This window comes from Molothrus ater, chromosome W, assembly GCF_012460135.2.
Source record: "Molothrus ater isolate BHLD 08-10-18 breed brown headed cowbird chromosome W, BPBGC_Mater_1.1, whole genome shotgun sequence".
In the NCBI taxonomy this organism is placed as follows: Eukaryota; Metazoa; Chordata; class Aves; order Passeriformes; family Icteridae; genus Molothrus; species Molothrus ater.
This window is the reverse complement of record NC_050510.2, coordinates 8,584,911-8,656,999: the sequence shown is the minus strand read 5'-3', so window position 1 is coordinate 8,656,999 and position 72,089 is coordinate 8,584,911. Positions and strand designations below refer to the sequence as shown.

General features: G+C 43.3%; 1 protein-coding gene across 1 annotated transcript; it reads left to right on the top strand.

Moving 5' to 3' along the window:
- The first annotated feature begins 46,513 nt into the window (after positions 1 to 46,513).
- LOC118701551 (RNA-binding E3 ubiquitin-protein ligase MEX3C-like) lies at positions 46,514 to 71,389 on the top strand. The gene is made up of 2 exons (XM_036406224.2): positions 46,514 to 47,219; positions 68,360 to 71,389. The coding sequence occupies exons 1-2, from the start codon at positions 46,634 to 46,636 to the stop codon at positions 69,583 to 69,585; spliced, it is 1,812 nt and encodes a 603-aa protein (XP_036262117.1). The 5' UTR covers positions 46,514 to 46,633; the 3' UTR covers positions 69,586 to 71,389.
- The last annotated feature ends 700 nt before the right edge of the window (positions 71,390 to 72,089 follow it).

Genomic DNA, 72,089 nt, shown 5'->3' with positions numbered 1-72,089 from the left:
TCCATTTTCCCATAATTAAATCTTTTACCCATACCTTAATACCTTTCTGAAAGTTTGACTGTTTTGAATTCAAAGACGAAAAATTATAGAATATAGGAGACAATTATAAGTCAGGTAGAGGACACAGAAAGTTTAACACATAAACAGCTTTGTCTAATCTCACTTGAGGTGACTCCCTCTGCATTCCCCCTTTTTGTTTTTGTACCTGGCGCTTCAACACACCATGAGCACGTTCAGTAATTGCTTGGCCTGTCGAAGCATGAGGAATACCAGTAGAATGATCAACACCCCAGGCATGATAAAACACTTGCAATTGCTTTGAAATATATGCCGGGCCATTATCTGTCTTCACATGTGATGTAACACCTAAGATGGAAAAGGCGTGGCAAAAATGACGAATAACATCCCGAGCTGTTTCACCTGCCAACGCTGAGGCAACCATGGCATGAGAAAAGGTGTAAATTGTAACATGAACATACTTTAGACAGCCAAATTCAGGCATTTTTGTAACATCTGTTTGCCATTCTTGCAAAGGCAGTAAGCCTCTAGGATTAGTACTGTAATATTGTGAAACATGAGACATATGACAATCAGGGCAAGAAGAAATAATTGACTTTGCTTCACTATGTGATAATTTAAATTGCTGCCGTAGTGCCTGAGCACCCTGATGAAAAAATTGGTGAGATAGAACAGCTTTATGTAACACATTAGGCACCGTTTTTACTGCTGAGGCAGCCACAAGGGAATCCACATTGGCATTACCTTCAACAAAGAATCCAGGTAGCAATGTATGGCTACGAATATGCATAATTAAATAAGAATGCTTTAGATTACGAATAACAGTCCAGAATTTCAACAACATAACAAATAAGGCTTTCTCCTTTACTTTATACAACACAGCTTGATCTAACTGTTTCACTAAATTAGCAACATAAACAGAATCAGTAACTATATTTATGGAACTAGGAAACAAGGTAAAGAGAAGGGTTTTTTAGCACAATCCAGTAGGAAAAGGAACAAAAGTGGCTGCCCCACAAAGATGCCGGACTGAGGGACTGGGACACACAAGGGACTACGGGAAGCGTGGGATACAATACCCAAGAGAATTTGGGGTTGGCCAGCAATATCTGAGATTTTACAATACCCATGGGTGGATATTAACAAGTGACTTGAACGTAAAAGGTACCTTATTGTTGTCTTGTTGTGAGTGAGAATGAGTGAGAGTGAGAGAGATATATATTAAATAAATAAAAGTGAGTGTGAATGAATGAAAGTATATTGTAATATAGATTGTTGATTTAAAGTTTACTTTCTGGAGGGAGGTAGATTGTATTATATTGTTGGAGAGGAAGGATTTTCTGTGCTGCAAATGATGGGTGGTGTTCTAGTTGTTGGAGGAATGGTTTGGAGCAGCGAAAGAGGCCAGGGATGAACAAGTAAAATCCTGGGGAAATGGGACAAGGAACCAGTAAGTCAGGTTCAAGAAAAAACGGGAGCAAATAGGTGCCAGCGGACATACCCTATTGTAAATCAAAGGCGACTCCGACAAAGGGGAGATTGAGTGATGCATCTGACTCCATCATCAGAAGGCTAATTAATTACTTTATTATACTATACTATGTACATTGTATCTAAACTGAATCTGCCATGCTCTTACTCTTGCTCACAGCTGCACAGAACTGCACTCATCTCTGATTCTCTCGTGACTGTCCTGTGACAGTCTGACACATACACACTTCTTGGCCCTGATAGGCCAAGGGAACAAGACACCCTCACTTTGGGTAAACAATCTCCATATTGCATTCTACTTTAGCACAACACAGGCACAGCAAGCGAGATAAGAATTGTGTTTTCCTTCTTCTCTGCTTGTCTCACAGCTTCTCTCCGTTCAGAGGGCATGTGAATACCACAGTACCCCAGGATAGTCCCCTGGGGATTAAACTAGCTGACTGGGATACTGATCCTTGTACCAAGGAAAAGGATAAAGTAAAGATGATTCAGGATTGTGACAGAATGGACAAAAAAGAAAATTGTCTATTGGCCAAAATATGGGTATTTTGAAGCTTGGATTTGCCAAGCCTTAAATATATTTGTAAATTCAAAAGAACCGTGTGATCCGGAAGACAAAGAATATGCCTTTTCTTGGACAGGAGACACAGAACCCCTGGGGGTAAAAGTTTTTAAGATATCAAAACCCCCAGAGACAGGGCAAGCAGAGGAAAAGAAAGAAAAGAGTTGGGACCCCCTGGAAATATTACCTCCCCAGTCTGTGCCCGGAGCTCCAGCTCCTCTGTTTGTGCCTGGAGTCCCTCCTCCCCCGCCCCTGCCAGGGAATCCCCTGCCTCCCTTTCTGGGAGCTCTCCATCCTCCCGTGCCAAGGGCCATGCCTTTCCCGTACATGCTGGGCGCCTTTGTTCCCACCCCTGCCTCTGCCCCATTGGTGGTCTTGCCTTCACTGCCAACTCCTGCCCCTGCCTCTATTTCCCTGGAGATACCAGCTCCCGCTGTCCAAATGAAACCCCTTCCTAACAGAGGGGCACCATACCAAAATACTAGGAGCTCAGTTAAAACCCAAGAGCAGCTCGACAATCCCTCTCCTATCACTACCCCAAAACAAGGGAAAAGGGTTATAAAGAATGAAGAACAAAAAGGTTGGGATCAAGAAATTAGTTTATTCCTATTACAAGAAGTACCTATGGGAGGGGTCCAAGGAGGAACAAGATTTGTAAACGCCCCCCCGAATTCTTCAAAAGTCAGAAATTTTAAAAAAGAAATTAAAGGATTATTGGAAGATCCTATAGGAACAGCTGAACAATTAGATCAATTCTTAGGTCCCAACATTTTTACTTGGGAAGAAATTTGATCAATAATTAAAATATTTTCCCAAGAGGAGAGGCAGATGATTAGAGCTGCTGGAATGAGAATTTGGGAGAGAGAGAATCAACAAGGTCCACCAGTGGACCAGAAAATTCCAATAGCACCTCCTAACTGGAAGCAAAATGAAGAGGCAGGGTGAGAACATTTTAATCATTATCGTAATCTGATAATCAAAGGAATAAAAGAGGCAGCACCCCAAAGGCAAAATGTCAGAAAAGCTTTCAAGGGACAACAGGGAAAGGAAGAAACCCCAACTGAGTGGTTAGAGAGGCTCCAAAAGAATATTGAACAATACCCTGGAATAGACCCTGATACCATAGCGAGGCAAGCCCTATTGAGGGTTAATTTTGTCACTCATGCCTGGCCAGATATTAGAAATAAGCTGGAGAAGATGGATGACTGGCATGATAAGTAACTAAATTACCTACTAAAAGAAGATCAAATGTTTTATGTATGGAGAGATGAAGAAAAAGCCAAAGTAGATGCAAAAATAATGATAGCCACCATGCAACAGAGTAACTTCCAGAGAAATCTGAAGCCCTGAGGTACCACTCCAAATCATTCAGGTTTTAGAGACAGGGAAAAGGGAAGAAACAGAATCCCAGCACAATCAAAATCCCAGGAGCAATCTAAAAATGCCTGTTTCTATTGTGGGGAAGAGGGACACTATAAGAGGGAATGCCCTCACCTAAAAAAAAGACCTGAAAATATTCCAGGAGATACACCCAGAAGAAGAATAGGGAGGTCATGGGCTCTATTTTCTGGGGGATAACTACCATCTAGAGCCTTTGACAGCTTTCAAAGAAGGCCCCAAGAGAAGGTATTTGAATTGATAGTTGATACTGGGGCAGAGAGGACTTGTGTAGTGAATATTCCAAGGCAATGTGATGTGAGTAATGACACTGTGAAGGTAACAGGAGCACAAGGAGAAGGGTTTAAAGTTCTTGTCACTAAAAATGTAGTAATTGAAGGGGAAACCAGAATAGGGATGGGACATGTCTTATTAGTTCCTGGAGCAGATAGCAACTTATTGGGGAGTGATTTGTAGGTGCAATTAGGGATAGGGGTCATACCAGAAGAAGGGAAGAAGACAGCTAGTGTTAAAACTTGGCCAGGAAGATGACGAAAAGATTAACAAAGAAGTTTGGGCTGGGGAAGGAAATAGGGGGGAACTGAATACTGACCCTATAAGGGTCACGACTGAGAGAGAAGAATGTCCCATATGTGTGCATCAGTACCCTATATCCTTAGAAAGAAGGCTTAAAGCCGGTAATAGAAGAATTGATAAAGGATGGGATATTAGAAGCTTGTATGTCTCCTCATAATACCCCTATTCTCCCAGTAAAGAAGTCTGATGGGAATTATAGATTAGTTCAAGACTTAAGGGAAGTTAACAAGAGAACTCGGACCTGTTACCCAGTGGTACTCAATCCCTATACTCTTTTAAGTAAAGTCGCACCCCAGCATCAGTGGTTTAGTGTAGTGGATCTTAAGGATGCTTTTTGGGCTTGCCCATTAGCAGGGGAAAGCTGAAATATTTTCGCCTTTGAATGGCAGGATACTGAGAGAAAGCAGCAACTAAGATGGACAAAATTACCACAGGGATTTACTGAGTCTCCAAACCCATTTGGACAAGCTTTAGAAGACATATTACAAACTTTCCCCACCCCTCCTGGAATACAAATTACCCAATATGTGGATGATCTTTTATTATCAGGGGAAGCTGAAGTTGAAGTTAAGGAGGCTACTATAAAACTTTTGAATATTCTCGGGGAAAAAGAATTAAGAGTATCAAAAGGGAAACTACAATTTGTGGAATCAGAAGTAAAATATCTTGGTCACTTAGTAAGCAAAGGCAGATGAAAGCTAAATCCTGAGAAGATTGCGGGGATTTCATCTCTTCCCCCTCTCTCTACAAAGAAGAAAGTTCGAAGGCTGCTTGGATTATTGGGATATTGTAGACTATGGATTGAAGGGTATACACAGGCAGTAAAATTTTTATATGAAAAATGGACAGAGGGAGATGATATAAAATGGACCAGGGAAGATGATGATAAATTAGAACAACTGAAGTTGAAACTAGCCTCAGTACCAGCTTTAAGCTTACCCTCATTAGAAAAGCCCTTCTACCTGTATGTGAATGTGAAAGGTGGAGTAGCTCATGGAGTTTTAGTCTAGGAGTGGGGAGGAGTGAAGAGACCAGTAGTTTATTTATCAAAATTGTTGCATCCAGTGAGTCTTGACTGCCCAGTATGTATTCAGGCTATAGCAGCTATTGCTATTTTGGTAGAGGACAGCCATAAACTTACTTTTGGAAGTAAACTAATTGTGTGTACACCTCATCCAGTCTGAAATGTGTTAAATCAAAAAGCCGAAAAATGGTTAACAGACTCTAGAATGTTAAAATATGAAGCAATATTGATAGACAGTGATGACTTGACACTAGAAGTAAAAAAAAGTTTGAATCCAGCACAATTTTTATATGGGGAACCAAAAAGTAACTTAACACATAATTGTTTAGAAATTATCCAATACCAAACTAAAGTTCAGGAAGATCTAGCAGAACAAGTCCTCCCAGAAGGGGAAAGAATATATGTTGATGGTTCATCCAGATGCATACAAGGGGAAAAAATGTCAGGATATGCCTTGGTTGATGGGCAAAAGATGAAGACCATCGAAAAAGGAAAATTACCTTCAAATTGGTCAGCTCAGTGTTGTGAATTATATGCTCTAAAAAGAACACTGGAATATTTGGCACACGAGAAAGGAACCATATATACAGATTCAAAGTATGCTTTAGGGTAGTACACACTTTTTGGACAATTTAGGAAGAAAGGGAGTTACTAAATTCAAAAGGGAAGGAACTGGCACATGAAGGACTGGCGGTTTCAGTTCAAAACCAGGCAGAAACACTAATTTCATGTAGTAGTTTTGGTTCACCAATTTGAGACTTCGCCAACTTTGAGATTTCCCAGCCAATGCACTAAAGAGTGTGGTGGGTTCAGTGCTGGCCAATCACCAAGGCACTCACTTCCTGCTGTGAGGTAGGATTAGGAGAAAGGCAAAGCAGGCTCAAAACTTTTAAAGGGTATAAAGAGAAATTTATTAACCATAACTAAAGAAAGAGTAATAAGAATCAGAACAAAACCTTCAGAATACTTCTCCCCCCACAACTTTTTCTTTCCCACTGACAATGTAAAGAAACAAAACCTAAAATTTCAATCAGTTTACCACCTCTAGAACAGTCTTTTTTCAGTTCACTTAGGGAGAGAAGTCCCTCTTGTTAATGTTATGGAGACTTCTCCACAAGAGGAAACAGTTGTCTCGTGGCTCTCTCACAAATAGCGGCCACCTGGGGAAATCTGCAATTGGAAGTTTGTCCCATTTTCCACAAGCTTTTCCCACAGCTGTGTTTGTGGGCCATGTCAACTTATGGGGTACTGTTTTAAAGATGAGCTGTTCAAAGGCAAAAGTTCTCATTATCTATCTCTAGAATCGTCTTCATCTCTGGGAACAGAGCTCTTTTTCTCCTGAGGGCACAGGACCACTCTCCTCTCCTTCTCTGTTCAAACTTCTCATAGGATCACAGCTACATTAACATCTGCTTACTTTGGCATGGAGGCCTTTGCTTGATATCAAATTGAACCCTTCATCTCCCCATGGCTTTCATGTGTTACAGGGAAACAGAGTCTTTCTCCATAGCTATTACAAGAGGACTTCAGCCGCAAGATCAAGGCATCTCCTCATCCCTCCTATCTGGGACTTGACTTCTTCTTCACTGATCTCGATGTCTTCATGTTGCTCCTTTGCATGCTTGCATCTTGTTCCTTTCTCTCATTCAAGGGAGTTTTGAAGCACTGAAAGAGTTAACATCTCGCCCGGGACCTGCAGATGGTCACTCAGTGCTTGCAGCGGAAACTGCGGCTGGGGCTATGTTAGGATCTGGCTGCATGGCTGGTCTTGGATTTTTGCTGCATTCAATTCCAGCTGCAGGACCACTCTGAATGAGCTACAGGGCTGCCTCTGGTCTCAGCCGCATGATCTCATGCAGCAGCCGCATTGGGGGGAGGGGACCTGGCGGCAAGGTGTTAACACTCAGCCCAGCCCTGCCTTGGCCAGGGCCGCCTGCAGCCTCCCTGCCTTCCTGCCTGGCAGCTGCTGGGCCCAGACCCACAGCAGAGCCTACCCGGCTTGGCCCAGCTGAGACAGGGGTCAGGCCGGCCTTGTTACCTGTTCCCAGGCTGGAAGGAAAAGAGAAAATTCCCGGGTTTCTTTCATCTTTAACATGTGTTTTTCACAGAGTCCTGTCCAGCTTTCCAGTGGCTGGAAGCTTTGCATCATTTCCCTAAATGTCTCCTGTGCAAAACCATGACAAGGACTCATTTTAGAGGTTTTAGAGGTGTTGAAATTGCCTGAAAAAATAGCTGTAGTACATGTTAAAGGACACCAAAGGGGAATGACCTCCGAAATACAAGGGAGTAATTTGGCAGATCAAGAGGCTAAAGATGCAGCAGAGAATGGGACCAAAGGGGGTTATGTTAATTTTGACCCCAGACAAGGAAGAATTTGAAGTTCCAAAGTTTAGTGAAGCAGAAGAAAAGGAATTAAGTAAGATAGGAGGAGAGAAAGATCAGTTTGAGAAATGGAAACTTCCTGATGGGAGACAGTTAATAAACCACTTACTAGGAAAATATTAGAAAATATGCCTCAAAAAACTCATTGGGGCACTCAGGCTTTGTGTGATTACTTTTTAAGGAATTATGGGTGCATTGGGATTTTTGGATTGGGAAAACAAATAACTGAGAAATGTATAACTTGCGAAAAGGTGAATAAAAAGGTAATGAGAAAAACAACATTAGGAGACCACGAGTTAGCTCTGCGACCATTTCAAAGTACCCAAGTGGACTTTACTGAACTTCCCCAAGTGCAGAGGTGGAAGCTTTTATTAGTAGTAATAGACCATTTAACTCATTGGGTAGAAGCAGTTCCCACTGTCAGAGCTACAGCTAATGTGGTATGTAAAACCTGTGGGATATCAGCACATCGTTCCCGATGTCCAGAGATGCCAGGAGAACCCTTGGGGGTCTCGAAAATCCTGGAATGTTGCCAAGAGTGTTTGGTGGCTTGATTTTGATCCATCCACAGAAGTAACAAGAGTTTGAGGACAAGAGAATCACTTTAGAGTGAAGGGTGTAAAAGGGACACATTTAGAGGGTGAAATATAGACTTTAAGGTTTTTGGTACAGGGGGGTTATGGAGACAAGATGGAGGGATCAGGGCGTGTCTCGTCCTTCTTCTTTCTTCTTCTTGTCCTCCATCTCCTGTGGTGATGTTGGCACTTGGGGATTGGTTTATGGTGAAGGCGCACTTGCCAACATGAGTGAAAAGCATTGGAAAATAAAGGTAAATATTATGTACGTAGATTTTAGTATAAAAAGACATGACTGCCCCGTGGGTGGTCAGAGAGTGCCTGTGACTGCTTGCAGATCAGACCTCTGTTGGGCAGACAGAAAATTTTGTAGATAAGAAACAATAAAAAATCTGAAGATCGAAAAGCTGAAGAGTCCAGACTCGTCCTTTGAAACGCGTGCCACCCAAGAACCACTCTACCCGTGTCGGGGCAGAGACAGACAGCCGAACCCGACAAAAACCCTTTTGGAACAAATTATTCACAGGTATGGAATGGTTAATAGAATAGACTCAGATAGAGGAACACATTTTACGTCAAGAGTCTTACAGCAAATAAGCCTTGGGAATAAAATGGGAATTACATACCCCATGGCATCCACAGAGTTTGGGCGAGGTAGAAAGAATGAACCAGACTTTAAAGAGAACTTTAACAAAATTAATGATTTAAACCCAAATGTCGTGCATAAAATATTTACCTTTGGCTCTATTGAGGGTCCAAATACAACCCAGGTCAGACCTGGGAGTGTCACCCTATGAGATGATGTTCAGATTACCCTTTCTGACCACCCAACATGAAACTGCTACCTATGAAGTAGGAGAAATGAGTGTTAGAAAATATGTAACCACAATTGCAGAAACGCTTGAAAATTTGTGGTTAATAGGGATAATCCCTCAAACTACACCTTTAGAATTTAAAATAAATAATATCCATCCAGGGGAATGGGTATTAGTAAAAACATGGAAAGGGCAATCTTTAACTCCACAATGGGAAGGTCCTTTTCAGGTACTACTGACGACTGAGGCAGCAATCCAAACCAGCGAAAGAGGGTGGATCCACACCAGCAGAATCAAAGGACCTGTGAAGGAACCTGAGGAGTGGACTATCACATCTAAACATGCTGATACCAAATTGACTCTCAAGCAGGGACTGGGTGGTAATAAACTGGGAAGACCTAAATGATACAAGGAGTGTGCAAAGAATCACACTTAATTCGTAAATAAGGCCAAGCTTATATCAGTGGTTTCAAGTGCCGCCTGGACAAGTTCTGAGACACCTCTGATACTCCTTGGGAAGGAATACTTCCACTTCAAACAGAAGGATTGGAACTGTTTCAGTCAGCAAGTTCTCATATTCTTAAACCCGACAGCCTGCAGAGCTGGTTTTGCCCCCGAGCAGGCAGCACGAGCCGGATAGCTCAATCCCTCCCGGGGACAGAGTGTCCGAATACCCAGGCCGCTCGTAGCCGTGGCTACCTTAGCAAGCCCAAAGGATATCAGCTCTTTAGTAATTCAGCTCTCTTAGGATTCCAGCTCTTTGCTTGCTAAGGCGCCTGGCAGGCTAGTGGGGAAGCAGACATGAGAGAGGAGAAGCAAATGTCCTGGGGTTCCACAGCGATGGTTTTATTGAGGGGTCTGTGAAGGGTTCCAGCGACGGCTCTTCTTCTGCGGAATGGGCTAAAACACCCCTTTTTATAGGGTATAAAGGGATCCAAACTTGTCCAATAGTAGGGGTTAGGGGAAAGTGACCTATGGGGTTACAGAGATAAGCTAGGGTCCGAAAGGCGGAAGACAGGAGCTTATTTTGCTATTTCATCATGACTCAGCAATTCCTATCGTTAAGCCTCGGCCCTCCATAGGGCCCTAGCCAACTCCATGGAGCCTGCTACAACTCCACTTTCTGTATTTAGAAAAAAGGCGTTCGTTCCCTATAGTTCTTTTGAAACAGTGAACAAGGCACAAGAACATAGCTAACACAATAACAACTACAAGGAGAATCCACAACATTCCCTTAACCAAAGATGCAACCCATCCTGTTAATCCCCAATGACTGAAAAGGTCATTGACCCAGTCTGGAGTTTTTTCTACTTTCAAGTCCTTCACGAGTTCTTTCAGTTTTTGGATGTTTGCGTGAATGGATTCCGAGCATGAAGAGAGGTTGAAGCAGCACATCCCTTCGAAGTCTTCACAGCCGTGTCCGTGGGCAAGCAGCAGGAAGTCAATTGCTGCTCGATTTTGGAGCGAAGCAGGTCTTGTGGTTTCTTCTTTAAGAGATCGCTCAGGGCAGCAGATGTAGCGTTAGCTTGTTTACTGAGCCAGCACCCGAGGTGATTTATTTCACCAAGGGCTTTGGCAGCAGCTACCCATGGTAAGAATAGGGAGACAGCAATCTTTTTTGGTTTGTTCCAATTGTATAATTTGGGACCACAGTTTTCATCAAATTCAGTGTAGGACCTTTTGTGGCGTTTTGATTCACTTTCTTTTTTCCAATTATGTAACAGGGTGATGTTTGGAGTGAGAGTAGAAAGTTTTCCAAGGGTACAGGGACCTCCCTGGAGTCAGGAGGGGATCCCAGCCCATACTCTGTCACCACAGATGAGAAACATTCACTTGGGTAATACTTTGGGATGGAGAGAGGACACAGAAATCACACGAGCCGTGTAATTGCACCAATCGTGAGAGTTATAGGCTTTGTTAATTGGTGATATGTCTTTTTGGTATGTGCTTTTTGTCTGGTCAATTTCTGGCCAATTATTCTTCGGACGTCTAAAGTTAAATTTGACACAGTATGTGGTCTTGGAGGACCCCAACAGGTCCAATTCTTGGGGTTCCTCTAGAGCATTGGGCAGCATTTCTGTCCACTCGTCCCAAGTATCTACCAGATTGTGTCTCTTACCTGTGGTGCGGAGGAGCTCTGAGTTATAGATGGGCCAATCATCTGCTACAAAGGGAAATCCTACTAGACATGTGGAAAGTGGGTTATCAACGCTTCCCATGGACAAGCACATGTTGTCTTGTTTTAATGTTTTTGCTAAGGTTACCCAAACTTTATGGCTAGGCTGTGGGCTAATCCAGCTGAAGGCACATGGTACAGTGAAGAACATCCAGGCAGCAGTGAGGACAGCACCAACGGAGATATTTTTCATCTTTGGACAGGAATAGGGCTTCTGAAAGGGAATATAAGCAAAATTTGTTATCTTTATGATGGGAAGGTTTTCTCCCTTGTTCTTTTCTCTGTTCCCCTCCTTCCCCCTCTTTTTTCCTTTTATTTCTAAGCTAAGCTAAGGGAGGGGGAGTGGGTATAAGGTTAAGGGGTTTTAAAAAGAGTTAGGAAAAGGGTATAATAGGGTTTTTTGAGGTAAAGAAAAAGGGGTAACAACATATAATTCAGAGAACACTTTTGTGTTCAGGCTATCTATGGTTTGATGCAGCAGAATGTTATTTAACTTTCAATTTTGTCTGCTGTTGCGTGATGGTGAGGCAAAGTGGAAAATTTTTTAGGGTAGAAATCCATTTTGATTTAGGTGAAATGTACATCTTTGAGTTAAGTCTGTAGTTTGAAACATAGCTATGTAGCTTGACTGCAAAGCTTAGGCTCAGAGATTTAGTGAAGGACAGAGATAAAGGAAGGGAGACAGAAGGTGATAGAGACAGAGACTGCAGTGAGAGCAAGTCAACCTGACCTAGGAATTCTTTCTGATAAAGAAGAACTAGCGGCAAATGTCACGCAAAATTCATAAAAATGAACATGTATGAACCTATTGTGAAATTGTATGCATATGTATCTGAGAGAGGGATAAAAAGGGACCTGAAGTTCCCAGAGGTACGCATGCCTTTTAAGGAGAGTAATCTCCGCATGCGTCTGGTGCTGTAATAAACATACTGGCTTTGCAACTTTCACAAAGTTGTGGAGTTTTTGGCTATATCTCTGCAAAACATTTTGGCGACCCAGGTGGGACTTCTCTGTCCCCGCAGGGGCAGAGGGAATAGACGGACCTCCAAGGTGCGCCCCGAGATTTTCCTGGAGGGGCTCCGCTCGTCTCGGCTTGCCTCCTGCGGAGACAGACAAGGACCTGCTGGCGTGTGGAGGATACGGTATGTATTGAAGGACCCCCGAGGGAAAAGAGAGATAGGACGACTGAATAAGTCACTCAGAGATGTCTAAGTGCTCGGCCTGTAGATGCAGCTGATAGAGCAGCTGGACTAGAGACGGGGGTTCACTGTCTGATAGGGCGGACCGCTAGTGACCCTGGGGGTGGGTCAAGTGAACCTGTGTGTGTGTGTGTGGTGTCCAGACACTGTATCATTGTATGGTGAATGCATTGCGTGGTTAATGTTAATGTGTTTGTAATCATGCAAGTATGCGGCGTATGAAAGAGAGAGCGAACAAGTGAGTTCACCCATGGCGTGGGGAGTGAGTTCTACCCATGTTTGAAGCGGCCGGGTGAGGCTTGAGGCGCCGGCTGAGGCAGGCTGTGGAGGCAGAGAGTGCCCTGCGGAGAAGTGGAACAAGTAGAGAAACATCAGTGAGGGTATTTATTGTGTTTAAATGTGATTTGTGTAGATTTGGCACATTTTAACCGTGAGTACGAGCTCAGGGAGTTCCTTTGCCCTGGTAGTTTAGACTTGATCTCTGGAATTTTACTGTGTGCTGTTATTTTGACTGTGTCCAGAGAAAGCTGATGTGGGTAAATGCTGAATTACTGTATGCTGTGTTGTGTTGAGAAAAGTGGGCACTTTGAGAGATATGCCCTTTCCCAGTGCTTTTGTGTAGTGATTTTCTTCCCCCGCATTGTGGTAATTTGATTCTCGGATTGTATAGTGGTGATTGTGGAGATTTTAGGATTTTGTTTGCAACAAGTGTAGCATTTTACACAGAAGAACTATGGTATGGTGATTTATGTTTAACTGTGGTAAAGCGAATTAAAGGAATCCCAAGAATTCCCCCCCACAGCAATTCAAGCCCTGGCTTTGGTGAATTTAAGATAAGGGGTGTGTGTGTGTGTGTCTGTGTTTGTGGGCATATCAGAGTTTTTGCTGTAACAAGCACAGCGTTTTGCAAGGCAATAAAGTGAGTGTCAGTAGAAACAATGCTTTAATTAGATTGTGCAAGAAGAGAACTAGAAAAGACTGACATTTTGTAAAACAGAGTTTAGACAGAAGAGATGAATGAGTTTATAGGACTTCAGTAGGTATTATAGTAAGCTTAGACTGAGAACAACCTGCTGTAGAGGTTAAGTGATAAACACCGAAGTGATAAGCAGGATAGCCTGCAGGCAATTCCTGAGAGTTTGGTGCATTGAGAGGCTGGCACCTTATATGCAGTGCAGAGTTTGGAAGAGGTGCTGGTATTGCTGTTCTGTGTCTTAAGTGTAAATTAAAGGTTCCTGATCAAGCCAATTCAGAACCTGAGATCTTAAAGCTTGTATGTGGAGAATCACATCTGATACCTGCCACCTGGAGGTCTGTCTGTGAGGAAAAACTGAGAAACAACACTGTGAGGCTTGGGGGGAAACAAGATAGCATAAGGAGAAAGAGATAATGAGAACTAACCAGAGCAAAGAAGTTCCTGAACTAGCCCCTTTTGGGAGGGGCTCACTGGGACAAGGCTGCCAGTAGGGGCAGCTCAGAAAACAAAAAGATTTATAATACCTCATTGCAGTTAATGCTGTTTTTAAGACAAGAAAGTAAATGGGATGAGGTTTTGTATGCTGATATGTTTTTTTGTTTTAAGAAATCACCAAGAATGGCAAAGGGACTGTGAGATCAGACCGCCCTCGGACCCACTGGTCTTGGCCCTTGAAAAGGGAATCAAAGCAAAGAGAAGGCAAATAAAATGTGTTATTCAGCATGCAGCATAAGATAGCAATGTATGAAGTCAAAGATTATCATGCTGAAACGCAAAGCGATTACAATTCGCAAAATGAGTACATATGATTTGTTAAAGGCTCCTCCTAAAGTAAGGGAAGAAGGATAAAGATGACCTCCCCAAAAGGGAAGAGGACCCAGACTCCAAAGTTATACCCATTCGCACCCATCCCCCTCCTGGCAGTCCAATTTCATCCAGAACTAGGAGGTAACAGACCCCTCTGCGAGAGGCAGCGAGACCAGACGAAAGAAAAGGGTAGAATTTTAGTTGATACAGGGGCCATATATTCAGTTTTAAAAAAAGCTTTAGTACCTGTGGAGAACGTTTATGTTGTAGTGTGGAGAACAACTGGCCAGTCTGAGAAGGCATACTTTTGCAAACCTTTAAAGTAACATGTGTACTTAGAAGCTTTTGTATATACTCAATTTGCTAAACATTCTCAAATGAAGAAGTTACTCTAGAAGCAAATCATATAAAGATGTTAGGCTTAACATTAACAGCCATTGAATTTAGGAAAGACATTAGTAAAGAGATATTAGAATAAGTAAATAAGTATTTTTGAGGGTATGGGCCTCTGCTGTACAGGGAGGGTGAAAAATGCCCCCCCATAGTAATCAAGCTTAAGGAAAGAACACAACCAGTAAGAATTGAGCAGTACCCCCTCAAAAAGATGATAGGGAAGAAATCAGCCCAATAATTGATAGTACTGGATTGAGGGCTGTCAATAAGATAACAAAGAATTTATACCCTGTGGTAGGAAATCCATATACTTTACTAACTTGTTTAACACCTGAGCTAACCTGGTTTACTGTTTTAGACATGAGAGATGCCTTTTTTTGCCTCCCTATCCACGAAGCCAGCCAGAAAATTTTTGCATTCGAATGAGAAAGCTAGAAGCAGTGCAAAACACAGTTCACTTGGTCCATGTGCCTGAAAGCTTCAAAAATTCCCCCACTCTGATTGGAGAACCTGCAAAGACCCAGAGTCCCGAGAATCTCCACAAGAAGAATGGAGGCTGTTGCAGTACGTGGATGATCTTCTAGTAGCCACTCAGACGAAGGAAGCATGTGTGGCCTAGACAGTAAGCCTTTCAAATTTCCTAAGACTCCAAAGATACAGAGTATCAAAGAAAAAGACACAGGTAGTGAAACAGAAAGTAATCTACCTAGAGTACAAAGTGAGTGCTAGGCAACAGACTTTAGGGCAGGGAAGCCATATGCCAAACCCCAAAACCCCAGACAATAAAAGAACTCCGAACCTTCTTAGGCAGGGCAAGGGGGTGCCAGCTGTAAGTTTATAATTATGGACTGCTCGTCAGACCCCTCCATGCTCTTATTGCCAATGGAAACAGAGATCTCCAGTAGACAAAGAAGCCACACAAGCCTTTCACCAGCTAAAGAGTGCCCTCATGTCAGCTCCAGCTTTGAGACTTCCAGATGTAAGTAAACCATTATTTCTATATTCCCAAGAAAGACAAAGAATTGCCCCGGAAATACTGGCTCAGGACTTGAGTCCATACCAGAGGGCAGTTGCTTACTTCTCCAAGCAACTAGATGCAACAGCCAAAAGATGGCCAAGTTGCCTCAAAGCTGTAGCAGCAGTCATGCTGAATATTCAAGAGGCACCCAAGTTTACCCTGAGACAAAAATGACTGTGCTAGTGTCCCACACAGTGTCTGCAGTACTGGAAGTAAAAGGCAGCCACTAGTTCTCACCACAAAGGTTCCTGAAATACCAAGCCATCATGGTAGAGCAAGATGATGTAGAGATAGTAGTGACTAATATTGTCAACCCAGCTTCTTTTCTCAGTGGAATCAAAGAGAAACAGTACACCATGATTGCCTGGAGACCATTGAAGCCACCTACTCCAGATGCCCAGACTTGAAAGACACTCCTCTGGACGATGCAGAGACCTAGTTCACTGACAAGAGCAGCTACATTGCCAGTAAAAAGCAACATGCTAAGTACACAGTAATTACCTTCAGTGAAGTAATAGAGTCTAGACCCTTACCAACAGGTACCTCTGCACAGAAGGCCGAGATAAATGCACTGACCCATGCCTTAGAAACAGCAAAAGGATGCATTCAGTCCTGCATGCACATGGAGCCATCTGGAAGGAGAGGAGACTGCTAACCTCACAAAGAAAGAAGAGACAATCCAGCTGCTAGAAGCAGTTCAGCTGCCTGAAAAGGCATATTAAGGCACACCAGAGAGTGAGCTCAGAATTGGAGGAAGGAAATGAGCTGGCAGATAGAGAGGCAAAGAAAGCAGCAAAAGGTGAAGTAATTATGGACAAATTTTCCTCGAAAGTAAGCCAGAATATAATAATACTAATCAAAAGAGACATGCAACAACAAGGGGTGGGCTACCATTGAAAGAGAGCTAGTAATCCCTTCCCACTTTCGTGGTCACTAGTGAAGGAAGACCACTAGAAAACACACTGGAGCCTAACTACTTAAAAGCCTTTATAGTGTGGCTCCTTTCCCAAAATGACCAAAGCTACCAGTGATACAGAGTGCATCGAAATGAAGTGTTGACTTTGAAGTAGTAGTTTCCACAAGCTTTCTAGAACACACATCTGATTGAAAGAATCGTTGTCAAGAATTTATATGCCTCTATTACTCAGGTAAACCGACAGTGAGATCCTTGCCTCCAGACTAACCCCAAAAATACCCCCAGGCCAAAACTCAGTCAGATTGAGAGAGGCCATAAGCCTGGACAGCAGTGGCAAATTGACTTTTCACAACTCCCAAGGAAAAGGGGGGGTATCAGTATTTACGGGTATTGACAGATACATTTTCAGGGTGGCCAGAAGCATTCCCCACCACAATTGTCAAAGCTCGAGAGGTGACCAGAGTATTATTACAAAAAATAATACCACGCTTCAGAGTTCCAGCCACAGTATCCTCGGATAGAAGATCACATTTCATTTCCAAAATAGTGCAACAGATTAGTAGCCACCTAAGAATAGATTAGGAACTTCATACTCCATACCGCCCCCAATCAAGCAGCCAAGTAGAGAAAATGAATCATTTGATTAAGCAGCAGATTGTAAGACTGGAGCAAGAAGTTAATCTATCCTGGCCCCAAGCTCTTCCACTGACACTATTGCAAATTCAAACTAAACCTCGGGCTAAAGGAAAGCTGAGTCCTTTTGAAATGCTTTATAGAGGACCATATAGAATACAAAAGAGAATGTCCACTCACATTGGAGAAGTAACACCGGCCACCTACATAGTGGCTTTAAGCAAACAGCTCAGAGAAATTGAAAACACATGGTTAGAACTCGGAGCAAAGAGCTAGATAGACCAGTACATAATATACAGTCTAGAGATTATGTATATGTTAAGCCTCTTGCAGAAAAGACTTTAGAACCACAGTGAGAAAGACCACTGCAAGTACTTCTCACCACCTTCACCGCAATCAAGATCAAAGAGCAGAATGCCTAGATCCATCACTCTCGAGTGAAGAAGGCCCCAGAAGCCCCTTAGAAAGTGACACCAAGAGACAATGAACTGAGATTAAAACTTACTCAGACAAAATAAATATATTGCAGTCAGAAGTAGTTCATACTTTGATTTACAGAATTGTTTTTTGTCGTGAACGGCGGGAGAAATGCGACACACCATAGGCGTGAATAGCAAATCCCGAAGTTTATTGAAACCCCACACATATTTATATTGGTGTTAATGAAGCTTATACATATTGCAAAAGCTGAGCTCATCATTGGTTAAAGCACACTTAGATCAACCACACCTACTTCTATCTTCTAACAATTATTTTGCTTCTATGTTTGCATTCTAACTTTTCTACCTAAGATAACTACATTTTCTGGCAAGCGATTTTCTCCCCCGTCTTCCCGTTTCAGGGAAGGTCACTGTGACCTTTGTCAGTGATTGGACACTGGTTGCTCAGTTCCCAGCTTGTTTCCCCTATCCTTATCCATTGGTATCACATCGAAATGTCCTTTCTCAGCTAACCAATTATCCAAAAAGCTCTCTACAGTTTTTTATGTAATTATAACTGAAGTTTTAGAACTAAAGTGTACCTCTATCCAAAGCGATGCTGAATAGCCTTGGTCCCAGGCTTTTAATCAGTATACTGGATCCACGAGAGAACTTTCTGAGATAAAAGATTTAAACCTATCCACTGTAGTAATCCACAGGAATCAAGTATATAAGGAGCAATAATGGCAAGAATGAGAACTGTAGACACTTCAAGGGATCAGAAGAGAAGAAATCAAAGTAAAGTGCCGGGTCATCAATGAGATGGCTTATGAGAAACCAGATGCAATTAGTGTCTCAACCTCTCCCGTATACAGGCACCAAAAAGTTTGTGATAGCCTAAGTGAATCAGACTGTTGGTGTAATTTCACCTTGATACGACCTGTAGAAGTGACCTGCCTTTAGGCTCGAGATGCTATCAGGCTCTCATTTAAATTTAAAATAGACATTGCACTTTTTACAACAGCAAGACCTTATACAACCCACACTGAGACTCAAATAGTTCAGACCCAACCCAAACTTGAACCTGAAGTGTATGAAATAGGCCCCTACTAGTGAAGAATGTGGGTGAACAACAACTGTTGTTCAATCCAGAATGGTCTCTCAAACGTGTTGAGTTGCTAATGCAAATTAACATCTCAAAAATCCAACCAGCCTGCTCCTCTTTCCTAAAAACATTCTTTGAAGGCTAGACAAACTGGTTACAAAGACAAGTATATCTCAAGAGCAGAATAAGAAAATATCTAACTGATATATTAAGGACAAGATAGAGAGTTTTAAATAGAATTGATTCAGAAATACTGATGAATAAGCTGGCCACTGCAGCAAGTGGCCTAACAAAACTGAAGCAGCCTTTACAGTCATCTCTATTGGCATTAAGAACTAGCCAGTGGCAGATTTCAAAAGTACTTCCAAAGTAAGAAAAGGCTGAAGACCAAGACCACAAGTTAATAGTAGAAGCACTTAGTACAGTTCAAGATAATGTGTCTTTAGCTTTCAGTTGTATACAAGCACAGTTATGGATGCAGGCAACTGTGACCATGGTCACAAGGGTTTTCAGGATGAAGAAGAGACGAGAATGTTGACTCCATGATCAGAAGGCTTGATTTATTATTTTATGATATATGTTACATTAAGACTATACTAAAAAGAAATAGAAAGGAAAAGGTTTCTTCAGAAGCTAGCTAAGCTAAGAATAGAAAAGAATGAATAACAAAGATCTGTGTCTCAGACAGAGCAAGAGCCAGCTCTGCCATGAGTGGTCAGGAAATCCCAACATCCACAGGAGACCAATCACAGGTCTACCTGTTGCATTCCACAGCAGCAGATAACCATTGTTTACTTTTGGTTGCTGAAACTGAAGCTTCTCACAAGGAAAAATCCTAAGAAAGGATTTTTCATGAAAGATGTCTGCGACAGGCAACAGCAGCTCTGATCATATGGGAAGGGGGTGAAGGTAATTTTCCAGCTGAAATTCAGAAAGTTGTCTGAGATAATGCGATTGATTTTGAAAAGAAGTTTCAATCCTAGTAGACTTTAGTAAATTTCACCTATGATCCTGCTTCTAATGTGGCCACTGCCTTTGTGCTTACCATATGTAATGCCACTGTTTACATTATCCATCCCATCATTGCACCAAGATTAAATCATGAAAAAACAGTGCTCTACCCTTCAGAACATAGGGTGTGGGCACAAAAAGTGAATGAAAAGTCATTTTAATAATTTTAAATTTTTTTGAAATCATTTTAATTTTTGTATTTGTAATTTGTTAAGATTATTGAGTGTAGTTTTTCATACTTAGCCCGAGTGACATCCCACCAGTTGATTAAAACCAATTACACAATGTATCACAGACTATCACCTACTCCTATTAGAATAGACCTTACATTAGTAATTAAGCACCAAGACCTACTAGAGATCTTGAAGAAAAACCCAAGAAAGCAGAGAGAACTCTCCAACATGATACAAAAAGAAATAACTAGAATTCTGCAAAGAATAAAACAAAATGCAGATCATCACTGGTGAAATGTGATCTTTAAGTAGTCACCAATTGCAAATAGAATCTTTAATAAGTTGTGTCATCCCATTGTAGTTTTGTTAATATTAGTTAGAATAAGTTTAAAATTATCCATTATATTGCTAATTTAGAATTAGAGAATACTACAGCGCATAGCTGTGTTAACTTCCTTATCAAACATAAATAGCAAAGCACTAAAGTATACTTATTGTCATAAGAATTTGCATGAAGTAAAAGAATTTACTTCCTCGTTTTTAAGAAAAGAGAGAATGAGGCAAAGTGAAAATTTTCCAGGATAGAAATCCATTTTGATTTAGGTGAAATGTACATCTTTGAATTAAGTCTGTAGTTTGAAAAATAGCTATGTAGCCTGACTGCAAAGCCTAGGCTCAGATTCAGTGAAGGATAAAGGAAGGGAGACAGAAGGTGATAGAGAGAGACAGAGACTGCAGTGAGAGCAAGTCAACCTGACCTAGGAATTCTTTCTGATAAAGAAGAACTAGCAGCAAATGTCACGCGAAATTCGTAAAAATGAACATGTATGAACCTACTGTAAAATTGTATGCATATGTATCTGAAAGAAAGATAAAAAAAGACCTGAAGTTCCCAAAAGTACGCATGCCTTTTAAAGAAAGTAATCTCCGCATGTGTCCAGCGCTCTAATAAACATACCAGCTTTACAACTTTCACAAAGTTGTAGAGTTTTTAGCTATATCTCCGCAAAACAATGGGGCGGTCTGTTCTTGTGTTTGTGGGTATTTGGCGATGTCTTCATCTCCAGGCTGAATTGGTTTGGTTTTGAGGAGGTCTTGTGTTTGACTCAGGAGAGTTCTTGTCACCATTTGCCAGAGTAGTGTTTGCAGTGCCTAGGTATGGCTTCATGTTTTTTCCTGGGTACCACCTTGGACCAGATGGTAATAGCACGCACGCATATCCTCTACCCCAGGTAATCAACTGGAAAGGCCCAGAAATTTGGTGTGTTTCAGGGTCCTTCATGAGCACAGGTGGTTTCTCAGTGAGCTTTGCTTGGGTGGTATTTGCCAAGTGGAGAAGTATTGGTGGGTCAGGTTCTGATGTTGTACAGTTCAGGAAGTTGATGATGTAGAGAGCCTTGCAAAGTCTTTCCACTGGAGATATGATTCTCATGACTCCGTGCTGCTGATTGAGGACTCTTTTGAGGGTTTGATGTGTCCTCTCTACAATTGATTGTCCTGTGGGATTTGCAGGTAGACCTTTCTTGTGTTCTATTCCCCACTCACTGAAGAACTCTTTTAACTTATGGGATGTATAGGCAGGTCCATTATCTGTTTTGATCTCCTTTGGTACTCCCAGGGTGGCAAAGGTGAGGAGGAAGTGTTTTATTGTGTGCTGCGTAGTTTCTCCTGGATGTGATGATGCAACTGCTGCTCCCAAAAACGTGTCGACCAATACATGCACATATTTTGACCTTCCAAAAGGTGTGAAGTGAGTCACATCTGTCTGCCACAGCTGGCAGCTGTTCAGACCTCGGGGATTGACTCCCATCCCCATAGATGGTATCTGATAGTTTTGACAGTTTGGACACGTAGCAACAATAGCTTTTGCCTGATTTTTTGAAAGCTTGAACATTCTGATAAGGGCAGGTACATTTTGATGAAAAAATGCGTGCGACGACTTTGCTTGGGCAAAGATGTTAGGGACATTAGCAGTTTGTACTGCCATGGCTAATGCATCAGCTTTCCTGTTCCCTTCTATGATGATACGTCGGAGGTCCGTGTGTGACCTCACATGAATGATGTGGTAAGGTTGCTTTCTGTGGGAGATTAGGTGAATTAATTTAGAAATCAACTGGTACAACTTTGTATTGGAAACCTCTTTGAGAAGAGCATGTTCTGCTCTCATAGCTATACCAGCAACATAAGCCGAATCTGTAAACAGATTGAAGGGTTCGTTTTTGAACTTTTCAAAGACTCTGACAACAGCTGCTAACTCAGCAATCTGTGGAGATCCCTCCACTATTTGTATGTCAGATTCCCATTTTTGTGTCTGGGGGTCTTTCCATGTCATTACCAACTTGTGGGAAGACCCTGAGCCATCTGTAAAGATGGTTAGAGCTTTGAGAGGTGTTCTACTTTGGACTAATTTTGGGGTCAAATGAAAGGTTACATCAGGGTTAAAAAGTTTGTGTTTTGGGATCTGAACTGAAATTTGGCCTGTATAGCTATCTAGGGCAAACTGGAGATTTTCATTGGTCTGGAGCAAATCCTCCAAGTCCCCAGTGGTTATTGGCAAGTATATGCATGTGAACTCACACCGTGCAAGAGAGCGGAGGCGAGTTCTAGCCTTTTTTATTAGATGTGCCATGATTTCCTGGAAGGTGGTAACTGTCTTTGTAGGTTGGTTGTTTGTAAAAATCCATTCCAGTATCAGCAAAGGGTCTCAAAGCTGAAAGTCTCATTGGAAAATCAGTCCATAGAATCGAGGTGCTTTTCCCAGGATGACAAACTGGAAAGGCAGGCTGGGCTCAAACGATGGGCTTTGCATGAAGACAGGGCTTCCTGGACCTTGGTGATGGCACCTCGGGCTTCTGTTGTGAGAGTGCATGGAGAGTCCAGGTCTTCGTTGCCATGAAGAAGATTGAACGGGGGAGCAAGGTCCTCTGTTGTAATTCCTAGCAGTGGATGTACCCAGTTGATGGATCCGCACAGGCTGTGTAAGTCTCTCAGGGTTTTTGGGTTGTCTCGGATGGCGAGCTGCTGGGGTACGATGGTTCTTTCCCGGATCTGGACTCCAAGGTAAGTCCATGGGTTGGTGTACTGGATTTTGTCCTCACGGATCTCAAATCCTGCCTTTTCTATGGTTTCAATGGTCCTTTTAACTGTTTTGTCCAAGTAAGCTTTATCTGATGCACAAACCAGGATATCATCCATATAGTGGTGGATGATAGCATCTGAAAATAATTTCCAGACGGGAAACAGGATGTGAGCCACGTACCACTGGCAAATAGTGGGACTGTTTTTTAGTCCTTGGGGAAGAAAAAGCCAATGATATCTTTTGAGTGGGGCCTCTTTCTTAAGAGAGGGAACGGAGAAAGCAAACCATGGAGCATCCTGAGGGTGCAGTGGAATGCTGAAGAAACAGTCCTTAATATCTATGATAGCAAGTGTCCAGTCTCTAGGCAGCATTGATGGGGAGGGCAGGCCAGGCTGGAGGGGGCCCATGTCCTCAATGACCTCGTTGATTCTGCGAAGGTCGTGGAGGAGCCTCCACCTGTTTGTTCCAGGCTTTGCAGTACGAAGACTGGAGAGTTCCAAGGGCTGGAGGATTCGATAATGTGGCCTTTGGCGAGCTGTTCTTCCATGAGGGTGTGTAGTGCGCACAGCTTGGCTTTAGAGAGTGGCCACTGTTCAATCCAGATTGGGTCATAGCATTTCTAGGTGAGACGAGGTGTATCTGGCAGTGCGTGTTGCTCAGTGGCCCCGATTAGAAATCCCGAGTGGGAATACGTAGGGAAGCCCCCCACTGGGATAGAACATCCCTGCCCCAAAGGGTGATGGGAGCCCTTACCACAAATGGGTGGATGGTTGCCAGCTTGCCTTCAGGCCCTTCGACGAGGATGTTGTTCTTGCTTCGCATGGATACCGTAGCTCCACCAATCCCTGAAATCATGCCTGCAACAGGTTGAAGATCCCAGCGTGCTGGCCATTTGGAGCGAGTGATGATGGTCACATCAGCACTGGTGTCCAGCATCCCCGGTAGGTGGATCTTCTCTCCTCTGCAGGTAAGACCACACTCGATGGTAGGCTTGGTTGGTCCCACAACTCGTGCCCACATTGCTGTAGGGTTGAGAGGAATCTGTTCCCTGTGATTCTTTGGGAGTAGAAAGGCTTGTGCGATTGGAGTTCCCTTTGAAAGGAAAAATGGTAAGTCCATGCAGTACACCTGGAGAAGAATCTCTTGTCCCGGGTGCACGGTCTGCACTTCTGGAACAACAAAATTTTCCTTTGGGCTATGGAGAGAGTCACCTAAATTAAGATGTCCGAAGGACCACCTTTTGGCCCATATTTGCCTGTGGGAACACGATAAACATTCTCATTAGCAAAGTCAATGGACACAGCAGTTACCAGTTGGCGGCAGGTTCCCATCTGTATCGCCCTGTGTGTTGGATCCTCTTCTTGTGGTTCGGAATCTCCTGGGATGGTGCAGGGTTGGGTCCGGGTGGCCTTTGATTTGCTGTCATAGCCCGGGGCCCCACCGGGCTGCGCGGGGCGTTTCCCAAACACTGCTGGTAGTGCTGCTGATTCTGGGGTCTTTGATAGGTATTGCGGAGGTATCGGGGAGGTGACCTGTCTGGGCAGTCCTTTATATAATGTCCAAGATCTCCACAGTGATAACATTTAGCTTGGTCTTTAGAAGCCATTACTGCATATGCACCAGAAACTCCTTCAGCAATACCCTTAGCAACTGCTTGGGCCACTGTATTTTCAGTGGACATGTGACGTGTACAGCATTCCAGCATTTGCTCTATGGTAGGGTCTGTATCCACGGGTAGAGACCTCAGAATGGCTTTGCATTGTTCATTTGAGTTACTCAAGGCAAGTTTACATAAGAGTTCCTTCCTTGCCTCTGAGCTCTCTATCTGTTTCTCCAGAGCATCTCTAAGTCTGTCCACAAATTTGATAAAACTTTCATCTATCCCTTGTTTAATAGTAGAAAAATGCATTGTTGGCATTGACTCATCATGCATGAGAAGTAGAGAGGCTTTTGCTGCAAGTGCCACATCTTGCAGTGCCTCTTTATTCAAAGTTTCCAATTGGTCCCCCGGTTTCTGTAAATCCCCTTCCCCAGCCAGCTGTTCTACTGTAAAATTTGTCTTATCGACATCTGCAGAATATGAGTCTGATAATGTTTTTAATTGTTTTTTCCAATGCCTTTCACATAACATATATTCTGCTGGGGACAGGAGGCAATGGGAAATATTTTTAATATCGTGGGGAAGTAAAACGTGCTAAGAACATAGCTTCTAAGAAATTTCGAAAAATATGTGAGCCTCTGCCATGTTCTTTGGCTATATTTCTTAATTATATGAGTTCCTTATTTGAGTTTGGTTTCCACATCTTTATAGCGGATCCCTCGCCATTTCTTCCCTGTCTATACTCTACATGGAAAGCATTCATTTTCTGCGCCAGCTGCCAATCACCCGTCTTAATCGCTTCTATCTTAATTAGAGCCCATGGATCAATGTCCACTGTATTAAAATCAGTCACTGGAACTACTGTTGTCCGAGGAGGAGGAGTGAGAGCGAGCAGTCCGTGTCCTATGCTTTTTATGGCATGTAGAAGTGGGATTTTTCAAGGGCTTAGGGGGCTGTGAGGAGGCACATGGCATAGCTTGGCCAGAGGGAGGCACCATTGGGGCTGGGATGGCAGCACAGCGTGCACAGGACTGGGGGAGAGGGGTGGTACCGTGGGGGTTGTCTGGGATTCCACTTGGGTGACATTGAGGGTGGGTGGGGTGCTGGGAAAGCTGGGGGTGGGGGCAAGGGGGGAGCGGGGGTGAGGGGCCAGTGAGACCGGTCTGGGGTGCCTCGGGTACAGGGTGGCGTGCCAGAGCTGTGGTGTGGCAGCAAGCAGGGGGACAGCCTTATGTGGCAGGCAGGCAGGAAGGGGTGGGGGCGGGGATACAAGCAGACACGGGAGTGGTGGCAGCAGGGGTTGGGGCTGGGATCGGGGGACCAGCGGCGGGAGTGGGGAGGACCGGAGCGGGGATGGGGGGGCCGGGAGGGAGGGTGGGGGAAGCCGCGGCGGAGGGAGGCAGAGCCACCGTGGGGGGGCTGCAGCGGGGGCGGGGGAAATGGCGATATGGGTGGAGGTGGGAGGGGTGGGCGAACCCGAGCCGGAGGGAAAGGGCATGGCTGCGTTCTCAGATAAGGGGGAGGCCGCGTTTGGGGGGTTGGGTGGGGGAGGAAAGGACTAGTAAATATAAATCTCTCTCGTTCTGGGATCATTTCAAAGTACGAAGTTTTGATCCCATAATAACGTGTCCCTTCCAGCAGATAAAAACGAGAAAAAAAAGAAAAAAAACAAAAAGGGAATTAGGACCCAAAGAAAAAAGCACGCAGTAGAGGCTGATTTAAAACACACTTTAGCCGTGTGGGGTCCGAGGACTGCTGGAAGGTAGTCTGCTTTCGTCAGTCTCCTCGAACAATTTCGTTTAGATGTAAATTTCTGAGTGTCGAACTGACACCCCCTGCAGAGATCTTCTAAAACGAAGAGCTCTCTCCACAAGAGGACGCGGCGTTCTGAAGGCAGTTACTGTTTTCCAAGGAAAACGCTGCTCTCCTGAGGTATTCTCCTCCTGTTCGATGCGCCACGTAAACCCGACAGCCTGCAGGGCTGGTTTTGCCCCCGAGCAGGCAGCACGAGCCGGATAGCTCAATCCCTCCCGGGGACAGAGTGTCCGAATACCCAGGCCGCTCGTAGCCGTGGCTACCTTAGCAAGCCCAAAGGATATCAGCTCTTTAGTAATTCAGCTCTCTTAGGATTCCAGCTCTTTGCTTGCTAAGGCGCCTGGCAGGCTAGTGGGGAAGCAGACATGAGAGAGGAGAAGCAAATGTCCTGGGGTTCCACAGCGATGGTTTTATTGAGGGGTCTGTGAAGGGTTCCAGCGACGGCTCTTCTTCTGCGGAATGGGCTAAAACACCCCTTTTTATAGGGTATAAAGGGATCCAAACTTGTCCAATAGTAGGGGTTAGGGGAAAGTGACCTATGGGGTTACAGAGATAAACTAGGGTCCGAAAGGCGGAAGACAGGAGCTTATTTTGCTATTTCATCATGACTCAGCAATTCCTATCGTTAAGCCTCGGCCCTCCATAGGGCCCTAGCCAACTCCATGGAGCCTGCTACATATTCTGGCCTTAGCCTGTGACTTCTATAAAGAAGAGGAGAACTTACAACTTCCATCAGTGCCATACCATGTACACTGTCTCATTCATCCCAACACCAGACATGCTATCTGGGTTATAAGTAAATGTTTAAATTGTGGAAAAAAATGGTATTGTAGTTCACAAAGTCAACGCTCGCATTGCATGAAGTGTCAAGAACCAAATCTATTCCCTATCCAGATAGAACTAAGAAGAAGTGAAATAATAACTTTGCTTTGTGGAAGGGAATAACTAGTGCCTTTTGAATGGGAAATATTTGAGGAACAGTGGGAAACTACAGTTAAGGAGTGACAAAACTATTTGCCTGGAAATTAGCAAAAAGGAAGTGACGATGAGATAGAAAGCAACCCCAGATTGTCCGCTGTACTCGCCACCAAGAAGATCATATACACCGGGTATGGGCAGCAGCCCTATAGGCAAGGGAGGTGGGGATACAAGCCATACCAGAACTCTGTTATTCCTTTTTCTGTCACTCATTTGTTGTCTTTTCCCTTTCGGGATACCAGCAATATCTGTCACAAATGCTACTGGAAGTTTTACATGAAAAGAAACCGAGGTTCCTTTGTTATTACACCCATGTCAACAGTCACTGCTATTACTGTTGAAGGTTGGATCTTCTTTTCTGTTTATTCCTTATCACCCGGGTGTGAAAAACGCCATTCACTTGTGTTAAAATTTTAGAAGTTTAATACTAATAAAATAGTAATGAAAATAGTAATAAAAATTAGGACAATAAGAATTTGGACAATTAAAGATAGGACAGTAAAAGACAATAAAAACCAAAGAATTACGGACATCCGGGTGCTTTGCTCTGCCACAAAGCATGTTTTCCTAATAAAGGATTAACCCTTAAAAGCAATAGCCTATTGCATCTTCATATATCTCATATATGATTCAAACATTCCTTTCAAAACTAAGGGTGTTTCTGCTTAATGTATACTTCCCCCCCTTACCTTATAAATCAGTCACCATGGTCCCTTGAAGTCTGAGTCATCCAGATAAGGAGGCAATAATTCTTCTCTTGCAATTTTGGTGTCTTGTTGCTGTTATCTCTGTGCAAAGAATTTCTTGATTATCTTATCCATTCCTTGAGCTAGTTACAAAAAGTTCTCACATCGCAAAGTTTCTATTTTAATATTATGCTATAGCCTAAAAACTATATTTACCACACTACTTAAAAAGATTATTACAGCATAACTTTCCAACATAACACATATAGTATTTATTTTAATATTTGCAAAGAGCAAATAATATAATATGCATTTTTCATAACCCCCCTCTTATTCTTTATAAATTATTTGGCTTGAGCAATATTTCTTGTCCACTTGCTTTCTTTGGACTACGCTGGTAATCAAATAAAACAGGGGATTTGTTCTAGACTGCAAGGCAATGTGTATTCTATTTGCTATCTGTTAGAAGTGTGGTGGTTATCTTCTGTTAATTGTGAAGTTTTCTTTAACTCTTCCACAAACCAATCCTCCCTCCAGGGAGACATCTGCTGTTAATGGGCTATTGAATGTCACTGCATGACTGATAAAATTACAGGATCCCATTGTGAGATGTTCTGCCCAGAGGGAGGAACCAAGCATTCCTAACTGGATATAATCTGAGATTTTTGGGACACGAGCACAGCCTTTCCACTGTATTCCCAGAGGAGCAGCTGCCTCTTCCACTGGATCTTTAGAGGAAGACTACACCCTTCTACAGGATCACTGCTTCAACAGAACCCCATCTGCCACTCCAGGAGGACTGCAGCCACCATTTCAATTGGATTTCTCCCAACACCCTGACCCACAGGGTGTCAGGTTGTGTTCTGACTCTCTCAGTGTTGTTTTGTTTTACTGCATTGTTTATTTTATATTTATTTTCTTCCCTAATAAAGAACTGTTATTCCTGCTCCCATATCTTTGCCTGAGAGTTCCTCTTAATTTCAAATTTATAACAATTCAGAGGGAGGGAGTTTACATTTTCCATTTCAGGGGTGGCTCCTGCCTTCCTTAGCACACACCTGTCTTTTCAAACCAAGACAGGATTAAACAAGGAAGAAATATCAAAACAGTTGTAACACATAAAAGGAAAAATCCTAATTTCTTCCACCATCCTATCCCCAATACATTACCCCACCAGCGAGTTTTTAACATTGTTTTCCAATTTTAGACTGGTACCTGGGTTATTTTTCTGATATCTTTTGCTTTTTTCAGAATGACATCCCCATTGCCATCTATTTCCAACAATCTGATATATTAAACTTTCCACAAACACCCCCTTCTTTAGCCAATAAATAGTCTAAAGCCAACCTATTCTGATACACTACAGTTGTTGTTTGGCTTTGCTGACTTGATATTAATTCCAATGCCTGAGCAGCTTTGTTTGTCATCATCTCTATAACTGCTTGGAGTCTTATAATACGATTCAGCATATAATTTGAGGCCATTACAGAGTTAAATTGCTGTGCTGGTTTTACCTTTTTGTTTACTAGTTGTTTTTTTACCGAATCGTGGACTATATCCCTAAGATCAAATGTAAAACAAATCCATCTCTCTCCTTTTGGACATTCAATCCCCTGTCTATTACCACTTTTTCCTGAGTTTCTTGTAATCCAATATTTTTTCTTGTTTTGCCTACAGGTACTTAATTTGGATGGGTTATAACAGTGACTGTTGACATGGGTGTGTGTAATGAAAGAGGAATTTTGGTTTCTTTCTATGCACAGCTTTTGGAAGCATTTGTGACACGATCTTGCCACTATCCTGAAAGGGAAAAGACAACAAATGAGTAACAGAAAAAAGAATAACAGAGGTCTGGTATGGCTTATACCCCCATCTTCCCTGCCTATGGGGTTGCAACCCATAGCAGGTATATATGATCTTGGTGGCGAGTACAGTGGTCAACCCAGGCTTGCCCTCGTTTTCCCTTGTCACTTCCTTTTTACTAATTTCTAGGCCAATCGTTTTTGACACTCCTTAACTGTGGTTTTCCACTGTTCCTCAAATATCTCCCATTCAAAAGGCACTAGTAATTCCCATCCACAAAGCAAAGTTATTTCAGTTGTTCTTAGTTCTATCTGGATAGGGAATAAATTTAGTACTCGACACTTCCTGCAATGAGAGCATAGATTTTGTGAACTACAATACCAATTTTTTCCGCAATTTAAACATTTACTTATAACCCAGCTAGTGTGTCCAGTACTGGTATGAATCAAATAAAGTATACAGTATGGCACTGATGGAAATTGTAATTCCCCCTCTTCCCTGTACAAGTCACAGGCTAAGGCCAGAATATAAGAACTCTTTGACCAAAACAGTCCTGATATCTCTCATGTTTGAAGTATTCCTCCCCAAAGAGGTTGTGGAGGCATCTCTGGGCTTATTCAGGCAGTACTATGAAACAAATGATGTAAGCTTGGCCTTATTTCTCAATTAGGTGTGATTCTTTGTACATTCCTTGGATCATTTGGGTCTTCCCAAACCATTACCACCTAGTCCCCATTTTAAAGTCAATTTGGTATCACCCGGTTTAGAAGTGATAGTCCATTCCTCAGGTTCCTTCACAAGTCCTTTCATTCTGCTGGCATGAATCTACCCTCTTTCCCTGGTTCGGATTGCTGCTTCAGTAGTACCTGAAAAGGACTTCTTAATAACACAGGGACTGTGCTATTCACATTCTCTGAACAAAGAGAGACATAATTCTCTCTCCCAGGATTTTTCCTAGGGAAGGCAGTGAGAAAACAAGTCTTATCTCTACTTGCTGCTCCTGTTGTTTGGCACATGTGGAATGTGTTATGGAGATTGTTTCCCGAGAGTGATTTGTTAATTGGATTCTGGTGATGGTTGTTTGGATTGATTGGCCAATTGGGTCAAAGCTGTGTCGTGACTGTCTCAGTCACGTTTTTCTTTAGTAACTTTTTAGTATAGTATCTCTTTAGTATAGTTTTAATATAGTATTAGTATAATATAACCTAGCTTAATAAAGCATTGTTCAGCCTTCTGAATCATGGAGTTGGAGCGCATTACTGTGGCGTTGGGGGCTCCCAGCAATGATACAGGGATGGTGATAAAAGGATGACAATACTATATCAGCTTTTGCCATCAGCTTGTCCCAAAACTTTCTGGGTTTAGCAAAAAGTTTTTTTCCACAGCCATCTCTTCTTCTTGTATCCAGCTGTGCCAACAGCTGCAAAGGCAAATTCTTCTTTTTTTGTGAGCTACAATTAGTTAAACAAGAAGGGCCAGACTGATTTAAACGCGAGATGAATCACATCTATTGCTTTTAACCCTTTGGGCAACATTTAACTATTTTGGCATTACAGACCCATTCCTCAGAACAGAAGCCTTCTCTTCTTAACAGCAAGAAAACAGAAAGAAAAAAAGAAATCTTGCTTTAAAAAAATAAAATTTGTGAGGTTTGGAGAGCCAGCGAGAGATTAAGGCTATCTCTGCCTTGATCTTATCTCTTGCGCTGGCCCCTCTTCCTCTTTTCACATCAGTGCTTTTAATGCTGTCCCTTGCCCTTCCCCCGCTGCCACCACCACTTTACTGCAGCGGCCCTGGCCAGGGCAGACTCTGCACTAGTGGGGGGAACTCACAGACAGCTACCAGTGCAAGGACCCTGGGGGCATGCCCCGGCTCCCTTTCACCCTCTCTCTCTCTTTCTCTCTCTCTCTCTCTCAACCCACTTGCTAGGGCCAAGGCAGCCATCCTGGACTTGTGACCCCGGCAGGCTGGGAGCCACCCTCGGCAGCTTTGCCACTGAGCCAGCCTGCTCCTGGGCAGCAAACCTGCGCTATCTGCACCCAGCACCGCCACTGGGCTGGCGAGTGCATCTGGCAACCCCTCGCCCTCTGAGACCCTGGCACAACCAAGCCAGCCGCCAAACCCCAGCGGTACCCCATGCAAACTGAGCCCTGCGCCGCCTCCACTGGGTGGGCAGACACTGGGAGTTGCTGCGCCGGGTCACCCCCATGAATTGGTCCCTGCCGCAGCCCCTGAGACCCCACCACTCGTACAAGAGCAGCCAAACACCTTCCAACCTTGGCAACCCCAAACCTGGCGTCCCCAGGTGCTCCTGACATTCTTTTTCCTTAGTCAACATATCCTCTTTTCCCTTCAAGGAAGGCCTGTTCTGCTAACCCTTCCCAGACCCCAGTTCAGCATTGAACAACCTCCTAACAACCATGTGTTAAGACACTTCCTTGCCCTTCATACAGAAACCGCACTCAAACTCCTGTCCTCCTCCAGCACCAAGACATCATCACTCCACATTCCAACATCCCAGAGTCTGCCAATCATCTCTCCCCCTTCAACTCCTCTCTTCCTTCCCTTCTCACTTTTCTTTTTCCTACCTTTTCCTCTTTTCTCCAATTCAATACACCTCGGACTATACGAGGTGTACACACAACTAGTTTACTTCCAAACGTAAGCTTACGACTTTCTTCTACCAGGATTGCAGTAGCTGCTATAGCTTGAATACATACTGGCCATCTGTGGCTCACTGGGTCCAACATCTTTGATCAGTAAGCTACTGGTCTCTTTACTCCTCCCCACTCCTGAATTAGAACCCCATGAGCTACCCCATTTTCTACATTTACGTACAGATGAAAGGGTTTTTCTAGTGAGGGTAAGCTTAAAGCTGGTACTGAGGCCAGTTTTAGGTTCAAGTCTTCTAATTTAACATCATCTTCCTTGGTCCACTTTATATCATTTGTAAGTCTCTTCCTAATAAGCTGCTACCTGCCCCAGGAACTAACACGACATCGCCTATCTAAATTCTAGTTTCTCTCTCAATTACCACATCTTTAATGACAAGAACTGCAAAACTCTCTCCCCTTGCCCTTGCTACATCCAGTGTCCCTACTTAGACTACAACTTTTTGGTATATTTAATAGGCAGGTCCTTTCTGCCCCTGTGTCCACAACAAATTCTATTTTTTTTTTCTTGGAGACACACTTTTAAAGTTATCACAGGCTTCAGATAGTATTTGTCCCCCAGAAAATAGAGCTTATGACTTCTCTATTCCTCCTCTGGGTCCATCTCTCGGAAGATTTTCAGATCTTATATCCGATCAGGGCAATTTCCTTTATAATGTCTTTCGACCCAACAGTAAAAACAGATATTTCAAGAATGCTCCCAATATTTGGTTTGTACTGGAGTTCTGTTCTTTTCCTTTCCCCTGTCTCTACGACCTTCATGTCTAGGAGTGGTGCCTGGAGGTTTTAGATTCCTCTGGAAATTACTTTCTCGCATAGTGGTTACCATAATTTTTGTTTTCCCTTTAGCTTTTTCTTCATCTCTCTGGACATAAATCTTTTGACCCTCTTTTAATAACCCATCTAGTGATCTATCATACTAGTCTTCTATTTTTTTCTGTTTTTTTCCTAATATCTGGCCAGGCATTAGTGACAAAATTAATCCTTAACAGAGCTTGTCCCACAGTAGTCTCAGGGTCTATTTTAAAATATTGTTTCATATTTCTCTTAAGTCTGTCTAACCATTCAGTTGGAGTTTCTTTTTTCCCCTGCTGTCCCTTAAAAGCCTTTTTAGCATTTTGCTTTCGGGGTGCCCTCTCTTGTATTCCCTTGATTATCAAATTACGATAATTATTCATGTGTTTCCTCCCCTTCTGAGAAAAAACTATTTTTATTATAGATTGTATTTCTTCTTAAGTAAAAATGTTTGGACTTAAGAATTGGTTTAATTGTTTAGCTGTGCCTATGCGATTTTTCCCTCGTTTTGAGGAAAGATTAAGGGAGGGCTGTCTTTTTGGCTGAGCTTCTTGTGTTTCGATAAGGTGCTTCTTCTTCAGGGAGAACGTTTCCTTGAACAGCAGGAGCTGTCATTACCAAGGGAATGGAACCCAGGGCAGGGACAGATGGAAGTGTCGGAGGAAGGGGGGTGAGGAGAGATATTCACACCAAGGCTTGGTCCTCCAAGGGGTCTGCTGGTGGAACTGCCAAAGAAGGGGGGTCTTCCGGTGGAAACCAAACCAGAGCGTGGATAGCCCGCACATGGTTCATGGCAGCTGGGTTGGCTGCTCCAAGTGCAATCAGCATAGACAAAGTAGGCAGGGCAGGGGCGGCAGCAAGTGGTGTCACCCAGTGCAGTCGGCATGGGCAGAGCAGCTGGGTGTGGGGCAGTGGGGACAACTGCTGAAGAAGCGGTCAGGGATGGGACGGCCCGGACAGACAGGGCCCTCGGCATGGTCAGCTCGGCAACCACAGACCACAAGGCAAGAGGGACCCTCAGCATGGCCGGCGGAGCAGCCGCTGGCCAGGCAGCTGGGACTGGAGCAGACAAATTCACCAGCAGGGCCAGAGCCGGCACAGGGGCTGAATCAAGCGGTGCAGCCACAAGTGGTGAGACCGGAGCCAGGACGGGGGCTGGAGGGGGGGGGGGGGTGATGCAGCCACAAACAGTGGGGGAGCAAGCAGGAATGGAGGAGGTAATACCTGGAAAGGATCTTTCTTTTTTTTCCCCCTCTTGTTTCTAGCTCTTTTCTTTCCCCTTTTTCTTTTCTTGCTTTGTCTCAGGGGTTTCTGATATTTTAAAGATTTTTATTGTCCTATAATCTCCCATCCAGCATGTGGCATATTCTCTTTCTTCTGGATTAAATGGTTCTTTTGAATTTATAAATACATTTAGAGCCTGACAAATCCAAACTTCAAAAAACCGTATCTAGGCCAATAAACATGGTCAGATCTTATTTCCTGCTTTGCCCATTCTATCATACAAAATTGGATCATCTTTACCTTGTCCTTTCTCCTTATACAAGGATTTGTATCCCTGTTAGCTAACATAATTCTCAGAGGGCTATCTTGGGGTATCTCTGCTGGTACCCTTTTATTCCCCTGTTTTTCCTGTACCAAACTTACTGGTTTTTTGTTCCGTTTTTCAAGATCTTATCTATTCGTCCCCTGCCTCTCTTTCCCACTTTCTCTAACAACCTAAATACCACCTTCTTCCCACAATGGAAAAAAAACCTTCCTCTCACAATACAATTCAATACAATACACCTCCCTCCAAGTAGATATAGTGAAGCTTAAAATAAACAATCTACATTGCATATACTTTCATTCATCTACATTTACTCACTTTTATTTCTCACTCACTCTCACACATTCATTCACACCCTCAGGCCTGTTCATTCATACTTCTCGACTTCTGCTTAGCTGAGTTCTTGGTTCTTGTGCCTTGCCCACCTGGACTATGTAAGGTATCTTTTGTTCGACACCCCAGAACCTTAAGTACTGATACACCTAATTTTCCCCACTGACCTAGGTTCAGCACCCTGTGAATTTCCTTTTTTTTTTTTTGTTTTTTAACAGAGAAAGGAAATGTTAGCAAGCCTCTTAGATTTACACAAAGGGAACCCTTGTTGCCAGAGAATCACTAGTCCATGTAGGCCCCCCCCAACCCCAACTCCTTCCACCTCCCCTGAGGATTGGCTATCCCTCTTCCCTAGACATACCCTCAGAGTCAGGGGTTTGGACCTCCACACCTTGCCCAAGCTGGACTTCCCACCCTCGTACCCTTGAGGAATGGGTCACACGACCACCCTTCACAGCTGCAGTGCTATAAAAGTCCTACAATACTGTAGCCCCCCTTGCCTTGGGGTCGGCCTCTCCAGGCTTCAGGACCACCGGGCCTTCAGGAAGGACCCTGAATCTGGTCGCCTCTGGTGCCAGTTCACCTGTGAGGCTGTCTGCGTGTGACTCACTCTCTCTCCCCACAGTTCCCACACACCTGGGGAACAATGGCTTGTTTGCGGGTCACATACACCTTTTGCCACAGCCCCCCACCCACCCGGGAAGCTGAAGCTGATTTTGTGTGTGACTCACTCTCACACACAACAAGACAACAATAAAGTACCTTTTACTTTCAAATCACTTGCTCAAATTTCAGATATTATTGGCCAGCCCTGGATGCTCTTGGGTATCCCTCAATCCAGCTGTGTTGTCCAACCCTGGATGTTCTTGGGCATTTTTATCCCTCAATCCAGCTGTGTTGTCCAACCCTGGATGCTCTTGGGCATATCCTCAGTCCGGCAGAATTTTGCTTAACCCTGGATGCTCTTGGGCATACTAATCCCTCAAGCTAGCAGGTTTAATCCTGGATGTTCTGGGGCATTTTTATCCTTCAACCCAGCAGAACTTTTAGGGGCCCCCTCCACTTTTTTTATCCCACTTTCCCAGTGGATTATGCCAGGAAAACCCTTCGGTCCCTCTCTCCAAGGGGTCCCACCCCTACCCTGAGACCCAGTCCCAGTTTCCCCAGGGGATTCTCTCACTCCTTTTATCTCTCGCTTTGTCCCTTTACTGGCCGTTTTTCTCGTGAAAAGTTGGAAATGCAGCATGGTGTAAGTCTCTGTCTGAAGTTTCCCTCATCTGCCTTACGATCGTCATGAAAAGGACAGAGATTAGGACCACCGAGGAAAAAGGACCCTGCCTGAAATCCTGGCCTTGGAGATGGTTGCTTGCCAAGATCCTGAGGCCTGAGCACAGCCTCTGGCATTGCTAAGCTATTGTTCACAGGTGTGTTTGCTGTATGCAACACTGAGCCCAGTGAAAGGAGAAAGGGGCACTCTGCCCTTTCTCCAGTTGCACCCACTTTGCAACAACGGCCCTGGAATTTCCCCACCCCTTGGCTTGCCGGGACTTTTCCTTTGGTAGCTTTTTGTGGTCCCCACAGAAGACCCCTCACTTGTTTTACAACCACCATGATGAATGGACTGAGATGGGAGAAGCCTCTCCCTCAAGGACTGAGACATGAAACCCCTATGTGGAAAAGCCCCCCCTCCTTCCAAGGACTGAGACTGAAACCCCTAACCCGGGGGAGGTGTGTGGGGGAGGTGAGCTGACCAAAGCAAGATATTCACCTTCAGGTGTGACCATCAAACCAAGAAGACAATGGTTCTCGCCCACTGCTGAGAACATGGACTGTTTGTACCCTTCTTCAACACCCTTTTTTTCCCCAGAAATTACAATAGACTATTCTTTACTTACTTTTGATTTGATTTCAAGACTCATCCCCTTTCCCCATCAAAAAAGAGTATAATAGGAGTTCGAATCAACTAGAATCTCCGAGATCTCCCCTGACGTGACCAAACGAACTCCATTGGCTGGACTTCGAAGGACTTTGTTGTTCTACGTTTGGTAGCCATATACCTTCCTTCTCTTCCTCCCTCTTTTTTCCTATTCTTCCCTTTTTCCCCAATTTCCCCCAATGCATTTTGCTGTGGTCATTCAATAAAGGTGCATTTGTTTTTTGATTATTACTGCAAATCCCCTTGCCATGTTGGTTTTTTGCACTTTGAGATCAATTAACGAACCATCACAAAACCCGTTCGTAAGGATGGATCATGACACATGGGAGACTCCTCACCCACATAGCAGGTCTGGGATAACCAGCCCGCCTCTCAGTCACACACATTCATCTCCCCCGTACCTGCCCCCCAGAAAAAGTACTTAGAATCCTTTTTCCTTTCTGGGTCTTCATGTACATTTAGTCTTAGGGGGCCAATTACCACGGTTTTAAGGAGCCTTTTCCCTTTTTCTTTGTTTTATTGTCTCTTTTTGTCCACCGGGTTGGAACCTGCATCTGCCAATCATGCCAGAAGAAGTTTGGCAAGGCTGCCAAACTTGACAGGGCGTGCCTTCCTCACTCAGAATCCTCTGAGGTTTCGGCAGCAAGCTGTTATATCTGAGTCATGGTACCAATTGTGAAAAATGCCATTCACTTGTGTTAAAATTTTAGAAGTTTAATAGTAATAAAATAGTAATGAAAATAGTAATAAAAATTAGGACAATAAGAATTTGGACAATTAAAGATAGAACAATAAAAGACAATAAAAAACAAAGAATTATGGACATCCGGGTGCTTTGCTCTGCCACGAAGCACGTTTTCCTAACAAAGAATTAACCCTTAAAAGCAATAGCCTATTGCATCTTCATATATCTCATATATGATTCAAACATTCCTTTCAAAACTAAGGGTGTTTCTGCTTAATGTCTACTTCCCCCCCTCACCTTATAAATCAGTCACCTTGGTCCCTCGAAGTCTGAGTCGTCCAGATAAGGAGGCAATAATTCTTCTCTTGCAATTTTGGTGTCTTGTTGCTGTTATCGCTGTGCAAAGAATTTCTTGATTATCTTATCCATTCCTTGAGCTAGTTACAAAAAGTATCTTACATCACAAAGTTTCTATTTTAATATTATGCTATAGCCTAAAAACTATATTTACCACACTACTTAAAAAGATTATTACAGCATAACTTTCCAACATAACACATGTAGTATTCATTTTAATATTTGCAAAGAGCCAATCATATAAATATGCATTTTTCACACAGGGAATTTCTTCCCACTGAGTTGCTGATGGGAGCTGATGTCTGGGTGCTTGGGACAAAGGGGGAACTGTGGTTTTTTGGGTGTTTTCCCTTGGGGGAAGGGGCCGGGCTAAGCTGCTGGCCCTCTCTCAGTTTGTTTTTTTTCTCAGAGGAGAAGGATTGGAGCCTCTGCTCTTGGGAAAGGGAGTTTCCACTGCTGCTGTCAGAGCCCGGACCAGAGCTGATTCTTCTGCCATAGGGTGAGCCTGTGCTCATGAGAACAGCCACTGAACTGGGACCTTATTAACACCTACCTCACTAAAAGAGAGACCTATTCCCGTCTGCTTGGGTGGTTGGGATCCTGAGCTCGGCTCTCCCTGCCCTGTTGGGAGCCCCTCACCCCCCTGCCTGCCGAGACATCCTGCCGGCCCAGCTTGCTGCTTTCCTAGAGTTCTACTACAGGCACCAGAGCTAGCTGCCCCAGGGTTTTGTAAAGCGGAGACTCTCTTCCATCCCTTCCCGTCTTCGGACAAAGCCACCTTTGCCATGTGCTCCCCAAGACCGCACCGGAGGGACCCCTGCAGCCACGTGGGGATCATCGCACCTGCCCTGTCCACCAGGAGCCTGCCAGCACCCCTGCTGGCTCTGACCATAACTACACCAAAGGGAAAAGTGCCACAGCCGAAAGGCTGTTACTGGGTTCCGGGTTCTGTTTGTTATTAATGCCGTAGTTGTTGTTTATTGACTTTATTATACATACTAGTAAAGAACTGTTATTCCTATTCCCATATCGTTGCCTGAGAGCCCCTTGATTTCACGATTCTAATAATTTGGAGGGAGGGGGTGTACATTCTCCATTCCAAGGGAGGTTTTGTTTTCTGCCTTCCCTATCAGACACCCATCTTGTAAACCAAGACAGGAACCCATTCCAATTAGGTGCCTGTATGCAGAACGGGAAAAAATACTGGATTGTGGAAAACTGAGGAACAAGTGGTAATAGGTTGGGAAGTGAATGTCCAAAAGGGGAGAGATGGCATAATGTCACTGTGCTAGGGTGATGTTATGATGCTTGTATCCCCAGTCGTGTGTTCTGTTTATGCTGGATATTATGTTCTGTGCCTTCAAGACTGGCTCTGAAGAGTGAATGTTTTGTTTTGGTTTTGCTATCAGCTGCTCCCCCACGGCTGGCGGGACACACAGACGGGGCAGTACATAGTGCTGCTTTTGCTTTTTGCTTGGCTTTTTGCTGTGCTCTTGCTTCTGCTTTGCTCCTTGCTTTTTGCTTCTGCTCATTAGTTAGTTTAGCTAAGCAGTCCAAATTTTTCCTGGACTGTTTCTCCTTTCCCTTTTTTTCGATCTACTCGAACCTGCTCTGGACTGGGACCTGGGAAACACCGAGAGTTTGCACCTTGTGGCTGCAGCAGCTGCCCCAGCACCGGAGGGACTTATAACAGAGCGACCACCCCCGAGAGAAACTTTCTGAATTTGTCATCTTTTTTCAGAGCAGTGAAAGAGTGGTGTCATTCGATATTGTTCATTTTGTGTGCTGGGGGGTGCTTTGCCTGTTAAATAAACAGGTTCTTTCCACTTGTCTCCAAGGAATCCTTCCTGAACCACTTGGGGGGAGGGGCCGTGTGGGTTTGCTTTCTGGAGGGGCCCCCTTTGGAGGTTTTCTCCCAAATTTGCCCTAAACCAGGACAGTTTCACATTAATCCTTAGGGGTAGAGTCCAAAATTTGGTAAAAGAACAATTAGTAAACAAAAAGGCAAAGCCAGTGCAGTAATCTAACTCTATCAACCACACATCAAGATTGGTATATGAAACTTAAACAACAATTAGAAAAGGAAATAGATATCTCGAGATTTGGGAAAAACCTGTTTGTGAAACTGGAGGAAAGAATAAGTAAGGGACTTAACATAACCAACTGTTGGGTCTGTGGAGGGGCTTTGATGATAGAGGAATGGCAGTGGAAAGGCAGTAGCTTAGGCTCAGTTGAACTCCTTAAGTGGAATCGAACCAAATATAAGGGGGGGGAAACCGACTAGAAGGGTGGATTCTAAGTTCAACAGTGATAGGAAAAGAATGTCTCTGGTGCACCAGGACAGTTTTTTTTAACAAAGTAGGAAATACTCCCTGTAAGAGATGTAAAGTCAGTAATGGAACTTTTACATGGTGGATTCCAGAGGAACCAACTGCATTGGACTCAGAAAAAAAACAAAAGAAAAAAATTGCAAGTATAATAATGAAATTAGACTTGCCAATGTAATGATACAGGTAAGGATCCTTATTTTGGGATCCCTGAAATACCCAAATTTTGGGAGAATATAAATCAACAGAAAAATTATTATTGGAAAGCACCAGATGGCTTATTTTGGATATGTGGGAAAAGAGCATACCCAAGACTCCCCTCCCTGTGGAAAGGGAGTTGTACTCTGGGAATCATAGAACCAGGTTTTTTTCTTTTACCAGGACCAGATGCAGATCAGTTAGGAGTACCAATTTATGAGGACCTAAAAAGAAATAAAAGAGAATTGATCAGAGGATTCCAAAAATGGGGAGATGAGGAATGGCCTCCTGAATGCATATTGGAAACATATGGGCCAGCCACCTGGGCACAAGATGGGAGTTGGGGATATTGAACCCCAATTTATGTGTTAAATTGTATTACAAGACTCCAAGCAGTTGCAACGATAATAACAGAACTGGTCAGGCATTGGAATTAATATCAAGTCAACAAAGCCAGACAAGAGCTGCAGTGTATCAAAATAGGTTGGCTTTAGACTATTTATTAGCTGAAGAAGGGGGTGTTTGTGGAAAATTTAATACATCACATTGTTGTTTGAAAATAGATGACTATGGAAATGCCATCTTGGATATAGCCAAGAATATCAGAAAAATAGCCCATGTACCGGTCCAAAATTGTGAACCAATGCTAAAAACTAGCTGGTGGGATAATGTATTGGGGATCGAATGGTGGAAGAAATTAGGCTTCTTCCTTTTATGTGCTACAGCTGGTTTGATATTTCTTCCTTGCTTGATCTCCTGTTTTATTTGGCTAATCACCAGCGTAGTCCAAGGCATGCAAGTGGTAACAATGCCTATGGACCCAAAATTGGCTACATCTGGAATGGCACAAAAAATCATGGTGTTAAAGAAAAAAAATAATATGGAAGACCCTTTGAAGATGCAAAATTGATTTGTGAAAAAAATGAACAAATAATGGAGGTTAGAAAACAAGAATTTTTGCTCAAGCCAAATTATTTATAAAAAAGGAGGGGTTGTTATAGATATATATTATAATATTGGCTTTTTGCAAATATTAGAATGGATGCTGCCTTAGGTTGGAAATAAGTGTGTGTATTGTATTCCTATCTGTGGAGCAGTTTTCTTTATCTCTTCCACAAACCAATCCTCCCTCCAGGGAGATACCTTCTGTTAAATGGACCATTGAGTCTCACTGCATGACTGATAAAATTACATCATCCCATTGTGAGAAGCTCCACCCAGAGGGAGGAGCCAAGCATTCCTAACGGGATATAATCAATGATTTGGAAGACCATAGGCAGCCTTTTCCACTGGATTCCCAGAAGAGCAGCTTTCTTCTTCACTGGATTCCCAGAGGAAGACCAGGCCTATCTACACCACCACTGGGTGTAGATGAAGAGAGGAAGACTATACCCTTCTACAGGATCACTGCTTCAACAGAACCACATCTGTAACTCCAGGAGGACTGCAGCCACCATTTAATTGGACTGCTACCAACTCACAGGGTGTCAGGTTGTATTCTGACTCTAACAGTGTTGTTTTGTATTACTGCATTGTTTATTTTATTTTTTAAAATTTTCTTCCCTAATAAAGAACTGTTATTCCTGCTCCCATATCTTTGCCTGAGAGCCCCCCTTAATTTCAACATTATAACAATTCAGAGGGAGGGGGTTTACATTTTCCATTTCAGGGGAGGCTCCTGCCTTCCTTAGCAGACACCTGTCTTTTCAAACCAAGACAGATGCTAGATATATATAATGTTAAAGTAACTTTGCTATAAAGATATAGTTTTTAATTCTCTTGTTAATTATGCTTAGACAGTACTGAAATAGCTGATATAGATATGCTTGTGTTAAAATGCCTGCTTGGTTGGGATAATATTCAAGGAACATGTGATGAAGACCCCTGCTACTGATATGACTATCAACACTTACCATCAGTAGAAAGTATGGACCAAAGCCCATAACTGGCAGTGATAAGAACGGACTAAAACCACAACCAAGAAACACACATGCTCTAAAAAGGTGGACCCAAAGATAAGCCATGCTAAACAGTTCTTGAAATGTGTAAATGAATTTGGGGAAAAGTTTAATATGCATAATTGTTTATGAGTATGTAACAGGCTGATGCAATAGAAAGGGTATATAAAGGGTGCTTCCAAAACAGCCGGTGTGCTCTTGGCTGAATGCCAAGAGGCATATGGCCTTAAATCTTTGTTTTATTGTCTTTGTCTCCTATTGTCCTTTATTAAACTTTTTAAATCTTTACAGGAAAGTGAACTTAAGTTTTTTCCACACACTGGGACCTTACCTCACTAAAAGAGGGACTTTTCACCATCTGCTTGTGTGCCTCAGGGGAAAACCCCGGGATTCCGAGTCCACATTTCCCCTGCCCTGCTCGGAGCCGGGCTGTCGCTGCCCTGCCTCTGCCACTTCTTTGCCACTGCTCTGAGTCTTCGCTACACTGTAGCCCCGCACCCCAGCCTGCCGAGACATCCCGTGGTTCTCGCTACAGCTATAGAGTTTGATACATCTTGTCTATCACCTGGGATTGTTGCTCATTCCTGCTGGCCTAGCTTGCTGCTCCTGAGAGTCCTGCTGGGGTACTGGGATCAGCTGCCCCTGGGTGGTTGTGAAGCAAGCCTTTCTTCCATCCCTTCCCGTCTCAGTCAAGTCCGCCATTACCACGTGGTGTCTGAGCTCATACCGGAGCACCCCCTGCAGCCGCGAGGAACTATCGCACTTGCCCTGCCCACCAAGAGCCCGCCAGCGCCCCTGCCAGCTGTGACCATCACTACACCAAAGGGGAAAGTGCCTGCGGCAGAGAAGGCTGTTACTGGGTTTCTGGTTCTGTTTGTTGTTGCTACCATAGTTGTTGTTGTTTGTTTGCTTTGTTATATATACTAGTAAAGAACTGTTACTCCATTACTCCTATTCTCATATCTCTGCCTGAAAGCCCCTTAATTTCAAAATTTAAATAATTTGGAGGGAAGGGGGTCATATTCTCCATTCCAAGGGAGGCTCCTGCCTTCCTTAGCAGACACCTGTCTTTCAATCCAAGACACCTGTCTGCATGCTCATGTTGTACCTTCTCAAGTCCCTTGATTGGGGAGTGCACATATTATTTGAATTCTGAAAGTCATTTGTGGCAATCCCAGATATGAGCATAGATTGGGAGAAGAAGTAATTGAGAACAGCCCTGTGGAAAAGGACTTGGGAGTTCTGGTGGATGAGAGGCTGGACATGAGCCAAGTGTATGTTTGCAGCCCAGAAGACCAACCACATCCTGGGCTGCAGCAAAAGATGCATGCCAAGCAGGTCGAGGGAGGTGATTCTCCCGCTGTATGCCTCTCTGAGACCCCAACTGGAGTATTGTGTCCAGGTCCTCAGCACAAGAAAGACATGGACCTGTTAGAGTGGGTCCAGAGGTGGCCACAAAGATGCTCAGAGGATTGGTGCACCTCTCTCCTATGAAGAAAGGCATGGGATTGTCCAGCATGGAGAGGAGGCGGCTTTGGAGAGACCTCATTGCAGCCTTCCAGTATCCTAAGGGGCTTATTAAAAGGAGAGAGGGGCTCTTTATACAAGCAGATAGTGACAGGAAAAGGGGCAATGGTTTTAAACTGCAAGAGGGCAGGTTTAGAGGAGATGTCAGGAAGAAATTCTTTACTCAAATGGTGGTGAAGCACTGGAACAAGTTGTCCAGAGAAGTGGATGCCCCATCCCTGGAAGTGTTCAGGGCATGGTTGGATGGGGCCCTGAGCAACCTGATCTAGTGAATGGCATATCTGCCCAAGGCAGGGGGCTTGGAACTAGATGATCTTGAAGGTCCCTTCCAACCCAAACCATTCTATGATTTTATGAAGTAGTGTTTTATGAAAGAAAATGTGACAAGCCTGAACAACCCCTCTTGGGTCAATCAAAATGTAGTTCAGCTTTTAATGATGTTCTTTAATAAATTCCTTCAGCCATGATGGGGGTGAGTGAAGCAATGGGGGAAGACAGAGGGTTAAAATAGCTTCCCTGGTGTGAAGTGAGCTGTGAGGAACAGGTCCCAACAAGCCATCAGGTAAGTAATTCTTTTTTCAGACTTAATCTTCCATCTCAGTTTACAGTTAAGCACATAATCCTTCTTGCTTTGATATTTATACCTCACTCTACATCTTCTCTTTGTTCCACCAAAAACAGGAAAAAAAAGAGTAAGACTAGGCTGAGAGATTCAGATGTGTGTGAACCTTGTAGGTCCCTCTTCTCTTCTGGGAGAAGGTCAACTTCTGGTGTCATGGCAGGGCTTGGGATGGTGTTAAATAGATCCAGGTACAGGACTTACTTCCCTTACCCTGTATGACAGTCTAGCTGAATAAATGAATCCCAACAGTTTTTGGTGAGACATCATTTTGGAGAATGCTAAGGAAACTGGGAATTTACTTCACCTGCACGTTAGAAATATAGTCCTCCTGGGGGTTATAAATGCCTTGGAAATGACTGGAATTTACAAGATAGTGCTGGAAACCAGACACTTCTAATCTGTTTCAAAAATGAGCTGGTCATTTATGGGTGAGCAGCAGGATGTGTCCCCCAGAGAGTTCCCAGGACCATAGAATCCTAGAATCATTGAATGTTTTGGGTTGGAAGGAATTGTAAAGATCCCTGCCAGGGGCAGGGACATCTTCCACTAGACCAGGTTGCTCAAAGCCTCATCCAACCTGGCCTTGGTAGGAGTTGCCATGTAGGATTTATGGGGAGCATCTGTTGTGTGTGAAGTCATGTTGCTGTCACAGTAGGGATGGTCCTGAAGCTGTGAGCTCATTTTGCCATTCAAAAGAGCAAATTGAAGTGAACCAAAAGGCAGAACTTCAGCTACATCAACTGGCTTCCACCTGCATCTACATTTGATATACCCCATAATCCTTCCGTACTGCCAACTCCTTCAGACAATAGATTCATGTAGCTATTTTACAACCAATATGGACAGAAGTTTGGAGAATTACATTGTGATGGTGTTCACAGGGGTTTTCAGGTGAGGGAAGAGATGAGAATGTTGACTCTATGTTCAGAAGGCTTGATTTATTATTTTATGATATATATATTACATTAAAACTATACAAAAAAGAATAGAAGGAAAAGTTTCATCTCAGAAGGCTAGCTAAGCTAAGAATAGAAAGGAATGAATAACAAAGGTTTGTGTCTCAGACAGAGAGTCCAAGCTAACTGGGCTGGGATTGGCGATTAATTATAAACATCTAAGATGGGCCAATCACAGATGCACCTGTTGCATTCCACAGCAGCAGATAACCATTGTTTACATTTTGTTCCTGAAGCCTCTCAGCTTCTCAGGAAGAAAAATCCTGAGAAAAGGATTTTCATAAAAAGATGTCTGCGACATTACATATTTTTTTATTGACTGCAAAGTCATTATACAATTCTATCACCTCAAATATGAGCACGGTAGAAATAACTTGATATTCCTAAAACAGACTTTATAAAGGCTTTATTGGATTCTAATTTGTAGTATGGGCTATAAATTGTTCAAGCCACAGTGCTCATACCAATGTCCCTGACACATTGGGCTACCCTTGAAGATGCTCTGTTTAATAAAGCAACTAACTCCGTGAGAGATCGCTTTCAAGCACTTTATTATGGTTGTATTAAGATGTCCACAGCCAATTGCCTTTGCTTTTACCACAGAGAAGGGAGATGGGCTCTGTTGGGGATGGTAACTGTCAAATCACAGAGCCTTTACCTCAGCGGGGAAACACACAACAAGGTATGAGGGGAAAGAGGGCACCACGTCCATCAGACGGTGTCTGTCATTTTTGTCTGTTTTGGGGCTCACCCCGTCTCACCGGACCTTAATTCACAGCACCCCACCGTCCCAGGGCTCACGGAAGCGCTGAGGCGGCGGGGTCGAGGGCGGGGCCTCCTGACACCCCGCAGGCCCCATCCATCCCTGGCGCCGCCCAGGAACCGGCTTTGCGATTCGGCGAGCGCGGGGCGGGATCACCTCTTCCCCGCTGATCTCTCTATTCTAGCGCCGTCTGTAGGCCTGCTGCGGGGCGGGTTATGGGGCAGAAGGCGTGCTGAGAGCGCGGCCCCTGGGGTCCGGGTCGTGCTCCTCACGGCATGGCGGCTCCGCGCCGCTAGACCTTGCCCGGCCTGCCGTGCCTCCCCCGCCATGCCGAGCAGCAGCGCCGCCGCGGCTTCCTGTGCCGCCGAGCTGCCGCGCCTCTCCCCCCCCCCGCTGCCTCTGCTCCAGCAGCACATCTCCGGCCTCGGCTTCCGCGACCACGGCCTGCCCGCCGGAGGCAGCGGAGTGATGGGGGTGGCTCGGCAGCGGGCGGGCTTGGCGCCGCCGCCGGACTCCCTCGGGAAGCCGAGGCTTGGCGGAGCGGGGGAGGCGGCGGCGAGGGGCGAGGGAGATCTGGAGCTGGAGGAAGAGGACGAAGAGGACCACTTGGCCGCGCTGCTGCTGCTCTCCACGTCTTCCTCGCCCTCCCAGCCGCTCCCGCTTCTGCCGGCGTTGGGATCCGTCCTGCTCTCGCCCGCTCTCGATGAGCAGGAGGTAGCGGCCGGGGCGCACGATCCTGAGGGCATGATGGCGGCAATGCTGTCCCACGCTTACGGCGGTGGCCTGAGTGGCGGCGGTTCGGTGGGCCTCAGCGGCGAGCAGACGGCGTTGCTCTGCGGAAAGAGCGTCAACACCACCGAGTGCGTGCCCGTGCCCAGCTCTGACCATGTGGCTGAGATCGTGGGCCGCCAGGGTGAGTGGAGGACTGGATGGGTTGTGGGGCGGCCTGGGCCTGCTGCCCTTCCCCGGGGTTCGTGGCAGGCCTATCCCCGCACGCCCCTGGGGCATGCTCCTTCGAGGCTAGCTGCAGGAGCCCCTTGCCTCGGTAGTAGCATTATGCCCCCTGGGGACGACCTCTCCCTCCCAGCCTCTAGCTTCCCCATGGGGTATAGGATGCTGGCACCAGGCCAGCCCAGCTTGAGAAGGCGAGAGCAAGGACTGGATTAGCTCAAACCTTCCATTTTTGTTCATCTGAGCTGTAAAATGCAGTAGATAGCCTGGCAACGTACAGGTAAGTGTTGGCATAGGCTTTGCTTTTCAGTGACACTTGGCTCGTGGTCTTTAGTGAGAAGCTGACTTTCACTGTAGGAACTTAGTATTATGTTTTACAAAGATTTTTGAGTGAAGGGCTTTAATTTGCCTTGGAGAGCAAGGTATGGGCTGACACTGTTCCTACAGCTTTTCATGGTGCTCACCGATTGCAAAGACCTGAAGAGTCAACGAGATGGAGAAAGGAGCCATGTTTAGCCCTCCTCTGTGTGAAAGCCCTTGTCTTTCTGTTTGGGTTATGGCTTCCTGTTGATTGCTGTTGCTACACTCGGTGGGTCTCTATTATGTCATTAGGATGAGGTCATCAGTGATGTCACCATCATTCTGTGCCTTTTATATGGTCTTGTAGGAGTGGTGCTTGGAGGAGTTAGATGTTTTGCATCATCTTTCTAGTGGTGAACTTAATTTTAAAAGCCCTTTTTATATATTGGAAGAAGCACTGAGCAGTGTCAAGTGTAGGTGTGGAAACTCGGACAATGAAGTTGCCACTCTCTCTTCCCTTTCTGTGTTATTTTTATTGTTTTGGGGGTGGTGTGTCTCCTTTGCTAATGAGCAGTTATGCTGCCTAGTCTCTCTACACCAGTGTGGAATGTTTTTTTCCCTTGAGTATGGAAGAAATAGTAAGATTGGTCTAAACCAATGTGGTACTAAAGAAAGGCCCACTGAGCACCAATGCTTAGGCGAACTTGTTTTCTCTTTCTACATTTATTTTAGGTTTTTAGCAGTTAAGGGTGGGGTTTTTGCTGTATGTGTCAAAGGAGAATAGAAGGCTGTGCAGCAGAAATTTTCAGGTAGCTTCCTCTGATGCAGACAGGTCTGTTCTGTTCAAGCAGAAAATTTGTTTTCCAAGAAATGGTGTTTCAATGTCTTAAGACTATTCATGTGTTACTGGGGATGGTAGGCAGAGGAGAGGGGGGTGGGTGGAAAACAGAAATGAAAACTGCGATTGCTACAGTTCTCTAAAGAAATAAAAACTACTGGGCTTCAAGGACTGGTTAGGCTGCCGTGTTTATTCTCCACCAGATCAGGGTTGTTCTCTGTAGTATATTTTTCCATACTTTGAGTCACTTAATGACAAGATAATGGGGTTTGCATAAAAATAGGATCATTGTTCCTGAGGGTTCATTTGCTGCTTCTGCTTTTATTTTTTATCTGGTGTCATGCTGTTTGGCTTGTGATAAAATATTTAGCCTTGATGGGGAGGGATTTTATAATACCAAGAATTACGGCTACAAAAGAGGAAGGAGCAGGAGTAGAGGGAGCACTAAAAAATTGTTACCAAATATACTTGCATGAAAACTTTGTGCAAGGAGGCCCTTCAAAATTCTCATTAATGGGAGACTTATGCTTAAAGACTGCCTCATGTAAGTTGTATTAGTTCCACTAAATATTTGTCAAATGTCTTAAGACATACTAGTCCTTGCATCCCCTTTTATGGTACAGAACTCTGCTGGCTCATTGCATGGGTTCGAGGCTCTTGCTTTTTCATCCACTTGCTTTGCATGTGTCTGTGCCCTAGCCCACAAAGTGTTGTCAGTTGTAGTGCAGCTTGATCTGCCTTGAGCAAAGCTGGTCAGAGCTGCATCCTTCACAGATCATTCTGCTCTCTGTAAAAATGAAGATGCATATTCTCTTCCTAGCAGACATCCTAACCAGCTGGTTACATTATCATACTTTCCACTAGACCAGGTTGTGCAAAGCCCCATCCAACCTGGCCTTGAACACTTACAGGGATGGGGCATCCACAGCTGCTCTGGGCAACCTGTTCCAGTACCTCACCACCCTCACAGGAAAGAATTTCTTCCAAATATCTAATCTAAACCTACTCTCAGTTTGGATCCATTCCCCCTTGTTCTGTCACTACATGCTCTTGTAAATAGTCTCTTTCCATCTTTCTTGTAGGTTCCCTTCAGGTACTGGAAGGCCACAATTAGGTCACCCTGAAGCCTTCTCTTTTCCTGGCTCAACAATCCCAATTCTCTTAGCCTTTCCTCATAGGAGAGGTGCTTAATCCCTGTAATCTTGGTGGCCTACTCTGGACTCCAACAGGTCAATGTCCTTCCTGTGCTGGGGACCCCAGAGCTGTATGTAGCACTGCAGGTGGGGTTTCATGAGAGCAGAGGGACAGAATCACCTCTCTTGCCTTGCTGCCCCGGCTGCTTTTGATGCAGACCAGGATACAATTAGATTTCTGGGCTGTAAGTGCACATTGCTGGCTCATGTCCAGCCTCTCATCCTCCAGCACCGCCAAGTCCTTCTTGGCAGGGCTGCTCTTGATCTCTTCATCTCCCAGCCTGGATTGCCCTGACTCAGGTGCAGAACCTTGCACTCAGTCCTGTTGAACCTCACGAGATTCTCATGGGCTCACTTCTCAAGCTTGTCTGGGTCCCTCTGGATGGCATCCCATCCCTCAGGTGTGTTAACAGCACCACTCAGCTTGGTGTCATTTGCAAATTTGCTGAGGGTGCGCTCAATCCCTTTGTCTATGTCATTAATGAAGATATTAAATAACACTGGTCCCTGTACAGACCCCTGAGGGATACCACTTTTCACTGATGTCCATCAGGACTCTGAGCTGTTGACTGCTACCTTCTGGATGCAACTGTCCAACCAATTTCTTATCCATTTAACAGTCCACTCATTGAATCAATCTCTTTCCAATTTAGAGAGAAGGATATTGTGTGGGACTCTGTCAGAGGCCTTACAGAAGTCCAGATAGATGACACCTGTAGCCCTTCCCTTGTGCACTGATGTAGTCACTCCATCATAGAAGGCCACTAAGTTGGTCAGGCAGGACTTGCCCTTGGTAAAGCCATGCTGGCTGTCCTGAATCACCTCCTTGTCTTCCATGTGCCTTAGCATAGCTTCTAGGAGGATCTCTTCCATGATCTTCCCAGGATTATCTTGAATGAATTCAGGTAAGTTTTATGCCAGACTCCTCTGTACTGCAGTACTTTAATTATGTAGGGGTGATGAGATTGAAATGCTACTTCTGATAGATTTCTACAAAGATTAGGTTTATATTCTTTCTGTTTCTGTCTGAGGTATAAAAAGAACTTGAAAGTCTGTAGTCTAAAAACATCAGCTCTGAAATACCAGGAATGCTGAGTTTGAGTTAGGCTTTGCTTGAGGCCTCATTGCTGTGTCTGAGAGCATGTTTTTTGTAAGTCCTAACTGAAAAAGTAATGATAACCAGAATTCCACAGTATTCTTTATCCAAATTTAATTTTTTTGCACAGTGGAAGAGACTCTCTAGACACTTTATCAGACCAAAGGAGCTTCTGAGTCCTAAGCAAGCTGTAAACAAGCAAAGACCTTATGGTGCACGCATTTAACATTTTTTCCATTGTGTGTGAGTTTCAGAAATAAATACAGCACTTAAGGCAGTGGTGTTCCCACAGCCCTGCTCTAGGTTTCTGGATTCCAGATTAGAATCATAGAATGGTTTGGTTGGAAGGGACCTTCAAGATCATCTAGTTCCAACCCTCTCCCCTGCCATGGATGGGGGTGCCTTTCACTAGATCAGGTTGCTCAGAGTCCTATCCAACCTGGCCCTGAACATTTCCAGGGATGGGGCATCCACAACTTCTCTGGACAATTTGTTCCAGTGCTTCACCACTGTTTGAGTAAAGAATTTCTTCCTAACATCTCCTCTAAACCTGCCCTCTTGCAGTTTAAAACCATTGCCCCTTTTCCTGTCACTATCTGCTTGTATAAAGAGCCCCTCTCTCCTTTTAATAAGCCCCTTAGGATACTGGAAGGCTGCAATGAGGTCTCTCCAAAGCCTTCTCCTCTCCATGCTGGACAATCCCATGCCTTTCTTCATAGGAGAGAGGTGCACCAATCCTCTGATCATCTTTGTGGCCACCTCTGGACCCACTCTAACAGGTCCATGTCTTTCTTGTGCTGAGGACCTCAGACCCCTGGATGTGATACTCCAGGTGGGGTCTCAGAAGGGCAGAGTAGAGGGGGAGAATGCTGGGCATGTCTTTTGCTGCAGCCCAGGGTCTCGTGTGGGCATTTTTGCTGGCAGCTGTGCACAGATGTGGGATGCCACAGCTATAGAAGGTGTGGAGTGCTTGAAATGTACTTTGTGGTTGATAGTTGAAACTATGTTAGAGGTTGCTGGGTTACTGTGACAGTAGTTCAATGTGTTGCTGCTGGAAGCATTTACATCACTGGAAAAGGATTAAGACTTTAATGAATAAGTTTAGTGCTCCTTAAAAGTTGTGTATTATTTCTAAAACATGGCAGATTTTTGTGCCTTTGTTTTCTTTTTTTAATGTTATTTTTATTAATCTTAAATGTTCTCAGCCTTTTCTTATTCCCCTTGCCCCTCGAGAAATGAAGTTGACAGACACTTTTTGAGGTAGTGCAATATATTTCTTTGTAGTCTTTGAGGTAGCAAAATCTCAAAAGTGAACAACAAAGGAAAATATTTTTGTATCCTTTTATTCTTTTAAAGGCATGTGACTGGGAGCCAAGAAAACTAGATTCTATTCCTGGCAGTGTATAGGCTTCCCGTGAGAATTTGAACTAGCTGTTGAATCTACCCTTTGCTAACTTGGCCAGTCATCATGCTGAGCAGAAAAGCTACTTCCTTTGCTGTCAGCAGCTAAAAATCCTGCATGCACAAAGTTGCATTGGTTTAAAAAACTAAAATCAAGTTAGAGAAAGTGCTCTTGAGAAGTGGTAGCAAGAAAGCTGTGTTGCTGAGGAGGTGACCTTGTTTGCATGAGAAAAGCTGGAATTAAATAAGCAGGTATCCAGACTTAAAAAGCTTTTGGAGGTCTAATTTTGAAGGTTTTGTTTTAATCTCTAAATCATGTGAAGGACTTGTGAAAGTCTTCTGTGGATCACCTGAAAACTGTTTCCCTTATGTATAGTTGGTGATGCTAAGTCTTCAGTGCCTCCTGCACTTTGCACTTGAAGTAAGACACATTTAAACACTAAAATCTCTTTTGAATAATGCAAAAAGAGGGGTAGTGTCTAAAGACAAACAGAAAACCTGAAAGATGCTGGAAGGGACAAAGTGTCCTGTAGACATGCTGCATCCCTGAGTATAATGACTGTCTTCAGATAGTGATTGCTGGAATATATTTAATACATTCCGGTGTTTTGACTATCCAAGTAATGTGGTTTTTCCAAGTGTTTATATCCTCGATAAAACTGACAATAGTGGATTTTCTCCCTAAAACATCACTAGAGTTGGGAGCTGCTTAACTCTAAAGCAACGCTTCTATGCAGATTTAATGATCCGGGACTCTTTTTTGTTCTTTGTTTTTCAGTGTGGGCTCTTGAGCAAAATATTACTTTGTTTAAAATAATCCTGGAAATTGAAACAAAACCATAATTCTGATAAGTTGGCAGTTGATAACTATCTAACATAGCTGAACAGCCAAATAAAAGCAATAGCTATCACTCAGGTAGTAGAAAAGTGCTAAAGCAACCCTAGAGTTAGATATATTATAATAAAATATAATAATAGTAATATAATCCTAGACCTTATGTTAGGATATCTGTACTGTATTTAGCTATTGAGGGAGTAATTATAGTCCTTTCAAAAATACTGAATATCTGGTTTTCTCTCGATGTGTTGTGATAATAGTATTACTGAATTATTGACAGTACTTATATAGCCTTGACTGGTTATTAATTACCTGTAAAGAGTAGTCAGCATAAGCATAGCTAACTAACCTGAATTGCATGTTTGTTGTTTTTGGGGGTTTTTTTAAACTGGATTCTTAAGATTTCTACTTTCATGGATAAGTTTAATTTGTATGACAGAAGTTGTCATGTATCTCGGTGCCAACTGATTGCCACAGACAACAGACCACAGGTTCAACTAATTTAAGTGAAAAAGGCAATTACACTTCATATTATTTTTTTGCATCTTCTATAAGAAGCCAGTTATTAAATATTATATTAAATGCCTTGTTCTAAAGACTGAAATAAAACTTGAGGTATTTGTCGGAAAGCTATTTTTTGAGGTAGTTGAAGTCTTGTCATTTTTAGAGCCTGGAACTTCAGGATCTGAAACATGTGAGCATACTGTGGCCTGGCATAATCTGAAATTACTGCTGAATTTTCAGTGGCCTATTGCTCTGATACCATGTAACAAATGTGATTTCAGTTGTTATTTGTCATTTCTGCTATGCAAAGATCCAACTCAAGTTGTGGAGTGTGTTAGAAAGGTGCAAGTTTTCCAGCTGGGATTGTAAATCCTTGCTCATAAATGCTGTTCTTGTCTGGCTTCTTGGATGGGAAGGACACCAAACACAGTGCACACTCAGGAGACTTTGTGTAGTCTGCCAGAAATTCTGTAGATTTTAATGTGTGAATGCATCATAAGATTATTTTTTTAATGAAGCTGAAATTAAAAATCTTGGAAGGTAAAATACCAATTTCTAATTGTCTGGTCCTTTTGATTTTCTTGGAAAATTGCTGTGTTATAAAAGAGTATGGTTTTCTTTTTTATATTTATAACATACACATAAAAAAGAAATCCTGATTAATGTGCTTCTGAACTGCACTGGATTAACTTGTCTGGCATGAGAAAATGGATGAATTCTTTTAAGCTGTTTGTAAAGTCGGTAGATGTTGTGTGTTTCCCTGTCTCATCCTGTTACCCTCTCTTCTAGTACACTGTGGTCTGAATTTCTGGAAAAGAAACTTTGTTCTAAACAAGGTGTTGGCTATCTCAAAGATCTTAAATTTTTTTTTCATGCAATGCTTCCATCCCATACAGCCAATTTCTCATTGCAGGCAAAAAATTTAGCAGGGATAAGGTTGCAAACTTCCTGTAGCAAAAAATGTTGCTGAGTCCTAATACACTTTTATTTAATCAAAAGAAAAGGTCAAAGAGCTCTAAATCAAGCATTTGTTTCCAATTTCAGTTACTCCTTAATGTTTTCATTTTATCTTTCATGTATTCTTTTAAAAGCATGAGATTTTGTCAGTGTCTGTTTCCTTTACTGGTGTGAGTCAGTAGTTCTCAGTCTGCATCAGGTTCTCAGTTTCTCTTTTGAACAGACACGTTATCTGATACTTTTTACCTTCTAGATCATTTAACCTTTGACAGTATATTGTGGGATTTCGTCTATAAAAACACAGGTCTAGTAGCATTTTTGAATCAAGGTTTTGGTGTAGGTGAAGATTTGCATAGTCTTTTGCAACCTTCCTTTATTGACATGTCGTTATAGAGCGCGACACAGCACAAAGTACCACAACTCCATCAGAAGGGTGCAAGAGAGTTTTATTATAGTAACATGTTGCTTTTATACTTTTTCAAGATATTTACATTTACTTAACATACACATTCACTGTCCATTGGTTATAAGAAAGAAACAAAATTCTCAGTAGGTGATCAAGGAGCCACTGTCATTCTATGAGCCAGCTAGAGTCCATATCTTTTAACTTTCTCTCCTTCATCATGTCTCCATGGTGACAACCTTGGTGTCTTCCTCAAGAGAGATACGGGGCTTTCCTTATCTTCAGGAAGCCTTTGCTGCCTCACAAGAACAGCACAGAATGTCTTTCCTACATTGACCATTTACTGCATGGCATGAATAGTGTTTCTTTTTAATATTGTCATGCAGGTCAGCTTTCCCAATGCTGTTGCTCACACAAATCTGTTTCATTCACTAGATCAGTGTTCCTAATCAAAACAACTTTTTTCCTGTAGTTATTTGTTGGATGTACTCCCTCTCTTATAACTATTGCTTTTCTGCTATTGTACCTTCCTAATTTGGCTCAACAGCTGCTACCTTAGTCCTGGTGCTACAGCAGTGCAAGTAACTAATTATACAAGTTGCTGCCCTCTGGCTTTTTTGCTCCATGGAACTTGCTTACAAAGTTGCCATCTGTTTTGGGAATTGGAGTATTCTTCTGCCTGTGAGATTGCTGATTTATTTGATAGTGTCCTGGACTGACTACTTCATTCTGTACTAGATTTATACATACATACATATATATATATATATATATATATATATATTTATAAATTGATAAATTAATAGATGCCTAAGAAATCTTTAATAAAGAGTTTCTATGTGGTTCTTGAACCACAGCTTTTTTTTTAGAAGAGGGAAATATTCATGAGAGCTTTTGAGTAGCCTTCTCTTGGAAAGCTTTCTCAACATCATCAGAGACTCTTAAAGCTGCCCACATTTCCCATCTCTTAGCTTGGCACAAATAGGATCAAACAAAGTCCTGCTTCCTTTGATCTGGCACAGCCAAGTGGTCGACCTCAATTCCTTGGCTCTTGGTTAAAGCACTTGAGATCTCCTGAGTCCTCTGTCCTGGTACCTAGGCAAAGCCTGTGTGGCTGCAGCACCTCTGGTGCACTTGAACTTGAAGTGCTGGTCTGGAAAGTATCTCATATAAAAACACTTCTACAGCTCCAGCTGGATAATGACAAGTAGATAAGTCATGTATCATCTTTGCTTTGTATTTTTTTACATGTGCTAATGCTAAGTAAGTGGTTGGTTGCTCCTCAGAAATGGGTGTGATGGAATTATAATGGGAGCAGTCTTGATCCCTATGTATAGCATAGAAACATAGAATATCCTGAGTTGAAAGTGACCCACAAGGGTCATCAAAGTCCAACTCCTGGCCCTGCATGGGACAACCGGAAAAATTGCACCATGCGCCTGAGAGTATTGTCAAAACACTTCATGAATTGTCAGGCTTGGTGCTGTGACCACTTCCCTGGGAAGCCTGTTCCAGTGCCCAGCTACCCTGGGTGAAGAACCTTATCTTAATGTCCAACCTAAACCTCCTCTAACAGAACTTCAGGCCATTCCCTTGGGTCCTGCCACTGGTCACCAGAGTGGAGATTTGTGCCTGCCCCTCCACTTCCCTGGAAGTTGTAGACTGTGATGAGGTCTCCCCTTAGTATCTTCTAGGCTGAACAAGTCAAGTGACCTCAACTGCTCCTTGTATAGCTTCCCCTCCAGATTCTTCACCATCTTTGTTGCCCTCCTTTGGATACTCTCCAATAGCTTTATAGCTTTCTTATATTGAGGTGTCCAAAACTGTGCACAAAACTTGAGGTGAGTCTGTGGTGGGTTGACCTTGGCTGGACACGAGGTGCCCATCAAGCCACTCTATTACTTCTGCTTCCCAGCTGGACAGGGGAGAGAAAATAAGATGGAAAACAACTTGTTGGCTGAGATAAGGCAATTTACCAAGGCAAAAGTGAAAGCTTGTGTGTGCACAAGCAAAGAGGAAGAAAAATTTTTTATTTTCTACTTCCCATCAGCAAGTGATGTCTAGCGGGGCTTCAGCATGTGTAGCAGTTGCTCCAGAAGGCAAACATCATAAGTAAGGAATACCCCTCTTCCTCCTTCTTTTCTTAGCTTGTATATCCCTTATGGAATATCCCTTTGGTTAATTTGGGTCAGCTGGCCTAGTTGTGTCCCCTCCCAGGATCTTGCCCACTCCCAGCCCCTAATGGGGGGAATTTTGAGAGACAGCACTGATGCTGTGCCAGAGCTGCTCAGCAGTAGCCAAAACACTGGTGTGTTATCAACACATTTCTAGCTTCCAATGCAAAGCATAGCACTGTGAGGACTGCTTTGGGGAAATGAACTCTGGCTCAGCCAGACCAAATACAGAGCCATGTTGATATGTTCCACAGGCAGGCACAGAGGTTTGGTAACTGCAAGTCCTGATTTGGGACAGATTTGGGAGGGAACTTCCTGAAGAGGTCTCCTCTAGAAAGCAAATTCAAGCAGCCCCTCCCTCAACCAGTTTGGGAGGTAAGCCTCCTTCAAGAAAAGTGGAAAAAACTGTTTATTTAACAAGCTAAGTACTCACAAACATGAAAAAATGAATAATATTAAACAATGGAACCTCTCGTTGTTCTGACGAGATGGCAAATTCGGAGAGAGTCCTTCTCGTGGGGTGTAGCTCAGCTCGCTCAGTCTCTTATCAGTCCCTCCTGCACTGGAAAATGCCGCATCCTGGGCCCCAGTGAGCCATAGGTGTGAGCTCACGGTGCTTTTCTGGGTTTTTGGTCCAGAGCAGGGCTGATCGGTTCCAAGAAAAAGAAAAGCCACAGTCTGGGGAACTTCTCTGCCTTAGCTAGCTAAAAAACTAACAGCAAAGGAGAGCTCTCTTCTGCTGTCCATGCTGCAGGCAACAGTCAGTGAGAGAATGCGGGGGAGCAAGTGCAGTTTCTGCAGACAAACTGCGCGCACTTCTTCTCCCCCCTTCGCTCTCGGATCTAGTTTTAAAGGCGCAGAACTCAATATCCAGCATAAACAAAACAGATGATTGGGGATACAAGCATCATAAAGTCACCCTAGGACATTGCAGTGTATCTAAAAGCTTGTGATTGCAGGGGTGAGTTGTTGATGGGTCAGGAGGCAAGGAAAAATATCTTTAGTATAAAATGCTCTGATTTTTTTTATTATGTAGTGAAAGGTTCAAGAGTTAAGGACCAGGAAAGATCACTCACAGATAGCTATCACTGGCAAAACAGACTCAACTTGTGGATATTAATTGAATTTATTGCTAACAATATCAGAGCAGGATAATGAGAAGTAAAATAAGACCTTAAAAACACCTTCCCCCCACCCCTCCCTCCTTCCTGGGTTCCTACCTCCTCCCCCACCATTTCAGGGAGACATGGAATGGGGGTTATGGTCAGTTCATCATGTCACCAAAAATGTCAGGTGTGGTGGTTTTGGTTGAACCAGGCAGAAACACCAATTAAGTGTAGTGGTTTTGGTTAGCCAATCCGAGTTTCCCGGCCAATGCACCAATTAATGTACCGGGTCTAGTGCAGGCCAAATGCCAGTGCACCCACTAGAATTATTTTATCATTTTCTGCTGCGAGATAAGGATTAGGAGAGCAAAGCAGGCTCAAAACTTTAAAGGGTATAAAGAAAACTTTATTAACAGAACTAAAAATAAATAGTAAGAAATCAGAATATACCTTCAGGTCACTTCTCCTCCCCCCAGCTCTTTCTTTTCCTACTGACACTGTATAAAGAGACAAATTTGGTTTTTTCAGTCAGTTTACCACTTTTAAAATAATCTTTCTTCAGTTCACTTAGGGAACGGCATCTCCTGCCATGCCATGGAGACTTTTCCACAAGAAACAGTTCTCTCATGGTTTTAATTGTCATGAATAGCAGCCGCCCAGAAATCTGCAATTGTGAAGTCCCTCCCATGGTTTGGTAGTCTTCCCACAACTACCACCATGGGTCATCTCAGCTTATTGGGGTGCAATTTTAAGGATGAGCTGTTCTAGTATAGAAACAAAAGTTTTTTTGTTTTATCTCTGGGAACAGAGATTTTCTTCTCCCATCCCTGGGGCCAGGTTTCTCATCTCTCTCTGTTCAAGCTTCTCATTAGATCACAGCTACATCAACATCTGCTTGCTTCAACACTGGTGCTTCTGCTCACGACTATGGCTAGAACGCTACATCCCCTCAATGTATTCCATGAATTAGGAGGGGAAAAAAAAGAGTCTGATGTATCAATTATATTGTCACCATAGCCTTACAAGAGAATTTCAGCCCAAAACTAAGGCATCTCCTCATTCTCCTCCCATCTGGTATTTGACTCCTTCGCTGACCCCATGTTGTTTTCTTTGTGTGTCTTCATCCTTTCCTTTTTCTCTCACTCGTGAGAGGATTGATGTCTGCAAATTTCATCTGTGCACTAAGAGTTAATATCTCGCTCAGGCCTGCGAATGGTCATGTGATCTCTGCGGGTGGCGGCTGCTCTTGTTTCCTGGCTGTTTTCCAACCCCTGTCACATTTAATTCCAGCCGCGGGGCTGCTTTCTGCGTGGCCAGCTCAGCCCGCAGTGCGGCTAAGATTCTGCCGCCGCTGAGTTCCAACCACAGCCGGTAGGCCAGGCCGCCTCTGCTCGGCTTCGGGTGGAGCTGAGCTGGGCCCCGCTTTGGCTGTGAGCTGCCGAGCCATCCTGCTGGTACCGCAGAAAATCATGCGGCTGAGAACAGAGGTGGCCCTGCAGCCCTGCACAGAAAATGCCCCTGAAGCTTATCAGGGTTAGTTTAGCAAAACTTATAAGTTTCAGTAATCTAATAATCACACTCTAACAATAAAAGAAAGTTAGCTATATGCTGGCCAGAGTGGAAAACTACACTGCTTAACTTCTTATGATTAATTAAAACAGTTTAAAAGTTAATTAAAGCCATTAATTAGAAAAAAATCATTAGGAAAGTTATATAATTTCCAACAATCACATGTTGTTCCTGCTGCTGCTCAGGGAGAAGAGTCCTTCCCCTATTCCAGCATGGGATCCTTTCCATGGGAAACAGTCCTTCATGCTTGTAATATATAATGTAAAATAATTCATGCTTAAGGGGAAATGCATAAAATAAAAATTGTAAAATGAATTTAACATCTAACGAGCCTCTGACCACGAACAACCTGGAGACAGATTACCACATTGGAATTATGAAACTCCTGGTGGCAGCAGGAGAAGAATGCCTCATTAACTAATAAAAGAACATGGCTGGCACGGAGATGGGCTTCCTCTGGAAGCATCAGGAAACACCGAAGGAGATCAGCACTTGATAGATATCATCAATCAAGATAACAGAAGTCGTCTAGAAACATACATCTGAATACATGACCTCCCCTGACATGATCAGCGCCTGCCACTACTCAGGAAACAGCAATTGTCCAACCCTGCACAGTGAAAGAAACTTCATATATATGCGGGGTTACAAAAGAAATCAGGGCACCTCTGCCTCAGGCATAAAAAACTGTATAAAACAGCCCTGCTGGAGACGGCATTTGGCATTCATGAACAGAGGGAGATCTGGTGCTATAGAGGTCGGATCTAGGTTCACCCAGTGCCAATCCCGGGCTCAACGCTGTCTCTTTGACTGTGGTTTTTGAGGATTGTATTTTGGTCGTGAAAATAAAATCTTTCACATTTATTAATTTGGCTTTCTTGTTGATCATTTATAACAATGATGATGGGCTTCATAATGTAAGTCCATCCCACAAGCAACAATTCTCAATGAACTGTTCCAATGTGGCCCCCTTTTCATGGGGTGCAGTCCTTCAGGCACAACCTACTCCAATGTTGGTCCCCTACAGGGTCACAAGTCCTACCAGGAAACCTGCTCTAGTGTGGGCTCCTCTCTCCACAGGTCCCTGCCAGAATCCTGTTCTAGTGCAGGCTTCCTACAGGGTCACAGCCTTTTTTTGAGCATCTACCTGCTCCCATGTGGGTCCATCTTGGAGCTGGCTGGCATTGGTTCTGTCTGGCAGAGGGGAAGTTTCTGGCAACTTTTTACAGAAGCCACCCCTGCAGCCCCCTGGCTACCAAAACCTGGCCACACAAACTCAGTATAATGTAGATCAGCATCTTTTGCAAGTATAGAGAAATGACCATCTTCCTTAAATCAACTAATTATATTCAACAGCCAGTTAAAAAAAATTAAATTGTCAAGAGTTAAAATTTTCTACTCCATTAATTAAAACAAGGTGTGAGATGAAATTATTTGATCTTAGTTGAAAGGTGATAGTAACTAGTCAGTCTATCAACTGACTAGACAACAGGTAGTATTTAAAATGGCTTTAATAACCCAGCAAAATGCCACAAATGTTCTGGTTTTAATTTTCTTGTGTAGCCAGCCTGCTTAAGGAAGTTTAGCCATTAAACAATTTAGAATAGGTTTTCATTTTTTCTCCCAATGCAGCTTCATCTCTGCTTAATAAATGGGGCATTTATCTTTTTTGTTCTGTATAATCACAAACTGTAGAAATACTTTTAGTTATTTCACAACTGAGAGGAAGAGTTCTGTTTAAACAAAAGAATGCAGCTTGGGAATGAACAGCTCTTCTGAAATATGTCAAGCAGTCATTTTTAATGAAGTAGATTATTTTTTCCTTCTTTGTTAATCAGGTGTGCAGTGTTATGCTTTGCAGACTAGCAGCTGTTGGCCTTGTGGTACTACCATCCAATGTTTCAGTCAGGTAACAAAGGATTTGCACATAGTCACAGGGGTTCTTGCTTTCTGATTAAAAATTTGTGGCAACCTAGCAATGAAATAAGGGCTGTGCCAGCTTAACAGACTCTCCCTTTAAAGCTGTGTCCATATACAGCTGTTGCAGGCTGTCATGGTTTGACGCTGGCACAATGCCAGTGCCCCCATGAAAATACATTCTCCCTGGTGTCTGCTGTGAGATGTGACCAGGAATAAGCAAAGTAGGCTCCCACTTAGAAATAAAGAAGAGAAAACTTTATTAACCTACAGCTATATGTAAAAAGAAACACACAGAAAGAATGAAAACCTTCCAAAAACATTTCCTCCTCCCCCCACCAAATTTCCAATACATCCATCCCTCAGATCACCAACTCTTGGTCCATCACCACCCTTTAGATAATCAATTCTCAGTTTATCAAGTAGAGAGGAGTCCCTCTTGTGCCATAGGCTTCCCCTGGAAACACAGTTGAAACCTCTTGTGTTTCCATGTCACACGTGGCACCGCCTGGAGATCATTTGCCATCGTGACATCTTCCTTCCATGCCCAGTGCTCTCACCACTGCGCATGGACCAGAGCTGCTTCTAGGGTTTTCCTTTTAAGGGTGCTTTGTCCAGTTCCAAAAAGAGCACAGTCTCTCACTTTCAGGACACCAGTCCCCCCCAGATTTCACCCCCTGGGGCCGAGGGGTCTCAGGAACAGAGATCCTCTCCTCCACTGAAGATCGAGAGCACCAACCACCACCCTCCTCATCCGTTGTCTCTGTTCATGCACTCCCATAACATCACTGCGCTCTCTTGGCTCCAAGCCATTGCCTCCCCCTAGATGCAGTCTCTGTGTCACAGGAAAAAAATGGTTCTGTCCATGGCTATACAAGAAAAGTCCAGCCAAAGGCCACTCCATCATCTCCTGCCACCTAGGATTCTTCTCAACTTCTCTCGGACATCTTTCACTTGCACAATCCTGCATCATACTTGCTCATTTCCTGCTATTCATCCCTATCTCTCTTCTCATTCAGGAGAAGGATCAGCATTTGTAAGGTTTCCATCATGCAAGAAAAGGGTTAAAAATCTCAGGCTCTGCCTGTCCAGAACTCCCACAGCTGCCTTGCCGAGCACCTTCTCGCCGCACCCTCCCCCCCCCTTCTCCTTCTCAGCCGGCCTGCTATCAAATTTCAAGGTGGCACAGGCACAGACACCAGCTCTCCCTCTCTCTCCTGGGCGGGGGGGGGGGGGGGGGGGGGGGGGCGGGGGGCTGCCCGATGACTCTCCAATGTTCCTCCACCCTTCCATCCTGCAAGGGCCTCTTCACCTCCCCTCTCTGTCCAAGCCGGCTGCATGGCTTCCCCTCTCCCGCCCAGCCACAGCAGCTGGGCAGGGGAGAGGTCTGACCTGTGCCGGAACCCAAGAGGAAATTTTCCTGGGAGTGCTCTGCTTTTAACCTCCCGTCTTCTCAGAGGCGTATCCATGTCCCCAGTGGCCACACCAGGTGCCAATATTCAAATCTGAGCACCTATTGGTTTGACCACAGCATCCCAAAAAAACTCACTTCTTCTCAAACCACGACACAGGCTCATAGAAAACAAATCCCTGCATGTTCCTGTCAACACACTTGGCAATGCTATGCCATCCCCTGCTGGTCTGGAGGGACTTCCCAGACCTTGGCCTTGCTTTCTAGGCAAGAAATTAGCTATGGCTCTGCTAGCAGCTCATGGTTTGGGGTTGATGTCAGTAATTATTTTGTTGCTGCTTTTTTACTGGGTGTCAGCTTATTATGGTGGTCAGAGCACTAAAGACTGTATTCAGAATAGAGGCTGTAATACAATATTGTCTTTTATCAGATAACTGCAAAGCTACTGAAAAATATATTCCTGCAAACTATGGCTTTCTCTTTAGTGCTGATGGGCTGTGAGATCTGTGGTTGCTCTGGGGACAAGTTGAAGGATGCCAGACTTGGTCAGGGCTTCTCATCAGCCCTCCCTCCTGTTTAAGAGATGAGTTGATGCTAATACAGCTTCACCCTGCTTGCTGCTTTTCCAGCCTAGGCTGTACTGGTAGCTTCACACACTAATTGTGTTTGAAGAGCTGCAGGAAGTTCTCAGTTTTGATCCCCTTAGCTAGTTACTTGTCAGGAGCAGGGAAGGAAAACAAACTGATTTCATTTGATTGTGGTTCACAGGGGCTGCTCACTGATTTTTTACCCACCATGACTTCCAGGCTTCTATTTGGATAAATTTCTTTCAGCTTTTTTTTCCTAGATCCCTCTGTAATTGGGGAGGCAAAATTAAATAGACATGATGGTAAGAAGGTTTAAGTTCCTGTGTGTTCCTGAACCCCAGTTTTGCAGCACTTGGCAAGAGGAATGTGGTATAAGGTGTGTGTCCCTGCTGTGACAGGTTGCATTTTGCTACTGTTGATAATTGGAAGGATTAAGGACTTCTGTCCTGTGGTGAGAGAGGGGATACCACACAACAAAGGGAACCTCATCTATAAATTGATCCTTGTCCCATTCCCACTGTGTGACATGGAGGTGAATTCAGCAGAAGAAAGAAACTGGGGAAAGGTTACATGTCTCCATGGCTGTGCAGAACAGGAGTCTGGAATGCTTTTTTGGGGTGGTTCTTGGCTCATGGCAGCAGCTCAGCTGGTGTGATGTGAAGCAGGTGTGCACAGGCTTCCCACTGTGGTTACTTGGCTCTGCTGGCTTCATTGGGGAGTTTCCTTCATGGATTGAATGGCCTGAGATTGGGTTTGATGTCTCTCATCCTGTTAGTGATGATGAAAGGTGAAAAGGGGAGTGAGGGCTGAGCTGGTTGTTGCTGTGTGATGGATGAGGACTGCAGGTGCTATGGCTGCTAAACTTAACTCATTTCAAGGGAAAAAAATTATTCTGTCTTCTTATAATCTCTTTTTAATTAGGAAGTATTTGATCATTTCAAATTGGCAGTGTATGAGGTAAACTATTCCTTTAGAACTACCCTTAAGTTTCTTTAGGAGTATAATGTTCATTGTGTGGTTAAAATGTACAGTCAAATAATCCTCTTAAGGGGAAAAAAAATGGGGAGAAGGCTTGAGAAGAATGATACAAATCAGCCAGCACAGGGTGAACACTGCCTACAGAACTTGGCTCAGGCTTGGCTCCTCGTCAGGTGCCTGGGCATGCAAGCACTAAATTTTTGCCTAAATAAAAACAAACTAAAAGATTCTTGTTTTAACTGTGTCTGTATGTACTTATGGCTGAATGTGCTGCTTAGGAATGCTTATGCTGTTGAACCAAGGATGGTAACTGGTATTGAATAGACTTTTGTTATCACACCAAACTAAAATCACTTGGAAAGGTTTGATTAGATGAAATTTCTGGTCTAGAAGTCCCCTTTTCAGGCTTTTTTTTCTATGTACTTCAAAATCTTGGATACAAAAATCTTATTGCAAAAGTGTGGGTGACATATTTTTTCTTCCCCTTTGTCTTTCCCAGTCTCCTGAGCTTAGATACAGAAACTTCTTGATTTATCCTTTGGCCCTGTGATTTCATAGCTGGCAGAACTTGTCATTGTGGCTGCAGAATTGTTGTAGAGGGGATGGGATCAACTGTGCTTTGCAGCATTGCCTCAGTAGTGACTAATGGAAGAGAGTGGGAAACCAGAGCAGCTGAGTAAAAGCAAATAGAAAGGTCATTTGGCTAGAGTGGTATTATGGGCTACTGACCTTGTATTTTGACATGAGTGTCTTTTGTGGGGATTTCCAGCACTCCTTGTAGGCAAAATCCGGTGAGTATTGACTGACTCATTCAGAAATATTGGGTTTTGTATGTGGTGACTTTCTTCAGTTCTTCCTAACTTTTCAGATACAGATTGAGAGTTGGTCTTGATGGTCTGGGGAGTCAGCTTTCCACTGAAGCAAACTTTCTGATGTTTAAAAGTCTTATTCTGTTGCTACAAAGTTTTGAGGCAGTGTTTGGCCTCTGCTTTCTAGGTATGTGACTCATACCTTAAAAGCAAAGCTATACCCATCTTGGTCTGTGTTCTGCAGCCTGAGGAAGAAAGGCAAGAAGGCTTTTCTTTATACTAGAGTGGTTTGGAAATGTGACACTGGCAAAGCCATCTCTGGGAATTTGCAGGGAATGGAGTTGAAGGTGCATAATTCTAACTTAATTTGAATTTCTAAAATATCAGGAAAATCTTGTTTAAAATGTAAGCTGTAAGACTTGGTAAGGCTGTTTGGAATCTGGAATTAAGTGGGCTCTGAACTGTGATATATAATATAGAATTATATTGCTATATAGATGTCTATGTCTAAATGCCTCTAGTATTCTTTAAATGTTGCCTCTGTAATTTTTCGGGAAATAAGGATATATACTTGGGTGGAATGGAGTAAATGAAAGTAATCTGTATATATTGGAGAATAATTGATACACAGCAGGAGACTGACTTTGTGTTTAGGTGTTTCAGTAAAAAGAGTGTGAAAACGTCAGTGACACCATTTTACAGATCCTTAGGGTTTAATGTTTGAGCCCACTATATTTTCTGAGTAACTGGGAAGGAATCGTTATAGATGAGTAAATGGTTGGCTCTCATAATTAAGGGGTAAACATTATATGTATGTTAAAAGAAGTTTTATAAATGTATAGTTATGTTACTGCAATGTGCTCCCCCCAGTATGTGTTATAATGGGATGGTCTTGGTAATCTGGGCATTTGGGAAGGTTGGCTTGTTACTATGGCAGCACCTGACCTCCAATCAGAATGTAAGAAAGTGACTTCTACCACTGGACAGCAAGGAAGGAGTTGACTGACAAAGGCTCTAGGAGGCGCTAGAGATGTAAAAAGGCAAAGCATCCATCTTTAAGATGAGCCAGCCATGTGGTAGGCAGCCATGAGGGAGGTTCCCAGGCCTGTTCTTCCTTATTTAGTCCTTTTGTTGTATTATTGTTAATGTTGAATAAACATTTGCAATTTTTAAAGTGAGCAGTTGTTTCTCAGAATGGGAATGGAGTGAGCAAGCAGATTTACTACAGGGAAAAATGCAAACAAAGAGATGGAAGGAGTAAAGGTAAGTTGCCAGTGAGGTGCTGCTCTCTAGTACATGTAGGGAAATGGCATGGCTTCAAAGGATGTGTGCTTTGCCACCTCTGTAAGGCATCTCATATCCATTTTCCCTTTTTTTTTATCTAGTAGAGCACTAATGCCTTCTCAGTGGGCTGTAGTGGGAGGTTGAGGCTTATGGGTTTGCTCTCTCCTGCTGACACTTGCTGATCAACATGTTTGGCTCTCTGGTCTGTATCCCCTCCTTTGCACAGGTATGTCTGTGCCTCACACCCTCTCTTCTGGGAGCCCTCCTGTGCTCCTCCATGTGCTTTCTGGGGGAGGTAGGGCCTCTCAGAGCCCTCACTAGCTATTGAAGATTAATGAACTTTCTTTCCAGCTGTGTCACGAAAACAAAGGACTGTTGTGTTCAGCCTTTGTCCTTGCTACGTGCAGGGGCCCTTCAAGAAGCAGCTCTTCCTCCCCTCTATTCCAACCAGCATCTGCATGTTTGCTGCTTTCTTTTTATTAGTAGATAGTACTGAATAAAGTGCACCTTTGTGTGGTTTTCTAACTGTACAATTTATTGCTTGTGATACCTTGGGTGCAAAGGACTAACAAAACACTATTTACACTATTTTGAGTATCCAAATGGTTATGAGATGCTTAAAGTAAATAAGGAAAAGGTGAATAAATTGCTGCAAGTGGAATGATGCTTAAAACACTTGATCTGAAAATGTTAGTTATAGTTTTTTCAAGATGAGGTTCACTATAAAATAACATTTACTGTTACATGCTTTTGAATTTGTTTACAATAGGATAAATTCAATTAAGACTGAATCCAGTAGACTGTCTTGCATGTCATGGACCTGCTTGTGTCTCTTTATTGTGCAATGCCTGCTTTTCTGGTCCTGTCATGGGTAAAAGGGGCTTCTGTATGTATTTCAAAATGCCTTGAGTATCTCAGGAAAGAGCCTGTTGTCACTGTGTCATGGCAAACTTTATAATTCAGTCCCCAAAAATCAAAGACAAATATTTCATTAACTTTCTGCTTTTATTTCAGACTGTATTTACTCAGTTAATGAATGAGAGAAATTCCATGTAGGCATATACTATTAACAGAGTAAGCCTTATTTGCATGCAACAAACTGCTTGAACTCCTACTTGACAGTTCAAGCAGTGGCTCCTTCATCTCCCAGGGAAGAATAAAGTTTTAAATAACACTTACTGATAAAAGGAAGCAAATGAAGAGTTCTCAGTTAATTGATTTTATCTATACCCTATACAGGTTGCAATACAGACACTTCTCTCACTTGTAAATGCTTAATTTGCTTTTAGGTCATGCTTGTTGGTGGAAGACTAATATATCAGCAAATTTGTGTGTGAACCTTTACTCCTTTTGCAGGATCTTAGAAATAACTGAAGTGTACCCAATCAATGGAAAAAATTTAAACCTACTAGTATGTATGGGATAATCACAAAGGTGGCTGATGGAGGAAAAAGCCATTCATGTTTATTCACCATCTAATAGCAATTGAGGAGTTGCTGGGCTAAACCAGCCCAAGAAACATTGCTAAAATAGTTTGTGGCTATAAGTATCAGAGGGCTGTTTGGAAATAATAGGTATAAGTTGATACTGATTTTGCTGATGTGGCTTGCAGAGATGCAAACAGCTGCTTCTGGTTTCACCCTATGGTTTCTTGAAACTCAAAGAGCTTAGATGGCTTTCTTGTGGCTTTCTAAACTTGGATGTCTTGCCAAACTTGTATATGTTTCCTTTAAACAGGTTGCAAAATAAAAGCACTAAGGGCCAAGACAAATACTTACATTAAGACCCCTGTTCGGGGAGAAGAACCAGTCTTTGTTGTCACTGGGCGAAAGGAGGACGTAGCCATGGCTAAAATGGAAATTCTCTCAGCTGCTGAACACTTCTCCATGATCAGAGCATCACGCAACAAGAGTGGTCCTGCTCTGGGAGGCCTGCCATGTACCCCTAATCTGCCAGGTCAGATGACAGTCCAAGTCAGGGTGCCTTACCGTGTAGTTGGGCTGGTGGTTGGACCAAAAGGAGCTACAATCAAAAGAATTCAGCAGCAGACCCATACCTACATAGTCACCCCCAGCAGGGACAAGGAGCCAGTCTTTGAAGTCACAGGAATGCCTGAAAATGTCAACTGTGCACGTGAGGAGATAGAGATGCATATAGCCATGCGTACTGGGAACCACATCAAGCTGAATAAAGAGAATGATTTCCACTACAATGGTACAGATGTGAGTTTTGAAGGAGGCACTCTCAGGTCTGCATGGCTTGCTTCTAATCCTGTCCCTCTTAGTTGCACCAGAATGATTTCTAATTATAGGAATGACAGCTCCAGCTCCTTGGGAAGTAGTTCCACAGATTCCTGTTTTGGAAGCAATAGATTGGCTGATTTCAGCCCAACAAGTCCATTCAGCAAAAGCAACTTTTGGTTTGGAGAAACATTGCCTTCAGTGGGCATGGAAGACCTCGCGGTTGACTCTCCTGTGTATGACTCCTTATCAATGCCTTCCCAAACCATTTGGACTCTTTTTGAACCTGTAAACCCTCTCCCTGGCTTTGGTAGTGACCCTGCTATTAATACTAAGCCTCAATACCGAGTGAGACAGCCATCTACTCCTTGCCTGTCACCCACATTTCCAGAAAGCCTGGATCACCCGCTGGCTGGGAGAGCGAATAATGACCCACCTAGCACTGGCCACCAAGTAGGCCTTCCTATCTACATCCCTGCATTCTCCAATGGCACCAACAGCTATTCATCTTCCAATGGTGGCTCCACGTCCAGCTCACCCCCTGAGTCAAGACACAAGCTCGACTGCGTGATGTGCTTCGAGAACCAAGTTGTTGCGGCTCTGGTCCCCTGTGGTCACAATCTCTTCTGCCTGGAGTGTGCCAACAAAATCTGTGAAAAGGAAGTCCCATTGTGTCCTGTTTGCCAGATAGCTGTTACTCAGGCAATTCAAATTCACTCTTAAATAGAGATATTATAGGGATATTATTATATGTGGACTTTTAAAGACTTGAAGGCATAGATGTAATGGTACCCTCTAGTAAACTTTCTAATGAATTCTGACTGTTTGACTTCCTTGGGATTAGACTGAAGTTATTAATAAATTTTTACTTTCTCAAAAGGCTGCTATGGTAACACTAAACTTAAGGGGTCTCTGTCTGGTACAGTGTAAGCAGATGGCATGTTTAGCAGAGATACATCTGGTATAATGTTATGGCACAGTGAGGGCAAGTTTTCATAAATTACACAACTGAAAAAAACCCTAAAATTTTCCAGGCTTTTCTAAAGGATCTCTGTTAATTGTTTGGCTTCTGTGAGTTGGCAGCAATGAACCTTGTTGCCTAAATGCAAAAGTACTTGTCTGCTATGGAGGATGTGTAGTCTTATCTATATATCAAACAACACTTCCAATGCTATCTTCTACCAGCTTTGAGGAAATATTTTTTTTATGCGACAACTTATGCCTAATTCTTCAGCATTGCAAATATCTTTTAAAGTATAGTTTGATTTATTGAAACGGATTGTGTTATTTGGCAGGTTCAGATAATAAATGACAGGTGGGAAGAGAGAAACTGCCAGATGCACCTTCATTTTGTCCTTGATAAGGACAGTATGTCCAGAGGATCAGGAATGTCTCAATTTGTGAATTCCTACCCACTGCTTTTGTTAGTGTAATGTGGAAAAAGTCTGTCTGGCTTCATCTAGTTACAGTAAGGGCTTTGGGATGCACATACTTTGACTAAGAGTGATGATGCTGACATTCTGTTCATTAGTCTGATCAAGCTGTTCTTGACCTTTTTTAGAGAGTATATAGTTCAAAATGTGAAGCATTTTTATGTTAAATTCATGTCTTACACATAAATATATATATTTAGTAAGAAAAAGGAAAAAGGGGGAGTTGTGTAATGTCCTTGTATTATTCATGACAGCAGCTGTGACAGTGGCCCTGTAATCAGTTTACTTCATTTCAAAACTGTCTTTCCAAAAAAAAAAAGTCTCTTGAATGAGCTTCTTACATTTCAACCTGTGGATGTTTCTAGCTTTTTCATCCTCAGTACATTACCAAATCTGTGCTGAGATATATTAAAACAGCAAAAACAAAAAAAAGACACAAAAGTAGAGTTCTGATGTATTTTTTCCTCTTTTTTAAAGCATTATTTTCCCAAGACAATCTTTTTCTCAGTGTAACAACAAAAAAGAAATTATGTATTAAACTAGTAAATATGCAGAAAATTTTATTTTTATTTCCACTTGAAGAGTTACATTTCGTATAAAAGTTTACAACTAGGAGTTGCCTTGAAGGCATATTACGTACTGCATAACTTTAATGCTATAATTGCTTGTAGGATAGTTATATGTCAGTATTAAAATCTGATCTCTAGCTACAGTCTTGTAGATGCAAACAAATGTTCACTGAGCGTGTATTTTGTTTTATTGCATTGTACACTGCAACTAATAAGCCAAGGAATCAATAGACATAAGGTACGTGTACCACTTCTATAAACAACAAACTAAGAATAAACTGATAAACTATTGATCTAGCTTAGTATTTGCTAATTTTACTACACTCTTTGTTATGTATATGTAGGGAGGTCATAGGGATTATAAATTAAATTTTGGTAAAGTTTAAAAACTATATATTTTATGATAAAGGGCCTTTAAATTATGATGGCCGAAGCACTGATATTATATATTTGTTGTAAAGAGAATTATAAGAGTTTTATTTTTCTGATATTAAAAGTTACTTAATAAAGATTTATTTCCATTAACTTGAATGTTTTGCTCTCTTCATAGTTGTTACTTAGAGCAGCTTAGGCAGGCTGGGGCTGGCTGATGTCCCCCACGCAAGCAGGGGCATTCCTGGTGCTTAGTATTTCATGTGCAGGGCTCAGGCTGGTGGGATCCCATTCCAGTGCTGCAGAGCTCCGCTCCTGAAAGAAGTTGAACTGGTATAAACAAAAATTGAGGGGTTTTGTGGGGTTTTTTTTTGGTGGGTTTTTTCTCCCAAAATACCCTTGGCCCAATTTTTCCCAAAGTTGCATGGAAGAGTTTCCAGGAGCTGCTGGGTTAAAGTTTAAAATAAATCCATGCAAAATGAGCTGAAGTAGCTGAGGGGAGGGTGCTGATTGTTGCTAAGAAAACAAATGGGTTTTGGGCAAATGAGCTGCACCAGGAACTGTAGGAAATCTAAAATATTGAGGCTGGCAGGTACCTGCCCCAGGGTGTGACATTGTGTAGTGGTGGACTTGGCATGGCTGGGTCAATGGTTTGACTCAATGGTCTTAAAGGTCTTTTCCAATCTAAACCATTCTCTGTCCATAAGTCAAGGGGGAAAAGAAATATGGACCATATAGTCACATAGGTTGGAAAAGAACTTTAAAATCAGAGTCCAATTGTTAACTCAGCACTGCCAAGTCTACCCCTAAGCCATGTCTCCAAGTGTCACAGCTACATGCTTTCTAAATCTTT

Excerpts from the sequence above, each read along its gene's own strand:
- LOC118701551 (XM_036406224.2), top strand. The coding sequence starts at position 46,634 with ATGCCGAGCAGCAGCGCCGCCGCGGCTTCCTGTGCCGCCGAGCTGCCG. Across the intron at positions 47,220-68,359 it reads TGAGATCGTGGGCCGCCAGG|GTTGCAAAATAAAAGCACTA; the intron begins GTGAGTGGAGGA and ends TCCTTTAAACAG.